General features: G+C 39.1%; 1 protein-coding gene across 2 annotated transcripts; it reads right to left on the reverse strand.

Annotated features, from left to right (window-relative positions):
* Nucleotides 1-10,663: 10,663 nt before the first annotated feature.
* EIF3E (eukaryotic translation initiation factor 3 subunit E) lies at nucleotides 10,664-34,141 on the reverse strand. 2 transcript variants are annotated; one of them, XM_074577679.1, is made up of 14 exons: nucleotides 33,985-34,141; nucleotides 32,069-32,183; nucleotides 29,912-29,962; nucleotides 28,900-29,017; nucleotides 25,002-25,044; nucleotides 24,437-24,541; nucleotides 22,249-22,374; nucleotides 20,864-20,988; nucleotides 19,636-19,762; nucleotides 19,147-19,248; nucleotides 18,035-18,144; nucleotides 12,331-12,433; nucleotides 11,942-12,076; nucleotides 10,664-10,827 (listed from the first exon to the last, which is right to left on the reverse strand). In XM_074577679.1, exons 1-14 carry the CDS (start codon nucleotides 34,072-34,074, stop codon nucleotides 10,789-10,791), a joined length of 1,389 nt encoding a protein of 462 aa, XP_074433780.1. In that variant the 5' UTR covers nucleotides 34,075-34,141; the 3' UTR covers nucleotides 10,664-10,788. The 2 variants fall into 2 exon arrangements, with proteins under 2 accessions (XP_074433780.1, XP_074433781.1); XM_074577680.1 differs by lacking the exon at nucleotides 29,912-29,962 and having other exon boundaries at nucleotides 33,985-34,140.
* Between the last annotated feature and the right edge of the window lie 37,948 nt (nucleotides 34,142-72,089).

The raw sequence follows: 72,089 nt of genomic DNA on the forward strand, positions 1-72,089 counted from the left end.
GAGGGACGTGGACCTGTTGGAGCAGGAGGACTGCGAAGATGATCAAAGGCCTGGAGCACCTCTCCTCTGAAGGCAGGCTGAGAGAGCTGGGGTTGTTCAGCCTGGAGAAGAGGAGGCTCCAGGGAGACCTTATAGCGGCCTTCCAGTACCTGAAGGGGGCCTACAGGAAAGCTGGGGAGGGGCTGTTTGCAAGGGCAGGTAGCGATAGGACAAGGGGCAATGGCTTTAAACTAGAGCAGGGTAGGTTTAGAGGAGACATTAGGATGAAGTTCTTTACAATGAGGGTGGTGAGACACTGGCACAAGTTGCCCAGAGAGGTGGTGGAGGCCCCGTCCCTGGAGACATTCAAGGCCAGGCTGGATGAGGCTCTGAGCAACCTGATCTAGTTGAAGATGTCCCTGCTTACTGCAGGGGGGTTGGACTAGATGAGCTTTAAAGGTCCCTTCCAACCCAACACGTTCTATGATTCTATGATTAATAAATGTTTAATACATAATTTTCCTTTTTTTTCTCCCAGGAAAACCTTTTCATATTTTATCAGCTTTTATTTCTTTTTTATTTTATTTTTTTCTGGGCTGGTTTTGGTGGTGAGTAGGAGTGAAGAAAGAAATTCAATAAGGCTGCAGGCAATTGCTGTACTGGCAGCATGCATTGCTTCTCATTTTGGAATTGGCATAAAGGCCCTCCAAGTAACACAAGCTCTCCTTTTTGACAGAATTGACAGATAAATTATATAACATGATGCAGTTGGATAGTTTTTTGGGGGATGACGAGGACTGAGTGAAGTCAAAGTGGAAAGCTCATTTCACATCGGGGTATTCCTTCACTGTACTATTGAAATAAAGCACCTTTGATCCAAAAGGCCCCTATGGCACTTCACAAAATGTAGCCAAGATTTGAAATGACGTGGCTGTCTAATTTATGTTCCTCAGTTGATAGTTGGACACACCAGTAACAACTCGATAATCCCAAGTGTTTGACCTCTCACAAATTCTGTTTAATTGGCGGGGCAGGGCCCTGCAAATTATTAGTACCTTTAAGCTGTGCAAGTAATTTTAGCTGAAACTGTATATTCTTTGAAAACACTGATTGAATTTGTACAAGAAACTAATATCTAAGCATGCTGAAAGCCAGAATAGATGCGTGTCCTTGTTTGTTCTAACTTAATTTGAACCTCCTGGAGCCCCACAGAAATTCTCTGACATTTCCCATTCTTGGTAACGCTTGCTTTATATTCAAATCATGCAACATATTTGACTATATTTTTCTTACTAATAATTTCCAATAAATGCTTTCAAAGCTTTGGAAACTGTCTGCCCCAAGTGAGTTTCAGATCCTTCAGGAAGATTTATAAGGCAATATGAAGTGAGGAATGCAGGAAAATAAGTTGAAATAAGCCTTTTCCTACATAGACAGTAAGCAAGGCATGGCACTAAACAAATAGTCCCTAGTTAGGTCAAAAATAAATCTGCAGAAAAGAAATAAACAGGTTGCTCTCTATTCCATAGACTGCTCAAAACTCAAGATTTCCTGTATTACAAACAAAAATTCTTTGTTCTTTTCGGAAAATTCATTAGGGAAAGTTTTTTACATCAAGGAAATCATACAACACAAGGTTCGTATAAGAGAGATGGATGAACTACAGTTGTATGCAGGGTAAACTCTTACTGTCTAAATGTCATAAAGTTTTTGCGTCCTCAAAAATACATCAGTCTGGCATCATGGGAGGAAAAATGTTCCTCAAAGCAGTAGAAATAGGGAAAAAAACCCACCAAATTGAGTATCATTTGAACAATTATTATCAAATAACACATTGTATTTCTGTGGCCCGTACTGTACAAGGATATGAAGACATACTGAATTAATTAAATTATTTAACATCCCGACAGTCCAAAAAGGTACTTTAACACCTAAGTGCAGACACAAAGACTACATATTTCTTTTTTTTTTGTAAGATTAAAAGAGAAATCTGTGTTCAAACCATGCGTAGAATCCTAATCCTAATCCTTCCACGACCAGCCTCCTTGTTCAATCACAAGGCTGATCACCTCGACACATTCAGTAAATCAAGCTCTTTTGACACTGCATGATTTTTCCTTAAATACCATAACCTCTGATCACCAAGGGACAAAATTTAAGTGTTCCCAACATAGGTATAAAAAGATAGTTGTCCTAAATACTTACACCTAACCCGCTCAGGGTCATTATTAGAGGAATATAATCTGCACGTTCCCAGCTCTTAACGACCCACGTAGCGCAGCTCCCAGCCCCGGCCTGTTTCAGCCCCACCAGCACCTGTCCACGCTTCTACTGCAGTGTGCACACGGTCTCACAAGCACACCTTTTTTTTGTTTTTTTTTAAATGACAAATTCTTCCACGTACATTGGGTGCTCAGTGCAACAAGAAGCTCAATTTACTGAAACAAGTTTAAACTTCTCTGCCGTTTGCATTAAGATTTCTCTTCGTGGCCATTTTAGTACACTCAAGGTTGGTCAGCTCCAGGGAGACAAGTTTCAACATCCCAATCATCTAGTTCATACCTGTTTTCAAACTCCTTTTTCAATGGTTCCCAGTGACAGGACAAGGGGCAATGGGCACAAGCTGGAACATAGGAAGTTCCGTTCAAATACACGGAACAACTTCTTTACAGTGAGGGTGACAGAGCACTGGAACAGGCTGCCCAGGGAGGTTGTGGAGTCCCCTTCTCTGGAGATTTTCAAGACCTGCCTGGATGCAGCCCTGAGGGATGTGCTTTAGGCAATCCTGCTCTAGCAGGGGAGTTGGACTAGATGATCTCTAGAGGTCCCTTCCAACTCTGAAGATTCCGTGATTCCGTGATTCCTTAAGCTATAGAATATGTTTACACTGCGTTATGATTTTACCTGCTACTAAAGTTCAGATTTGTTCAGTGGCCACAATGCAGATAAGAAGGCAAACCCTCACCTGGAGACGTTTCGGGTGGAGTTTAGTCCGTACTGTTAGCGCAGTGCGGACAGGCGAGGTGTGCTGTGCCTGGTCTCCTCTGCTGCCACACAGCCTGCTGTTCTCCAAGGGGAGAGTTGGATTCTACACAGCCTGAATTCAAAACACCCTCCGACTACTGAGGATGCCCTGAGCAAGAAACAAATACAGTCCTTCGGAAGGATGTGTGTGAAGTGGAGCCGAGGATGATGTCGAAGTGTAGCTTATTCCCTCGCCCAGGCTTGCTAAGAAGCCACGGCTACCCTCTACTTGAACAACTTAACGTGAGCATCTCTGGATAGCGAGAATTCAGTAATAGTTTTGCTCTTGGTAAAGCACCGCTCATTCTCCTACAAAATGGAAATATTCCTTAGGAGGCTTGCAGTTTTGCATTTTCATGTATTTAAATGATAGTTTATTTTATTAAGACTGCATTACACAAGTAAAAGAGGAAGTTATTTTACAGCCCATTAGCTGGCTGCCCAGTCACGGTAATGAATTAGCTTCACACCTCTGTTCCTGTTGCCAGTTGTCATCCTTTCTAAGGACACCGAATTCATGAATCCAGCTGCAGGGAGCTCACAGGCATCTCCTACGTAGTTTACAAGCAGTCTGTTCTCAGTACCAAACACCGCACCACGCTGTTTACCCGCTGGCAATCTTTGCTGCATTATTTTGCTGTAAGGGGGTAGGTATCCATTTGTTGCCGTTTGTTTATTTATAAAGACAGTACATACACCAAATCCTCCGCTGACAGCTACAAAAGGATGAAGGAAAGCCAAGTCCCCTTCTCGGCAACGCGGTGCCCTCAGTGCTTTCCACCGACCTCCTTCACTCTCTTATTCCTCGTTCTGACTTAGAGCAATTCCCGCAGCCAGCACTTTTGGCTAGCACAGCACAGCCTTTGGCCACAATACCTAGTGACGACTTGGGAGTAGAGGACAATAGGTCTGCCCCTCCGACTGCTGGGGGGGATTCTCTTTAATCCGTTATTTTAATGTCCGGCTCACAGGCATCTGATTTTGCTTTCCTGTTGGACATTAAAGGTTACAGAAACAATTACCAGGTAATTGCAGGGAAGATGAGGAGCCCCTCACGCCATTCTTCCACTGGTACATGCTATCAAAGGAGCCCATTACCAGAAGCAGCACCATTCCCCTTACCACCACCCTCCTCTTTTAACTAAAAATCCTCGAATGGCTTTTGCAGGCATAATTTCTGATGGCGTTTCAACAGTAAGAATTAAGACATTTATTGAAACGATTAGAAATTTTATTTAAAAAAAGTTACAAACATAACGATACATCTTCTCTAAATGAGATTAGAAAGGAAACATTTTAAGCCCGAGCGAATCATAGATTTACCTGTTACACTTGTTTAAAGAGAAAACTACAATCTTTATTTTATGCAAAAGAAGGAAAACTTGACAATAGAACATTATAACTACCCCACAAATTTACTAAAAAAATAAACCAACTTTGTTCAAAAAGAGTCCTTGCAGCAAGGGAAATACAAGATTTTTCCATCTTCCACCTTTCTTCCCTTCCTCCCTTCCAAAAAAAGGAAAGGGAAGACTTAAAATGTTCTTCCTCTCTCCTCCTTTTAGCAGTTACTACAAATATTTTTGTAAAAGCAAAGCCAGAACAAGAGGCACAACGTGGCTCTTATCTTCATGTAATTTAAAGAGGAGAACAACTATTCTTGGATGTTTATAAAATATTGCTACTAATGAGATTGCTAAAGCTTAGTCAATGGAAAGTTATGACGGAATCTGCAGTTGTCATGCTTGAAACCGGTTTCATCTGCTGCCAACCTATTGCAAATTCATGTTCTGGCCATCTTCATCCTTTGGTTCCTTTTGGCCTCTTTTGCTCTCCCCTCCCTGCCTAATTTAATCGTAACTCAAGTTATTTTGTGAAAACCTCCTCGGATTCACTGTGTGAGGAAGGCTGTGTGCTACCAACACTCTATGGCGACAAGCTCTGCTGGGCACACATCTAGCCCCACGGAAAAGCCGCTTGGCAAGCATCAGCAGGGGGGAGCCCTGCTACAGCACCGCCAGATGCATCCCAGGAGAGGCTTCATACTTTTGAGACTAGGTTCAGCAAAGCCTTCCTCTCTCATTAGCAGTGCCGGTGCGTATAGAAAAAAATTAGGGGACCGAATTCTTACTGGGCCACTGAAAACACACCGTAGATTTACTCGACCCAACAGTTACTTGGAACTAAAGGCCTTCGCAGCCCACAGGATAGCAACATGTTGAACGAGACGTTCCCCTTTCACTGATCAAAACAAGATGAGATCTATGCAATGTTAAGAGAATGATTTTAGCAGCATTACCCTAACTGCATGACAACAGATGGGTTTCAGAACACATGTGCTCCTCTCCAACCATACAACCACCTTTAGGTTTGTTTTTTATTTTAAAAAGAACACCATGAACTCTTACACAGCTTCTCCTAAGCAGAGACAGTGTCAGATGACTGACAGAAGTAATCATTTGTTTAAAAAACCCTTTCATCTGAAATCATAATTTCAGAAAACCGGAAACGATTACTTACAACATACTTGCAGGTACCTGAGGTATCACCAGTGAATATAGTTTTCTCTGAATTTTATATCATTTTTATGATTTCTACTTTAGTGAACTGTCTAGCAAATGACTCTTCTGGAAAGTGATACGAATTTTCATTTTGAAATCCCGTTCTGAAACCCATCTGAGTGCGTACTTAAATCAGTGGTTTCAATAACCACTGCACCAGGACTTAAATGCCAGTGCAAAACCAAGACACTCCTCACGCACCACCCCCTCCGAAGAATAATAAAAAAAATAAATAAAAAAAAAATCAACCCATGAAAACATCTACAGCAAGTTGAATGAACTGCACCCTTTGAGCTTCCTAAAAAGGACAAAAAAAATTCACAATCATTTACTGCATGAGAATGTAGTACAAGCCAGTGGGACTTTGTGAGCCGGACGAAACCCTTTAATTGGGGACCCTCTGAGACATACAGGGACTTGTTGGTGCAGGAATTCAAATGTGGAGATGACAAAAAAAAGTATTTTGATGCACACTGCATTCACAGAAGGTACTGTAATCGTTTTGAACTGAAGTCTTCCTTTAAGGTTTACACTCCAAAAAAATTCTCAAGCCTCAAAACTGTTCATGTAAGTGTTTCACTCAGTACCTGAGCGAAACTAGCAAGAATTTAAGCAGTGCAATCTGCATGTATACATATATATAATATACATAATATATATAATCATGTATACAATCTGTATGTATCGTTTCTATGCATGCACACCTGACAGATTAATGTTCAAAAAAAAAACAGAATGGAAAGCTGTGATAACACAGTATTGTGCTCCTGAAATTAGACGATTTTAAGACTATTTAAGTAAACTTCTTCCTGTGAAAAGGAAAGCTGAACCTGGGCCATTTCCCTGCTGTTTACAAAAAACATTCAAGTTTTATCTCATTTTAAAATTCTTTAATTATTACACAACAGTACTTTTGTGATTGTGTTATCAAACAGGGAACATGGCTATTACACAACGTGGATTGTTCAAAAGTGAGTGTTTTGGGGCTGTAACGATACAGAATGACTAAATCGCAAACCGTAGATCCAATCTCTTGGGAGAACACTTGAGGAGCACTAAGAAACTTGGCATAAAGAGCACGCTCAGCCTTAGGAAACCCTGCTCACCAAAGGCAACTGGCTAACTTCAGCTCCGACTCGGACTCTTCATCCCCATCACGGGGACCAATCCCATGCATAAAGTGAATCCTTGTGCTGTAGACCAGCTTTTTGCATGGGTGTATATAGCCCAGCAGCAATCTACCTGTGACTGCTTACTTCCACCACTTCTTAAATTCCATCTGGTAGGCCAGCACAACTGTTTTGACAGTTGTAAGACAAAAAGACGTAATTAAGCACAATAAACAATATTTATTGTAGCTAGGTCAGTTCTTCAAAGGCACAAACAGTTGTGCAGCACAAGGGGTTTGGACAAAAGGAGTGTTGCATGACAGCAAGGACACCTGCCCAAGGAGCGTACACAGGAGAAAATGCAAAAGAAGCTGCTTGCAGAACCACAGTGCTCAATGAATATGTCAGTAACCAAAAACTACTGCTTTCTAGGAAAAAGGGTTAAAGAAACAATCATTAATTATATCCCCACCCCACACATCCCAGTTCTAACTTTATTCTTCTACAGTCCCTTACATAATGGTAGAACATTTCTCCTTGCAACCTCCCCGTACACCTGTCACTACCCCTTTTACCTCCTTTTTCCCCCTGCTCTGTTTTTACAGCCATTAGTGTTACAGTATGAGACTGTAGCACAATGAGAAGTTAGATTAAATCATCTGCTGGAAACCACTTCCATTATTCTGCTGTATTAAAGTAAATTTTAAAATGAAGTTATTAGTATGCATAGTAATAAATATGACATTAAATCATAAAATAATTTAGACTGGAAAGGACCTCTGGAGGCCACCGAGTCCAACTCCCTGCTCAAAGCAGGTCTAAGTCTATCAGGATGGTCAGGTACTTATCAAGTTGATCATCTCCAAGGGTGGAGATTCCATAACCTCTCTGGGTGACTGGTTCCAGTGCTTGCTCATCTTCATGATAAAAAAAACCAACAAACCAAAACCAACCTTTACTCCCCCTTAAATCTAATTGGAACTTCCCCATGTTCCAATTCCAGTCCACTGCCACTCACCCTGTCCCCAAGCACCTTGAAGACCAGCCTTGCTGTGAACGCTCCTATTGAAGGGACTGAAGACAGCAACAAAATCTGGTCTTAGCCTCCTTTCTTAAAGCTGAACATTACTCAGGTCTCTCATTTTCTCCTTTTGTGTCACATACCCTTGCCTCCTCACCATTTTGGTATGCCTCCCCTGGCCTTGCACCAGAGGACCAGTATCTGCCTTGTATTATTGGGTATATGCCTTGATTGATTGGGTACAACCAATACAGCTTCATGAAAGGCAAATTGTGCTGACAAACCTGGTGGCCTTCTATGAGAAGGTCACAACATCAACAGACAAGGGGAGAGCAACTGACGTCATTTACCTGGACCTGAGCAAAGCCTTTGACACTGTCCCACATGACATCCTGGTCTCCAAGCTGATAAAATGTGGCTTTGATGGACTGACAATTCAGTGGATAAAGAACTGGCTCGACGGCTGCACCCAAAGAGTGGTTGTCAATGGGTCCATGTCCAAGTGGATGCCAGTGACAAGTGGAGTCCCTCAAGGATCAGTACTGGGACCAGTCTTGTTTAACATCTTCGTCAGCAACATGGATAGTAGCATAGAATGCACCCTCAGCAAGTTTGCCGACGACACCAAGCTGTGTGGGGCGGCTGACACGCTGGAGGGAAGGGATGCCATCCAGAGGGACCTTGACAGGCTGGAGAAGTGGGCCCATGACAACATCATGAAGTTCAACAAGGCCAAGTGCAGGGGCCTCCATCTGGGTCAGGGCAATCCCAACCAGGGATTGCAAGGATATAGGCTGGGCAGCAACTGGCTTGAGAGCAGCCCTGAAGAAAAGGACTTGGGGGTGCTGGTAGATGAGAGGCTCAACATGAGCCGTCAGTGTGCACCCACGGCCCAGAAAGCCAATCGTATCCTGGGCTGCATCAGGAGAAGTGCTTCCAGCAGGTCGAGGGAGGTGATTCTCCCCCTCTACTTCACTCTCATGAGACCCCACCTAGAGTACTGCGTGCAATTCTGGAGCCCCTACTACAAGAGAGATATGGACATGCTGGAATGTGTCCAGAGAAGGGCCACAAGGATGATGAGAGGGCTGGAGCACCTCTCCTATGAGGACAGACTGACAGAGTTGTGGTTGTTCAGTCTGGAGAAAAGAAGGCTCCGAGGAGACCTTATAGTAGCCTACCAGTATCTTAAGGGGGCCTACAAGAAAGCTGGTGAGGGACTTTTTAGGCTGTCAGGTAATGGTAGGACTAGAGGGAACGGATTAAGACTAGAGATGGGACAATTCAGACTGGACATTAGGAAGAAGTTCTTCACCATGAGGGTGGTGAGACACTGGAACAGGTTGCCCAGAGAGGTGGTGGAAGCCCCATCCCTGGAAGTTAAGGCCAGGCTGGATGGGGCTCTGAGCAACCTGATCTAGTGGGAGATGTCCCTGCCCATGGCAGGGGGGTTGGAACTTCCAACCCTAACAATTCTATTAGGAAGCCCAAAGTTGGTTGTAGTACTCCAGCAGTGTTCTCGCAAGGTGACATAATCATTTCCATAAACCTGCTGGTTCCACTTTTTGCTAATAAAGCCCAGACAGGACACTGACTCTGTTATGGGCATGTCTCTTTCCATAAGGGCACCTGCTGACTTGTGTTCACCTTGCTGTCCACCATATCCCCCAAGTCCTTTCCTGGAAAGTTGCTTTCCATTTAGTCCATGACCCCTGCCTGTACTGCTACGTGAGGTTATTCCATCCCAGATGCAGGACTCCACGCTTGGCTTTGGAGATGTTTTTCCAAGATGTTCCCATCAGCCAGTTCCTCGAACCTGTTGCAGTTCCCCTGAACTGCCACCCTGCCCTGCAGCATAGACTGCTGCCCCCCCCTTAGTTTGGTATAGTAAAATCACTTCTAAAGAAAAACACCTGCCATCTAAATGGACAAATCAGTTCCCATGACTGTTTCCCAGCCAACATGTAATTGCAGACAGTAAACAGGAGGGTTAGCAAGATAAAACAACTTTCCACATGTAGATGAGTTCCAGAACATTTGGAGCAAAGAAAGAAAGAGCTACGTGTTTGGAATAAGGTGAAGGTGAGTCATTAAATTTGGCACCTCAACCTAAACGCAAAACTGTATGCAGAGATAGTGTCTCTCTCTTTCCAATATTCATATTTGTCCCACTGATCAGTCATTATACTTCACCCAACCCTAAAAAGGATCTTGAATTTTCTGGCTTAGAGGCACTACAAAGGTGCTAAGAAAACACAGTGAAGTGTGAAACACTGGCTGAAAAAAAACAAACCACAAAACAAAAAACCCTCACGAACTTTCAAAAAAGCCACTTCAAATTACAATAGTTGAACAATACAGGGTTTTGTTGCTTCGTGTTTGCATCATGAATCTTAATAACTTCAGATTTCAAGATAAAAGCTTTCAACCATACCCAGCTCATTAGCTAGACCTTTTGAAAGGCTTTCCCCACCCCCTGAAACAAAAAGCTCTAGTCCAAAGTTTTGAAGGCTGGGTTAAGATTGAAAATGAGACTTAGAACAGGAAAAATTCTGAAGCATAAACACACAGGTCTACCAAAATTACTCTGCAGGTAGCTTATGTAAGGTTTCATAAGGTGTGTGTAGCCTACACCTCTTCTCTCTAGCAAGCCGCTTCTGTGACAAAAACATGGAAGTGCAGAAAGATTTTGGTTTGGCCAAGTGTTCAGTGCAGAACCATTTGTTTGTACCATCTGCTTTTAGTGTTTTGTGTGACATTTGTAATGGATAATAAATAACTGTAATTCCCCGCTTCCAAACTCAGACAGCTCTGAGAATAGCAGCATCCTTTGGTACAAACAAATCAAACAGAACTGACATTTTGCATTTTGCAAACTGTGACCCAAAATGCTTCAGAACATCATTATGGTAAAAAGTCCCTCTATAAGATAATTAAGTATCTATTAAGTTACAGACATGCACAGACTGTTAAAATTAGCCAATTTTATTCAAATAATGTTAGATGGAACATAATTACCTTTTCTCAAGAAAGTTACATATTTATGTGCTTTTTAGTCAAATGAAAACTGTTTTTCACCCCCTGCAGAAGTATTTCAATAGAAGCCGGAGTCTTGAGTAGCCCAGTTAGGTGCCTAAAAATAAATAAATAAAGATTAGTAGAAAATAAATTACTATATTACCTTTTGGTTACTGAAAAACTTGTGAGAAATTATTAAAAAAAACTGTAATACTAATATATAGCTATGAAGTGAGAATATTGTTAGTGAAGGATACCCTGTAAGTTTAAAGCGAACATTGACATAGCCGAAATACATGCTGTAATTAAGTTGTACAGCCTGAATCTCCCAAGCTAGTAGTTTTAAAAAGGAAGAGTTCTAGAAGACTCAAAATAAATATAAAAATAATTTGGCAGCTATATTTTTAAAGAAAACAGTATCATGTAAGTTTCACATGACCTCCCTTTAATGAAATAAATTAGTGCCCCACTGTTTGTCCAACTTCCATCAATGTTTCAGACATGCAGTGAGGAAGACAAATAAAACTTTTAATATTTTGTAAGTTCTTTTAATGTGTGGTTCGGTGGGTTTTTCATTTTAAGTATGTATTGCTGCACCTCAGAGTCATCCACCTTACACTGCTCTCTCAGAAAGCTTCGCATATAGTAAAGTGGACAGAGGCAAAAACCAGATGATCTTGCTGACTTCCATATTTTTACTGGTTCTACTTAAACCTCTGGCTGACCTAATTATAGTCTCCAGTACTACATTAAATGGGTTTAACAGTTAAGGTTTTGCACAACTCCTCCTTCATGTTTCAGTCTTTAAGCATCATTCACTCTCCTCTCAATACTATATATACACCTACAGATAATTTTCAAGTACAACTCACTTGAAAAAAAAAAAGTAATACAACTACTTTACTAAATGTCACCCTTCGAAACCAACCCTTTTCAGGCAGTGAAGGAGACCATTTGAAGGAATTAGGGAATCAAATAGTGACAGAAACAGACCTGGTTACACAACAAAAAAAGGAATATCTAGTAGTGAGGAGAGGTGAGAAGACAAAAAAAAAGAAATCACTGTCTAATGCTTAACATAAGAAAATAAGCCTTCTCCAATTTAATTTCTAGTGTGAAAACTAGAAATAAGTACAGCTGATGAATTAAGGAACAGGTTAAGAATGATACTTAAATATATCTCACAAAAAAAGATTGCAGGAATTCAGAAAAATGTAACTTATACTGACCTCAGATCTACCACTCTGATTCAATTTCTTCTCGATGTTCATAGCCAACATTTGACTACGAAAAGACAGGCTTTTGGTCTTTTCAATCACTTGTTGATAAGGTGAGACTGCATTGTTGCCCATGACCACGTGGCCCTAAACCACAGGAAAGATACAGCAAATTTAACAATCACTCAGAATGCATGCGCCTTTAATTTGATGCTCTGTTTTCAGAGCTTTCACAAGTCATCTTACACACAGGATTAAAAAAGAATAAATGAAGTCCACTACACTTTATAGGCCAAGAAAAAAAAACCAATGGAAATTTGAATTTGCTGTCCCCAAATAAGGTAAAAGAAATTTAATGAAAAATTCAACAAGTTCATTTGGATCCATCTATTCAGTCTTACCAGCTTTGAATCCAGTTTGGCATCTAATCGTGCATTTCGAATTAGATTGACAATCCATCTTTCCGCTTCTTCAGGAGTCATATTTAGTTTATCTGCCAACATACTAAAAGATAACAGACTTAATCAAAAGGTGAAATAAAATCCCTCTGATGTTGGTAAACGTGACTAGAGACTATGGAACACAAGTTAAATCAACACAAAATATGGCACAGCCCAAGACTTGTATTCCATAAGTACCACGTATCTGGGAAGCATACTTTCATTTGACTGAAGTGACTTCAAAGAGCGCATACATGTACTCCTGCACATCTCCCACTGCTTTACACTAGGATTTTGTGAGTACGGAATTCACATCCTGAAAGTATGTACTTAGCCGTTCTGAACTACACCTTGCTCTTAAATCTTGACCTGCACAATTTTTAGATATATTCCTATTAAACCTTGCTTACATGAACATTCATTGGAAAATTGTCAATTAAGGGATCTCACCACAACATAAACCAGCAACCATCATTATAAAGAGAACAACTCAATGCTTTTATTCTTACTTAAATCGAGCTAGCAGTCACAGAAGTTTAGACTAATTAGTCTAGGAAAGTGTCTCAGTAGCTTATTTAGCAATAAACTTCCCCCTGAAGTTTCTGGAACAGAAGGCGTGAGACAGAGTTTGGTACAGAAGATGTGACAGACTATGTTCAAACTTCTTGCAATTTCAAGGAGAGATGGTGGGGGAGAATAGAGAACAGAAAATTCTTAATGAAACAGGCACTCTTGTCCAGGAATAATTCCTTCTGATGACTTTTCCTGTGGCTTTCCAGCCAACTCCTTTAGCTTCCTGCTGGCAGTTGGCTCATACAGGACATTTCTAACGCTTATTCTTCCATCAGCTCTCAGACTAAGTTAACAAACATGAGGTAAGGGCTACAGCTATGACTAAAAAGCCAGCCGGCTACGTCAAGTTGCACAAGACGTCAATTTCCCACCATTTTACAGGATCTTGCTTACATGTATTTTTCTCCAGCTGAAAGTGATTTCCCTCTTGATGATTATTAGTGTCAAGCAAATACTTTTAATATATCAATTATTACCTTGTCTGCCTAGCTAGACTACCTATATAGTCTTCTTTATACAGTCTTCTCTCCTGTATGTTCTTGATCTATCACCCTTCTCCCAACTATAAAAGTAAATTCCAATTTTTGTCACAGATGAACATGAATGAGGTGAATAGAAGAAACCCAAAGTAACTTAGAATACTGGACTTACACTGAACTCGCTGCAGTGAATTGACACAACAAATGGGCAAAGTATATGGACTTTGGTAAAGCAAGGGGAGGTAAATTCCAACCACAGTTGCTACCGTTCCACTAGAACTGTTAATCTGTGAATGAACTTGCGATTATAGAGAGTTAAGGCAGGTAAGAGAATAGAAGATATTGGGTGTGTACATTTTTGTGGAATTATGAGTCATCTAGGCATAATATGACACATTTCAATAGGAAGAAGCTACAAATTGCTTTACTACCCTTGATTCAGTGATGTTAAACACCTGACTTGAAACTAAAGAAACTTCAAAATGAAAGAAGATGGGGTAAGGTGCATGTCTGTTAGGGGAATTCTTGTATTTCTTTTTTGGAAGTATCAATCGGATTCAGATAAAATAACTCCTCCTCCAGATGACTGCAAGAATGGCTACCACCACTACACTGGGGATTAAACAACCTACCTTTGGGACTGAAGCATGGAACCTCTATCCTTGGAGATGGTCAAGAATCAACTAGACAAGCCCTTAAGTAGCATAATGGAACATTGCCATGGGTCCTGCTCAGAGTTTTAACTGGGTGCACAGGATTGAACCAGATGGACTTTCAGAGGTCCTTCCAACCTACAGCACCCTTTTGCTTAATGCAAAGTCCCTGTGTACTTTGAGAGGAAGAGGACACAGACTTCTAGAGAGACATTCCAAGCCAGAAACTTTGAAGTGCTTTACATCACCTAGTAGATAATTCTACTTTTTCCTATTATGTCCAAATTTTACTAGCTCAGCTTCTTCAAAGGTGGGCTTTTTTTTTTTTCAATTGAAACATGTTATATCAACTAACATAGAGCACAGATGCAGCTACACAACAGAAGTACCACACCTCTGTACAGGCATTTTTTCCTGCACATACATTTGAAAAAACTTACAAGTTGTAGAATGAAAGTGACAGGGTAAAAAGGGATATTAAAAACTTATTTTACCTCCACTTCTAGCTTTGACATTTACATGGATTTAAGATTTTAATACAGAATAAGCAGAGCTATCAAGTTAGAGCTATTTTTTAGTTAAATAGATATCTGTATTAAAAACCCTAAAACTTTATCACACTTTCACACAAAAGATGACGTTATTTCAGCACTTGGGGCAACTGGATTCCATTTTAGGGTCTCCTTGCAGACTACACTGAAGGAGCCAGCACCACCTGAAGTGCCTGGATGTATAACATGGAGGAAGTACTTGCCTTGTAAAGCAACACATGCAGCCAAAATAGCATTCTGCTTCCAGAGCAAACACACTGAAGACCTATCCTGATTACAAGTGGCTAACAAACACTATACTCCTACTGCACCATTAAGATAGGTATCTAATACTTTAGAGAGATGCAAACTACAGCTTAGCCCCCACACACGTTTAACAGTTCAAGTAATAGTGACACATTCAGATTTACAAAACACATATTAATACCACTAAGGAATGGAGGCAAGAAAAGTTGTATTTTTAGATCACCATTGTTTATGAAAATTCCCGCTGTAATCCAGTAAAAATCAGTGAATTATAATGAAATAATTTTATTAATATTTAAGGCATAGTGTCTACCATTTCAAGTTACAGATGATTTCAAAGGGTAGTTCCTCAACGGGAGTTTCAAAAATAGGTCTTTACATTATTTCCATCCCTCTGTTTCATAAGGGGATTCACTTATTTGGGTCATACTAGGGCAAGTGTTACTCAAGTTTTTCTTTGGTTAAAAGGCAAGTTTACTGAATTCCACACATCTTCGTATATAAACAAGCCTATCTCATGCTGCACACAGAAGAAAAACATATAGAAAAGAAGAATGAAGCATATTCAGCTCTTCAGTAAGAACAGGCATATCAAACTAACCAAAACACATTCTGAATTAATTTCATTTATTACTCCCCATGAAACAAAAATTCAAACAGTAAACAAATTGCAAGATGATTTGAGATGTATAAATTTTAAATTACAACTGATAAAGCAACTACGTCCCTTGGAAAGATGTCAGCTGCCTAGCAGATGTAAGCAGTTAAAAAAATAAAATTAAATGAGCCATCTATTTTCCATCTAACATAAGGCATAGCAGATTTCCCACTAATTGTTTTCAAATTTGTTCTGAGCAGTTAAACAGTACTTATCAAGCACTGCGGTACAACCAACTAGTTTTCAAATCCAGGAATAGCAGTGGAAATCACTTGTGGACAAAGAAATGCAAGATCTATGCCTCAAACATTTAATTAAAAGCATTTCAACTGGCTAATTTCTCTGAAAACAAGTCTGAAATGCACTAAAAGCACCCCACTTAAGCCCAGATCTAATGATTGTTACAGCTTGTGCAGAAATTTAAGGCTTATGTCCATCACTTAAGACACAATGACCTACTGAAGAGAATCTCATTACTGATTATTGATTCCACATGCAACTACCTGAAGTGATACACAGTAGGAATATCCATGTCAATGTGAAATATGTCTCAACTCAAAGTTTATTACTTACCTCAGAATGTACCATAACACTTATAAAATAAGGACACGGCTACCTATATTTATGAATCACTTACAGACAACAAGGAGAGCCAACTACACTATTTTCTATCATACCTGCAGTTGAAATACCACATATGGCACAAAAAATATTAACTGTAAAATAAGTAATACAACACTAAGTGTCAACCACATACTATAGACCTTGATTTATTAAATAAAGCTTGCTGTTTTTACTGTAATGAATCACTGGCATACAGAATTTATCAGTATCTTTTGACAGAGAGACCTGAAGCATACTTAGGATACATCCTCCAGACTCTGCTCATTAATTGGGGCCAGATCGGATAAGCAGACTTCTTAGAAAGACATCTAGTCTTTAGTTAAAAAAGCTTAAACATCTAGTTTCATTGAAAATTTGTGCTTCAATATGCACCGTACTGACAGTACTAAACATCATTTACAGGAAACAGTAAGATGCTATGGGGTTTTATATTCCCAAAAGCCTCATCCATAAGAGAACTTTATTTACACTTTTTCTTCCAAACTTATTCAAAACCCCTTTAATGGGCAGTACTCTCCTTGAAGTGATTTTAGATAAAATATTAGCCTCAAAAATGAACGTTAGCATGGAAGGTTTTTTCCCCCCACAGCATCTAGTTCAGTTTACTCTTATGACTATGCTTGAAATATAATCACCACAGCTGACGAAAATGCTGATTCACTGCTTGCCATTTACATTGAACTCATTGAGTATTTTAAGCTTACAGAGGATAAAAAAAATCATTTTTCAAGTGCAGTGAAGACAAATGTGTCACACAGCAAAGAGACTAAAAGTAGTAAGAATCTTCATCCTTTCTCCAACTGTATCTTGCAAATACCCTTTCAATAAGCTTACAAAACTAAGACAATTTTCTCTCAAGTCCTTTCCTTTTGTAATCAAGCACCATTAAATCACTTCCTTAGAGGACCAGACACACACATTTGCTCTGGATGCAAGCTGGTAACAAGACTCCATTGAACTTGACCAATTTAACAGCTTTGATTTCTGCTGTCTCAAGGATATCTGCACTGCACTGTTCTCTACCATTGAGACTTTTATAGCATTCAGAGTTTTTCACTTCACTTTTTTCCCTTTTTAACTTAAAGGATGTGAAGATACAGGGAATGGGGGCAAAGGCCAAGGGGAGAGGGATCTCAAGCATGCATAACATCTTCCTGCTTAGTTCCTACAGTAGAGGCATCAGAGCTGATCCATTTGAAAAGTCTGCTTTTACAAAATTAATTTGAGTAAACTGACATCTTTGCTAATAAGAACATCATTTTCTTACAGCCTAATCACTCACTCTGCACCACAGGGAATGAGATATATTGTTTTCTAATTATTTAATGAAAAAGGCAATACAGTTCTAAATGTTCAACGGACATACCTGTAAGACCTATACACCTATGGGCATCTATATCTACCAATATAAATAAATTTAAATAATTTATTTATATTGGTATAAATATTTATTAATTTAAATAAATTTAAGCAACTGCTTAGTATCATCACTTCATAGCAATATATGTGGAATTGAGCTCCTAGTTAACACATGGGCTTAGGTGACACTGGGTACTGAAGTTCCCAATAAATGCAGTAGAGATCTAACTTGCCATCATGAGAAAGTTTTAGCTAGAAAGCCCTGTTTGGTTCAGGGGCTAGGGGCAGTAGCGAGAAGTTGATTTAAAATTAACCACAAAAATTCAACCTTAAAATATGATAGTTGCAATTTAAGTATATCACATTAGAGCTATAAAACTAGGAAGACAACCATCCAATTAAAATTTTAGTTAATGTTTTTCATTTCATCCGATTAACTTGTACTACTGAAGTTTACACAGTTTGTCAAATTGTCATCTATGACTCATTTTTCTGAACTGCCACGTTAAGAAGTTGTCTTACCCAATGCTGATACATTGATGGATGCGACAAAAAGTCTCAAATATAAAGAGACGGGCATTCTCAATGAAGTCCTCAAGACATGCCACTAAGAAGAAATCATTCACAAGCACCTGCAAGTGTAAGAAAGAAGGGAACACTGAGAACAAACATGGAAGTAGTAGCTTACTGGTAGACACTGTCAACAAGCAAGATCAGTGAATATTCCATCTAAAAACAGTTCTTGGTGTGTTCCAGGATGTGGAGAAAAAGCTACAGAGAGCAGAATTTTTCATTGTTCTGCAGCTTGCTCAATTAAAATTGCATGCTAATATGATCACTGAGGTCTGACTCAAGAACAGAACAAGGTCTACTGCTGGCATAATTCTACTGAAGATCCCTACAAAACATAAAAGTTAACTCCCCCCTTATACTGCAGGATTCTTCTCTCACTTTGCAATTTGATCAGTATTCTCCTTACCATGCAAACCAGCTCACTTAATACAGCAAATTCAGATTACAGGACCACCAGCCCTATGCAGTGAAGATGATTATAAGCCTTCTGATTTATCCAATTTGGTGACTAATACTAATGAAAGGAAAGCCAAACCAGAGGCTATAAGAATTGGTACTGATGTACAGCTATTAGAAATACTAACTTTTACACTAGCCAATCCAAACGTTAGGTATCTTTAACTGTTTGCAGTAGATGTACTTCTAAGAATATGTACTTTTCTATCCTAATGTTATCTCACATTACAATTCCAGGATGCAGTATCTTTCACAAAAGGCAAATCCAAGCCTTTCTTCAAGCACTTTTCAGACACTAATGGAAGAGCTGAAGCTCAGCCAAATGCTTGATCACCTATTCATTTCTTGTTCTAGAGCAGCTTAAATATAATTTTGAAGCTATATCCTTAACAGTAAGTCTTGTTTAAGTGTTACAAAATGAGTTGTCAAAAAAAAAACCAAACCCCACAATACAAAACCCCAAAGAAATCCCCACACTCTGTGAACTACAGCTTATCAGAAAATATTGGCAATGGAATCAAACACCACTTCAAATTAGCTGGCCACTGTGAATTTTAGAGCTCTGCTTAAAGGAATAAAAGTCTTGTAAATGTTATAAAACTTACTGTTTCACACTCTCTCAGCTTCTTCTGTGCACCATCGAAATCAAAATTAACATACAAGCATTCCACAAACTCTGTGATAGGGTCCCTGTATGTGTAGGACTCCTGTCAAAAAAATTAGGAACATTTATTAGAAATCAAGCCCACAAGATCACTTATATTCTTCAAAGAAAATATGGAAACACGTCCACACATCATCTTAAATAAAATATGAAGTTAAACTTCCCAATTCCTCTTATAAAAGCTGAATAAGTGTGCTCTTTTCCCCACCAGTTGTATGGTTACAACCGGAAGAGCAGTTTCACGTTCAGCATTTAGCACTGCAATCTCTAGGCAAGGAAAGTGTCAGAGGCTAGAGCTGGTTCTGTATCAAACCTCCAAATTTCTTAATATGGTAGAACCAAAATACATAAGTAGAAGTCCTAAACCAAGCATATTGTTAGAAGAAAGTAGTCAAAAAGGACAGAAACTGTCAGCTAATTCAGTCCTTACCTGCTGAATAACCTTGACTAGATCTTTCAGCACTTGTCTACGTTTTCGAACATCCTTATTTGTTATGACTGCAGTAGTCAGATATCTGAGGATATGCGGGCACATTGTCTGAATTGCATTGAGATACCTAGAAAGAAAAAAATACATATAAAGCTCAGATAATGCAATTTTGCATCAAAACAACATTCATCGTAAATAGCTTATGTGCCTTTTACGCAACGCAATACCAGGGCTTATGACTAACCATTTATTCAAGTATAGAAGGATGTTTTATTTTTGTTAACCTTGTGATCACCTTTTTCCGACACCGAGAGGAGGGAGGTAAGCAAGGGCAAACGAAGGCAGCAGTGCACTAGGGCAAGAAGAAAAGGGGCTAGGACTGCAAAAAATAACAGTCCATATGCTAAGTTCAGGCCAACACTAGCCTAAACTGTCAGCTACACTGATTTTGCAAGAGGGGTTTGCACGGGCACATAGAACCAAAGAAGTCCTTTTTCATATTGTCACCCGAGCCTGAAACTTTCCTGTCAGCTCTCCAGTAAGTTAGCCCACATTTACCAGGGAGAAGTATAAATTAAAATTAAAAAACACATTAACACATACACTCTGAAACAAAAAGGAAGCAAAAAAAGACCACTACAGATTACTAGTCTACTGGGATCATCATGCAAAAAAATTCAACTGCTTTTCTTTAGTACTATTCTCCTATTCTAACACATTACTTCCAACCAGGTGCCAGGAGAGCTAGACTTATAACTAATTTCTCAGTGTTAAGCTGTTCTAGACTCTTAGATCTACATATAAGTCAGTCCTCTCAAATGGCTATGGTATTTAAATTTTCATTTTTATTCTCATTTTCCTCAAGAACCATTCTCAAATAGGTTTTGTAAAATCACAATAGAACAACACCTCCCCCTCCAGCCCTAGAAGATGTAGTAGGAGTTGGTAATCTAGCAAAACCAATTATTTCATCCCTGCCAAGCACCGGAAAAAAAGAGCCAGTTCTTCTTACTTCACCACTCCTTCTCCTTGAAGGGCAAGTATAACCATGAAGAAAAGCAGACCAGACACCAAAAAAAAAGGCTTGGAAAAAAGTTTTTAAAGTGTTAATATCATAACTTCTGAAACAGTCTCAGGCTCTAGGCTGAAAAACATTCAAGAAGTTTACGTATTCATCGCCTGCCCTCATTTTGATTTGAAGACCCCAACATAACACAACGCAACTTACTGTGGTTGATAGAGAAAAAGGTCAATGATATTGTCTCTCCCTTTAGGATGATTAAAAAACACGAACAAAGACCAGTGGATGAGCCATGTTCTTTGCTGAAGTGACTGCAGCGGAGAGCTGACAGACTAAAAGAAAATATAACACTGGTTTAAGTCAAATACAACATGGGAAGTTTGCATAAATACTGTAAATAATGTAAGTGTTCAAAAATTTGCGATTTTCTACTGGATCCTTTTAGCTGCTATGACTCTCAGGCTAAGTTTGACCTCCAGCTTTTTAAGAGGTATCTATTACAAAGACAAATCTGCTGAAAGTTATAAACAAGACAAATTTTCCAGTATTATATTCCAAACTACCAAAATCTGTATTGTTATGGCAAGAGCATAGATTTTAGCTCTCTAAAGACCACCATACTAACAGAAGTTATTACTTCCCTTTTTAATCCTGAATTTTGTTTCTTGTATTCCCTCTTCAGATGTGACCTGAGGAACTACGTGGCTTCTCCAGCTTTTCAGTTCTTCTTCCTCTCTAACACCTCACCAGAGCTTTTTTGCCATACACTCTCAGACAATGATGAAACACCATAATCACTTTCAGCCAAGAAATAATTTAATAGTTTATTATAACCATATAGGTTCATAAAGATGAAAAAACTAGAGAAGAACACTTGTTAACACTAGTTATCTGCCACACAGATAAATAACAATTATGGGGGGGAAAAACCCACACCAAAACAGAACACAAACATCTTTTTAAGATTCTGGTTTAGAAGAGTAAAACCCTCACATTTCAGACATGGCCACTGAAGCCCCCTGAGCAGAGAGGAAGATTAAAAGGTCCTTAATTACTTCAGTTGCTCTGAATTAGTACTGCAGCCCCACTCTTTCCCTTTATGTTCTTGGTACTCAACTGAATTCAGGAGCTGGTAAGGAAGATGAATTGGCTGAAAACTACTTCCAAAAACAAGCTGTCTTGCATTTTCTGTCAAAAGTGTTATTTTCATGTGAGAAGAGTGTAGCTTAGTTACATGCATTTTATTCTCTACAGAAAGTGAATGGTACAACTATCTGAAATTTAAGCAGCAAACAATTTCACATAAAGACACGCTGTCCTCAAACTCATCCTTGAGACTGGTTTGGTTCTTGTTTATTGGAAATACTTCAAGAGTTCTCAATTACATTTTCAAGTGTGTAAGAGAAGCAAGTAATCTGAAAAAGGAAGCTTCACTATTTCTTCACGAGTGCCCTTTAACTCTCCCACTATTATTAAGATAGTGTCTAGTGAAAAGGTGGTAAACTACTCCTAAACAAGACTGCAAGTGCTTCATAATAAAACTTGAATACTAATACCTCTAACCTTACTAAGGTGACCAAGATTTTACTTACATTATTATCTATTGTCTCCTTTAGTCTTGTGAGATCTTCCATGGCTGCATCCCAATTCTGCATCAGAATTTCAGATGCCAGTTTTCCCCACAGGGAACTCAAAGCATTTCTGTCTGTTGCTGGAACCTATTTTCAACAACAGCAAATTCACACTCTTAGAATGCTTTTAAAATTATTATTTATTTTAAAAAATAAGCAAAATACTTTCTGATAGTACTTTTTATTTAAAAAATTATGAAATTTGCATGGTCCCATCTTCCCAAATGAGGTGGTACTTCTCAAAAAAGCAGTTTAGGTACAGCAGAAAACACAGCAATAAGGCTTCTGAAGTAGAAACTAGAAGAACCTGTCAAAGTAAGACAAAGCTCCATGCTGCTGCAGGTTAAGTTAAAAAGAAAAAAAATTAAATGGCTGAGCAGCAGACAACACACTGGTTCCAATTCAGGTTTGTTTTGGTTTTTTTTTTTTTTTTTAAACACACCATATAGTAATGTTTCTAAACTGCTGGAACAAGGTTATTACAGAGCAGGTTCTAAAGAACTCATAACAGTAGGCAACCACCTTAAAGCTAGTACTCAAAGTTCATTCTGCTAATGCTATGCCAAAAAACATACTTCTTACAGAAATGTCCAGTAAAACTGCAACTTTGCAGTAGTGAATCTATTTCCTGGAAAGGTAGTCCTAAGGTCAAGCTGGTTTAGTTTTATACAGGAATGAATTACACTAGGTCATTCACAGTGTCAAATTCTGTTCCCAGATCAGTTACAATAGTTCTTTCAGAGCTTACATTTCATCACACAGAACTTTAAACAAATCTTCTCCCACCAGAATTCACAAGAGTCCTATACCAAGCTACTACCAGCATAAGAGCAGCACTTCATTTTTTGAAATTAGTTTTTTGACATAAGAGAACACAATGCTAAGCCCATAATTAAAGCACAAAGAATTAAGGAGAGCTGCTCACAAACCTACATGAGTAACTTTTATTTCCCCTCTCAGCACATGGAACGTACCTGTAACACTGAAAGTGATACAGAAGAACTCAGCTTTGTCATCAACATTTAGACTAAGATTTTACCTCATTCCTACTTTAAATCCTATTCTGATTAAGTATTTATTTCACAATTTTGCTCCTTTAATTATAGTCAATTACAGGAATTATTGTTATTTACTCTAGCAGCGTTTCAGGAAGTTTAGGATAGTTTTTTGATGGGGCTAGAAATTAAACAGCAAGGAACAGACCTCAGCATATGAGCCACTACATCTTTTCAGCAGTCACTCCACATATTCATGAGATACACGCAGTTTAGAAGTCATTATCTTCCAGGCAACGAAGGTGCCAATTTAGCACATACTTTTAGTTGAGGAGGTTTACATGCACTGTGCTGGTTCCAAATCATATAATTACAGTTAGCTATTCACAATAATTGCCTTTAGATACTGCAGCTGTTCTAGCTACAGTGTCTGGATTTTCAAGCAATTACCTTAAATTTCCATTTGTTAGTAAAACGGCACATTCACTGACCACCAACAATAAATTTACTGTGTTGAGATTCTTACAAGACACTAAATCTTCATTCTCAAAATTCACTCCCACCATTAACAAATTATATGAATTACAACAACATGAAAAGAGTTACTTCAGAGACGACGGATTTGGTTCTACAATTCTCATTTAAGCTGTTTACATTTCTTAGGCAGATGACTTATACTCTTAAATCCATCACAAAATACAAGAGAAGAAATGAGAGTTCAGATAAGAAGCTGGCAGTTCACCATTACCACCAATTACATTGAATCCACCTGCAAGCTTTTCACTTGCTTATCACTGTTGATAACATCTGTGCATAAAAACAAGTATTCATTTTGTTGGTTTGCCTTTTTTTTGTTTGGTTTTTTTTTTCCAGGATACATTTACAGTGAGGAAAGAAGTAGTATTGCATAATTAAATGTTGCCACAAGACCCACAAACTTAAAGGACAGTTCTGATTTCAGTATGACAATAACAGAATTGCTGGACAATAGTCAGTAATGATTATTAACAATTATTTTCATTTTTTCTTGATGCACAGTAATTGTCTCAAAAAAGCTCAAACGTATTTATTTTAAGAATTAATACAGACAACTTATTGGTCTAATTATTTCATTAATAAACAAACACCAAACCCAACAAACACCCAAAACTTACCAGAACCCTGAAGAAGTAGAGATACTCTGCAGCTCCTGAGTAATTGCCACATTCATACTGGAATTTTGCGTATCTGTAGAGTGTATCTAGGTACTCCTGCCTAAACTGAAAAGCAATAAAAAACCCAACACTTTTCTTCACTAGGAAATATGCTGTTACAAGCCAGTTTTAATAGTAAAGTAACCTTTAAGTCTTTAGGTTCTTTGAAAGACACTGTACACAGGAAAGACAACAGAAAACTATTCTACTCATAATCTGCCACTGAATTAAAGTTATACCAATACTGGAAAAAGATGAAATTCTGTAATACAAAGTAAAGCACATCTTAGTTACAAAGATGCAGCTAACATTAAGCTCCAGCTTTATTTATGTTTGCATAAAACACAAAAGTTCAAAGGCATTCAAATGAACTATGTTAGCATTAGGAATTCTGCCTATTGGCTACCTTGACATGAGGCAGGCCAAAATGCTAGTCTGTAATTGCTCAGAGCTGTTGTCTGTGGGGGAGGTTGGATGGAGATGTTTAGAACTGAGTTCAGACAGATACAAGAATTTAAACACTTACACCATGCTTCTCAGCTAAATAGTCAAACAGCATCCGACCATCCCTATAACAAAAAGATAAAAACCGCTGTTTTTACAAAACAAACTGATTGTTACTGTGCAATACGCAACACATCCTTTAGCTGTTAAGAGTAAAATACCTAAATAGAGTATTAATTTAAAATGATACTCCACTTGCTATGCAAAAGCAGATGCAGAAATAGTGAGCCAACTACTCCTGAAGTGTCATGAAGAAGTTTCAAAATCTTAAAAATATTATAATTTTTAAATAAAGAATGCCACCTGCAACAATAACCTGTATTAAGAAAGGGCAGGAGATTGCTCTAAATTTGATGGCATCCTTAGCTTTTAGTATGAAAGTTAAATTCTGACTTAGAGCTCCTCCCACTCTCATGTTCCAATTCCACAGCAGTTACTCTAGCCAAGGAGTTTGAATTTAACAGCAGACAGGAAAAAAAATGGCAAAGACTAAACTAAAATAGAATTAGAAAGGAAACTTATACCACTGTTAGCACCGGGACACAGTGGTTAGCAACAATACCTCTACCACAGCAAATGCGTGAAGAATGGAAAACTATAAAAAAAATAATCATACTTAGTAAATTCTAAACATCTGATTAACACATGATCACATTTCTGAAGCTTTTTTTTATTCAACACAGATAGTAAAGAACAAGCAGTATAATCTAGATCAAAGGAAAGTGCAAGCCTCCAGTAGGCAAGCACAAAATTATCTACCACCATTAAGTCTCATATTAGTGACCACAGGACTTTAGATACCCGTTTTTAAGTTAATGTAGTGAATAATTTTTTTTTATTCAGTCTCTGCAGTGGATCTTGATCAGCTCTTACAGTGAAATTTTAGCACACCAGCTTTCAATGCAATAAGAATTTAATTCAAACTGTGCTGCAATCATCTGGCAACAAGAACCACAACTGCATTCATATACATAGTTGAATTCATATTCATGAATGAAAGAAAAGTATATTCAATTTGCAACTTTGATTGTATGGACTACCTTTCTACAATACAGAAAGGATTAATGACTTTCTTCTATTCTCCAGCCCCCATCCTCCTCAGCATGCTTCTATACCTGTCGCTACCCTTCATCTTCTTTGTACATTCACACTTCAACCAATCATGTGGTAAAGATTACTTGGACAATTAATGGAACTATCACATTTGATAGAACATGTACCCAAGATTTAACTGAAGAGGAAAGCATCAAGCTATAAATCCCTCTTGGAACAAAGATAAAGTAAAAATGCATGGAAACAAAGATTTCCCCATTTACTCTGAAATCAACTGACTGCAAAGATGTGAGTTTGTTTAATTAGAACTTATGGTGTTAAGATTCTACAGGGAAATGGCACACTGCCAAGGTAGCCAAGAATATTTCATTGCTTCCACAACTATTACTGGGGATTGTCAATCTTATGGGTTTCTTCCAGTGGACGAGGAATAATGACTATTTCTCTATAATTTTAAAGTCAATGTCCTCCAATAGCTGCATAGAAAAAAGAAAGTGAAGTGTTTTGGCTTATTCTTGAAAGAACTTCCACTTGCAAAGTCTCCTTTACACATCATCTTGTAGAGCTTCCCAGACTTTGATGTTCCAAAAAGCCCTGTCACAGATAAAAAGCTCTAATACGATGCAGCCCTAAATTTGATAGTGATTCTACATCACAAGCAGAAATTCATGTAAGTCAAAGAATCAAAAGTTGCTTTCTACTATCTAAAGCATGCTATTCAGGTCTAGACAGATTGACACCTTTCAGTCCTGTTCTCCCCACTACTGTATAAACCCAACAATCTGGATCAGAACTTCTGTTGAGCCAATAAGCAAACCCAGTCTTTCTGAGCTGCAAAGTTTTCAGACATTTAAAAAAAAATGATGTACCAGTTCTCAAACAGAACTTGCTCCATATGAGTAGTAAAGCTAATATTTTTATAGCATTAGGTTACATCCCATGCAGTTTTTGATCTATCTCTTGCTTCCAAACAGGGCATTTCTGACTTGGAAAGGGTACTACTGACCAACTTCTGTTAAGAGTCAAGGAACAGAATACATTTCCCAAGAAATGGTAGTACTTAGAATTGCAACAAGGTAATTTTTTTTCTAGGCCAAATATTATTATAATAACTGGCTAAAATCTCTAACATATGGATCAGAAGTTCAATTAGATTTTAATACAGCTGTGAGAGTATCAGGAAGTCTTTTCTTTAAAGTTAAAATAGTCCCAGTTAATAACTTCAAGGCAATTGACTAATGGCAACTGGGCCTTTTACATTCAAAGCTATACTTCAAAAAGCTGTCAAGAGGCTCCTGGCTTTGCATAACCACACAAGTCACAAGCAAACATAATTCCTTCTCTTAATATAATTATCTGACATAAATACCCATGCTGAAATCATATACAAAGGTTATTTACTTATCCTAATGACGCTTTTTAGAGTAGAAGCTTAAGTACACTCTGGTGATATCAGAGCAGAAAATAGAAGCTTTTTCTCAAGTGCTGGAAAGCTAACAGATTCCATGATTTCTACTGACATCTTGTTTCACATGCGCATTGAGATCCAATGCATTGTACCTCACCACTTCTGCACTAACCAAGTTCTAAATTAGACTATAACAAATTCTGAAAACAATGTGTAGAGTGAAAGACGCATAGGCCAAATGGGTTGATTAGGTTTATCAGCACGCTGGGCAAAGAGGGGAAAAGAAAAAAAGGACTATAGTCTGCACTTGAAGTAAGGAACAAATTCTAATGAAGTTCCTTCCCCTTCAGGGACTCACTTTCTCCAGGGGGGTTGCTCCCAAAAAAAGGTGCATTTCTGCAGACTAGAAAAAAGTGTTTGGGCATTCAATGTTTTCCTAAGAAATTTCCAGAAGCAATGTTACAGTCTTCTGTATCAGTAGATGCTTGCCAACAATAAATCCAAGTACAGGCTTCACCTTCAAATGCAAGTCGAGCTCTATCCGATGATGTATGCTCGATTTGAAATCTTGGAGCAGGTAAAACTAAAGACGGGATCTAATTAATTTTCCAGAGTTGGTTAGCCACATTTAAAACAGTAATAATAATGTGAAGACAACAAGCAGCAACTTACACTAAACAAATAATAACCCACACCTCTGTTGAAGTCGCACCATTACTTCCTCAATGGCTACAGTTGAGCCTTCACTACAGGGCCCAAGTGAGGCTTAACCACAAGACGACTCTCATAGTCCTTATATATAGTGTGCGCACAAAGACATTCTAATTACTCTTGTGAACAAAGTGAGAAGAAATTGGATGTGTCTTAAAAAGATTATTATGGGCACCACCTAACACCAACAAGTTGGACAGTTCGGTGAGTGGGGGGGTGTAAGGGAGGGAAGCACAGGACTCCTGAAAGAAGTGTGCTATGAGGCTGAAAAGATGCTTATCCACCAGGCCTCTCAGAGTAAGAAAGACAGCACTCCATAATCCTCTGTGGAAGGTAGAAGAGAGAGAGAGGGCAGATGGTCTCCTAGAAAACAGAATCTGAATTGTTTCATCCCACATTTCCCCTCAAAAAAAACCCAAACCACCCCCTTAAAAAACAAACAAGAGAGCTCCCAAACCCTCCCAAAACCAATCTCAGCTGTGATTTGACTGCCCTGAATGACAACTGTCACTTGTCTTGGGTTGATTCATGAGCATTAAGAACAACAGAGATGCCTTATGCACAGCAGGCAAAAGCACTGAAAAGAGTAAGTTGTGTCCAGGAACTTCAATTACCTGACCAGAAGCACTACAAATATTGGCTAGAAATAAAAATGTCTTTCTTTGCAGTTGCTATACTGAGGGCATTCCTATCATCAACGCCTAAGAGGTACCAACAAGCCATCCTGAGAAATTATGTTAGAAGTTACCTCGTGGACTGCATTTGCCTTGTAGTCTCTGGATCCTCAAACATCTTGACAATAGGTTCAGTTTCAGCTTGAAGCTGCTTCAGCTGTGCAACAACAGTTGTTCTCTTCTCACGCAAAGCTAAACACACAAACAAAAAAGATTTTAATGTAATACCTAAAGTTTTTACAGAAACCAACCTGTAATTACATGGTACTGACAGCACATTTGAACATGTCTTCCCAGTTCCTACCTTGCTTGTCCTCTCAGTCAAGTCACAAAACCAGAGGCATCTAACAAATCATCAGCTTAATAAAAAGCTTCTAACATTTGGTTCCTTTCCTCCTGTGTGGAGTTCTAACCAAGACAATAAAAAGCAGGTAGAGGTGGAACAGTCTGTATTAGACAAGGTATCTTCAGGCTTCTACTAAGGCAGAGACAACCTTTCAAGCAAGTTCACTTATACCAAATAAACTTGGAAAAAAGTAAAATGCTACGATACCAATAAGATTAATTTTCCTCTAACTGACCAGGTTCTTAAAGCACATTTTTAGAACGCTTAACTGAAAATTGACAGGAAGCAACTCAATATGAAAAATTATTATTTGGAACACTACGCACGTTTAATTAGAACATTAAGCCTTTTATGAAAAATAGTTAGGAAATAGAACTAACAGCTTTAGGGTGATTATTTTATAGATCCAAACTTCCTCACCAAGTGCTACCAGTGCAATAAAATGAACACCGAAATAAAATTCAAAAAAGCCTATGTGCTTAAAAAAAACCCCTAAGGATAAAACAGTGGCACCCTGAGACTGGCTGTATGAGCCATGGGATCAGAGAAACCAAGACCAAATCCCAGGAGAGAAAAGTACGTAGCAAGACATCAAAGCAAGCCACACACCAGGGCACTCAGTGCCACTGTGAACTTATTAGACACTTCTTTCGTGATTTGACTACATATATATTTGTAAAGGAGATCCAAAGTGGATAACACCATAACGGTGACCCAGCCAAAATCTAAGAATGACTTGCCTGATAGGAAGTGCTCCAATAAGGAGAAATTATCTCCAACTTCAGATGAATCTCGAGATTATAAAAGAGGAAGGGGAAAACAGATGAAAGGAAAACCACTTAGTTGACTTACTAAGAATACGAAAATGTTTTCCTGTGACATCTCCTGGCTGTGTAATTGTAAGTTGATCTCATGGAAGACAAGACAAAAGTAACTATAAACTGTGTAGATACATTTCTAAGTATAATAACGTATGTGAACATAGCCTTGAGTACTTAAAACCATGAGGTCTTAAAAAAACCCAACAAAACCAGCATAAAATTCTAATGAAACCAGCAATTCCACAAATAAAAATAACCTGTCTGTACATACATTCTGGCAAGTGTTGATGCATGAAGATGACACACCAGAAATCTCAGAGTAAGTTAAGACCTTTACATAGAAAGCCATACAAACAAGCACCCTGAACAACTGACTCCACATAAAAGTATTATCCCTGCTTAAGTTAATTTTATACTATGGAATAAAAGTCACAGATCAAACAGTAAGCCATCATATACAAAAAAAATCCTGCCAAACTGCTGACAAAATCTTAGAGATGTTTGAAAAAAGACTACGAACAACATTTTAAGTGTGGAAACTCAGACTATACGAAGGCAGAGCTTTCCCAGTGACCAAATTCATGCAACTTCCTTGCACCTATGACCTTATGAAATTATTGCTTAGCAACCTGCTTAAATGAGTGGCTGTAATCAGAATATTAAAAATAGTAGACTAGCTACTTTGTGAAAGTGTACTAGGATTGCAACTTCTTGTGCTGTTTACTACTTTAGCATTTTACTACTTATTTACTACTGATACAGTAACATTCTTTTTCAACAGTTTATAAAGGCTGGAACAAGAAAAGAAAGAGGAAAAACCATTCAGCTTTGAGATTTTTACAGCCCTGAGATGGTCTGCCTTTTTTTTCCCCACATCAGTAAAACTGATAAATAACCTAAAGGCAAAACTATCATTACATTCTAGATTCTTAGATTACAATCTAATTCTTAGATTACAAAAGGGAAATCCTCTGATTCTCATTATTTATTATCAGTCCCATGCATCATTGCATATACACCCATAAACACCATCAAATGCTAGCACACCAAAGATTTGTTCAAAATGCTGAATCCAAAGTCCATAAGTTTAACAGTTCTCTTCATGTATTTAGAAAGAGGCTAACTGCCAACTCTTCTGTTTGAAGAGCCTGGAAAGAGTAAGACCCAGAGGCAGAACCATTGGAACTTGTACCTGACGATGCAGAAGCACCTGAGTCTCTTCCTCCTAAGCTGCAAGCTGTAGTCCCACTAGTTTAGAAAAACATGAAGAATTCCACGAATTGAAAAAAGATGGAGAAATAGGAAGAAAATGTATATTGAAAGGCTAGGGTCAGGAAGGAGGACAAAAAAAATGATACAGAAAAAAGAAACAATAGGTAAAAAAACAAAAACCGAAAACACCCACAAAGGATAGAAATTAGAGGAAGCAAGATATTCACATTTTCTCCCACTCCTGAAACACACCCTCAGGAAGATAGAAGTTTAAGAAGTAAACAGGTAAGTTTCCAAAATCATGGAGAAGACATTAACAGATTAAATTTCATATTCATTATGGTAATATTAATTATCATTAATTTTCTTCTATAGAAACAGCAATTTATATGTTGACAGAAGTGAGGAAAACATGCATTTTCAAAAACATCTGTATCTCCTCAAAGTTTAAAAACTAGCCATGGACAGACGGATTAAGGGAATTACTTGAAATGGAAATCTAGCTTTAATATACTGGATGCCTTAAAGAAAAAGTTTAGTTACCCCAAATTGTCGTGCAATAGTGTTTAATTTAACAGATGAAAAATAAGTGCAACTCTACTAGGGCCACACCTTTGAAGTGCTTGAAATGACCAAATTGGCATTGAAATACTTTAGAAATCACTCAAAGACTAAGTCCACAACAGACCAACAAACCCAAACTTCTCAGGATTAGAGGATTCTACTTGCTTCAGTACCATGCATCCTTTCATTAAGGCAAAGGTTAAACGGTATTCGAGTGCATCAAGCAAATTACCACTAGTTATTTATTATTTTAGATAGAAAGATTGTAAAACAAATTTTACTTCGAAATGAGCAGCTTACCATGTGGAATTTCATCGGAATAAAGATTTTTGTACACATCCATAGCAAAATCCACCATGTTGGTATCACTGAGGAGATCCAGTTTTCCTTGGAGTAGCTCTTTTTCATTGTATATCTGAAATAGGAATTATTAACAGATTTCTTTGAATACTATTAAGTAGTTTCCAATTCATATTATGTAGTCACCTTTATGGCACAGTTTATTTATGGATTTTCGTCCAATTACATCGTTTTAAACATCAAATCTCACAGCTTTGCAAGATCTCACAGCTCTGACATTTAGTCTGCTTACTACATAGCCTCTCTACATTTCCTGTCTGGCAAGATACCAGTGACTTCCCAATATTTATGAGTACAGGAACTTCATGGACTAGTTAGAAGTCAAGTAACATTTTAGATTGTTTCTTTAACAGGAATAGCAATTCCTACTACAATTCATGGGAAAAAAAATCTCTGAAAGTTATATATATATTTAAAAAATCTATATATATTTTAAAAAATAATATAAACTTGGCCAGATTTTTCTTTTTAAGTAGCAAATGCTTTCCACAAAACAACATCCTGAAGTGTGCAGACAAGTCAAATAATTTAAAGTGGCTCTCAGAAGAGATACTGAAGATCAAACTTACAATTTAACTGTAGCACAGATTAATTTAAAATATGTTGTTAGATCTATAGCATAAGAGCAAACTCAATTTAGCTTGTGTAATTGGATGGTGTTCTTTTAAACTTGTCAAATTGCATTTTAAAGTTCCTACCCCATAATTTAGCCATGAGTTGGCGACTGCTATTAGGTCTTCATGATGAAAGTGAGGGCCTAAACTAGAATATACCTCAAAAATACATTTGCCTGAAGGCAAATTACAATTCAGTGCATCACATTTATGGACATCTAAGATACAGAGCCTGCAAAAGTTTAATTCCGCTCTGAATATCGTGTCATTCAAGACTAACACTACAAAAATAACTCTGTGAAATTAACTTGAGCTGATTTACAAATTCTCAAATACCAAAAAATGCCCCCAAGGTGACACACTTCAAGGGAAGTCCATACAATAGACACAAAAACTGGTTAGGTCAAGTTATCTCAATGTATGCAAGCTGAATCAGTTATTTCTGAAACATAAAATAATAACTACTTTAAACTCAATGGCTTAAGATAATAGCTATTTTAAATTCAATGTCTATATAATTTTACACATTTTGTTTCCATTATAGAATGGATCAGATGAGTGCTTCATATAGTTTAGATTGATGAGAGTTTACTCCAAAGCATCTCCAGCATTACTGGGCTCTTTACAGTAATTTAATTAAAAATATATATAAAAAGACCAACAACGGACAGCACTAGAAGGGACTTATGCCTGGTTTAACCACAAACTCGTGACGACAGCGACTTAAAGTTGATCAGCAACACCGTCCACGCTGATGCGTGCACACCCCGCCCCGCAGCTCCACGGCTGAGGGGCCACACGGGTGGCAGGGGCAGCCGAGACGGCGCAGGGCTAACCGGGGCTGCCTCACGAAGTCCAGCTGTGAGGGAGAGCTTTTGCTTTTCCCTCCCACGAATAAGGGGAAAGGAAAGAAACTACACCGAGGAGCGTGAAAGGAAGGGGGAAGAGGAGCTCCCCCCCGCCCCGCCTCGCAAGCGAGCGTCCCGGGGAGCCGGACTGCGGGAGAGGCGGCTGCCCCAGGCCTGTCCGCGGCCCGGCTCCTTCCCCCTCACGGGAAGGCCCGCACGCCTCACCCTCTCCCCACGCGGCGCACAAGCCCCGAGCTCCTCCCTCAGGAAGGGAGCTCCGGGCCGCCTCACGGGCCGGGCCCAGGCCCGCGGGAGGCGCCGGCAGCACCGCCTGCCACTTCCCCGCTCCCCCAGCCACCGGGCCAGCTCCCCCACCTCCGGGATCACCACATACCTCCTTGACGGAGAGGAACTCCAGCAGCGGGAAGACCAAGTGCCGGTCCAAGAAGTGCGCGATCTTGGTGGTCAGGTCGTACTCCGCCATCTTGGCGACGGGGAGAGAAAAGAAAGAGGCGGGCCCTCTTATGGGCTGTGCGCCTGCGCCGCGCCTGCGCGCCCCGGCGCGGCCGAGGGAAGGGGAGGCGGCGGGCGCCTGCGCGGTGCGTTGTCGGTTGCTGTGGTGCGGGGCTCTGGCCGGCGCTGCGGCGAGGGGTTGAGGGGTTTTGACCTGTGGGTGTGGAGGGAACGGCTGGGGTGGGTCCCGGGCTGGGTTCCGCTTGAGGCGGCTGCAGGGCCCGGCCGGGTGGCGGGATCGGGGCCCTGTGAGGCTGCTCAGGGCCCAGTCTGCGCCCCCGGCCCTGCCCGTCCCGTCCGGCCGGTGGGGTGAAGGCGCCAGTAAGTGCTCAGAGAGGGTTTGTGTCTTGTGGTGGGGCCAGCGTAAGAGGAATTGATTTCAGAGGTGGTGAAAAATTTCTTCACCGAAAGGGTTGTCAAGCATTGGAACAGGCTGCCCGGGGAAGAGGTGGAATCGCCAGCCCTGGAGGTGTTTAAAAGACGGTGCTGAGGGACATGGTTTAGTGGGGTTTTTGGCAGTGTTAGGCGGATGGTTGGACTCGATGCTTTTCCAACCTAGACGATTCTATGATTTTCTATGAATTTCTTCTAAAAGTGTTACAGAGTACCTTTGAGGTGTAAGTCCAGCCCCACCACTTTGTGCTCAGTGTAGGACCTTGACTTGGTGTAATCTGGTAAAGAGAAACTGGAGGAAGCCTAAACTGTCCATGGCACCAAGTGAAGTGTTTTTTGTTTAGTGTTGGTCCATATTGGCCATGGTTCTGAGCTCTGAGTGCATAACAGATGAGATGTAATAATGAGGCCAGGGAGGTGGTGGACAGTGGCTTACACAGTGAAATCCAAGCAAGTCTGGAAATGTATTATTGAGTTTAGCAACAGAAACAGGGGAATCACGAATAATGATGATAACTTGGATATTTCTCGTAGCCAGAGTAAGAAAAATAGCAAGTTCACCATGATGTTAACTCACTAGAACATTAAAAGGTATAAAAGGTACTTTTTGCTTTTATACTTTGTAAGTTTTCTGCAGATTTTTGTCAGGATGCACCGTTGATTCTAGTGAGTCAAGCCTCATCTCTTCACATAAAGGATGACTCAAGCCTTTGTCACAAGGAAACTTTTCTTTCCCTGAGCAGAGGCATAAATCATTTGCTTAGTGAATCATATAGCGTGTCCAGAGAAGGGCTACAAAGCTGGTGAGGGGTCTGGAGGACAAACCTTATGAAGAATGACTGAGGGAGCTGGGGTTGTTTAGCCTGGAGAAGAGGGGGCTGAGGGGAGACCTTATCACCCTCTACAACTACCTGAAAGGAGGTTGTAGAGAGATGGGGGCTGACCTCTTCTCCCTGGTGACAAGTGATAGGACGAGGGGAAACGGGTTCAAGTTACGTCAGGGGAGGTTTAGATTGGATATTAGGAGACATTTTTTCACTGAAAGGGTTATTAAGCATTGGAATAGGCTGCCCAGGGAGGTGGTGGATTCACCATCCCTGGAGGTGTTTAAAAAAAGGGTAGATGGGGCACTTAGGGACATGGTTTAGAAGTGGCTCTTGTCAGGGTAGGCTAAAGGTTGGACTCGATGATCTTAGAGGTCCCTTCCAACCTCAACAATTCTATGATTCTATGATTCTAACTACAGACTATGCCTATGGCAGCTACAGTAGCTGTTAATGCTGAAGAGTGAGTTAATATAGTTGCAATACAGATTAGTTTTAGAGTTGGCTGGTTTGTTTTAAATGTAAATGGAAAATGAGAAATAAGGAGGTAGTACATTTACTAAGACATTCTTCAGGCTGCTAGTGATGTTCTCCCTACCTTAACAGAAAGATGTAAAGGCTCCAGAATTAAGGATGTGACAGGCTGATTTTTAGAGGTAAGTATTCGGAGCACCTCAATGATTACAATGGTAGAAGGTGTCCTGTAAGGAAAAAAAAAAGTATTTATGCAGGATGAATGAAGCCAGTTCTTCATGTGACACTATTAACACTTTTATATAAATCCATGGTGTGTGATCTTCTCAGAAGATCAGCTGTGGAAAATAATTTCTTTTTATCTGCAAGACAACCTTATATTTTTCATAGTGATTGTAGATACCATTTGCTTTAAATGGCACCTCTAGGATACCTACGTATCGCTGATGGCATACATCATCTCTAATGGTGAAAGCTATCCCCCTGTAATACTTTCCCTATAGTAACTATATGGGTTTAACCAGGGCCTGTTCAAACTCACTGTTGGTTGGTCCTCCTTAAAGCAGTTAGGTTACAGAGCTGCCAGTTGAAATCAGGCTGCAGAGTTGCCAGTGAAAGGCCCTCAGCAGTACAGGAGGCTAAAGCATCCAAGGCACTGTGCAGTGCTCACTTCTGTTTGATGAGTGACTGTCTGCAAGAAGCAAGTCCAGTAACGAGTGAAAAGGTGTAAAGAACTAGCTGGGCAGAACCCTTTAGCAGGAAGACCATTACAACAATATTGTGCCAGGAGGAACTGTCAGGACAACCGTTGGTTGTAAATTCCCAAAGTGGAATATACTCTGTGCTGAGGACTACTGTTCTGAGAAAAGAAGAGTGTGTCTAACTGCTTTAGCTATATCACATAGTGAAATAGCTAGAGTCCTGTGGGTGAAAATTGCGCTAAAATACATTTAAGCTTTCATGGCAAAACAGTCTTAGCCAGTCGTAACTGAATAACTATAAACTTAAGTTTATTTTGGACTCTTGCACAAACACCTGCCCGAGGAATTATACAAGGCATAGTAACCTCTAGGACAAATTTCATTTTTGACATAGAGCAATGGAAGTGCTTTAACTTAGTGGAGCACTTCCCTTCTGGAAATTCAGTCCATTGTACTTAAGATTCTTAAGTACCAGTGTACTTGAGATTGCTCGTTTGGTTCATGAAATAAAAGCCACTTGGCTAGAATTATCTAGAAAAATATCTTAAGAAAAACAATCGGAATGTATCTTGCTCGGGCTGGGTCTTTTGACTTCATAGTTGTTAAACAGTGAGGAAATATTGTTTAAAGAATTCCATTTACATAACTGGTTGCCATTTATCTTATTGTTAACACAGCAGTGGAATCCAACATTCTTTGAATTGTTAGAATTAAGTAATCACTAGGAGATCATAGTAAAATATTTTTCTGTCTCACATTATTAGAGAAATTGAAGCCATTAACTTCTTTCACATTCCTTCACACAGAAGATATGATTAAAATCTTACGTAACTTGTTTATTTTTTTCATTTTGATATTTGTAATTCAGAAATGATATTTCTTTTTTCTTTTTTTTTGTTTATATCTGGAAAAATATTTTAATTCCTGCATTCCATAAATAATTTTACACTTGTTAAAACAAAAATATTTCTAAAATCAAGAATGTGACATCTAGAAGAATTCTCTGCTGTCAGCTATTTCTGGATAGCAGTCAAATTTACACTAAGGGTATCTCACAATTCAGCTGAATCATCATAAAATAGAAGATGGCTATGTTGGTGTGCTCTTTAAAGTATTTGGAAAAAAAACAAATGAGGAAACACAAGAGCCCAAAATAGAAGTGCCACGTTAAAACTTTATAATTATTTAATACACTTTTTTCTGGAGAAGGGTATTAGTAAATAACTTGTCTAATGGAATGATAATTAAATTAGTAGAGGTACTTTTATACTAGTATGCGTTTATGCTAGTAGAACTTGTATAAGCAGGCTTTCTATACTTGAAAGGATGGCCGGATTAAAAAGTTGAGGGCACCAATGTTTACCTGATTGCACTTTACCAATGAGTGCTGTTAGGCTCTATCTTCAACTTTCAATGTGACATTTTCTGTATTTTTTGAAATATTTCTATTATAAAAAAACCAGACAATTTATGGAACTCTACTGTGCTGCAAGGTTCACCAATAACTTGAATCAAGTGAACATTTGAACAGAAGTCAGTCATTTCTAATACATTCTCTCTCAAGGTTTCAGCCAAACTTAAGTTATTGTAAAACAGGTAAATAAAATACTTTTTTTTTTTTCTTCCCCTCCACGACGGTGATGAAGAACAGTGGAAGTAAGGAGATAATTGTTTCATAAGGAAAGGGCTTTTATATGTACATTCCACTTGTGGGGAAAATATTCCCTTTCTTTTAGCTTACAAATATAGGATACTTGTCAGAATAAAGGCTTAAGAGTTGAATCTCTTACACATGTAGATGTCTCTGCTGACTGACATCCTCTTAAAGAATACATCATGTATCATAATATACTGGCACAGGATAGGGTTAAAATTATAGTTGCAAGGAAAAGCATATGACTTGTGGCTTGGAGCCTGTTCTTAGTCTGTTGCTTTGCTTTATTTAGAGAATGCGATATATCAAAGGAATGGAGGGGGGAAACTTTTACACAGAAGTAGTCTTTATCTTTCCACCCAGTGGTACAATTTTGATTTTGTTCATCAAGGTAACAAGAAAAGGTAGGAGAAAGTATAATTAGATTTGAAAACAACAAATGCATCTTCAGTGTTACCAGCTTATTCAATTCTGTGCTTTCAAGAGAGATTTGAAAGGCCTGTTAGAAGGCAGAACTAGATCTGGGAATTACCAAAGACTTCAGTGAGCTTAGCTGGATTGCTTAGGAATAAATGAATTTGGCTCTGTAAGTATGACATAGTGTACTTTAAATATACAAAACAGGGCAAAGGAAATTGTAAGTAAAGCTTTTTATCCCGGAGTATTGGAATCAGTGAGGAAGGGCATCATTTAGTCTCAAATCTTTATTATTGGTGATGATGGATGACCATGAAAGAAACCAGCTTTGCTTTACAATTCCAAGTTGTTCACAGGAGAGAGATTTGGAGAAAAACCATTGGAGTTCAAGTATCCTTGAACTTGAAATGAGAGAAACAAATGAGGCTTTTCAAAATAGACATGTTCTAAAGTTATTTTTCAAAATAGCATTATACATTAAGGGGTACGATAAATCATGTGTTAAGTAACTTGAAATTGTTGCTCCTTTGATTTATTAGAAAAAAAAGAAGAAGAAGAAGAAAAGGGAAATGAAAGGGAGGGGGAAAAAAAGGAAATTTTCCCAGTGGGAAATATTTTTAAATGTTATATCCCCAGGAAGTATTTGGGGAAATGTAATAGGTTATTATGAAAAAGTTTCAATATAATAAGTGTACAGCAATTTGTAGTGAATATTATTTTCTAAGTTTACCTATGGAAAGAACACTACATGCTGATGAACAGCAAGCAGCTCTTGTTGTATATTCTTTCTCTGTCCTTGACCGTTGGATTAGTTTAGGTTCAGTTATGAAAAATTTGTGGAACGATTGTACATGAAAATCTGAGTTGAAGGTGATATAGATATTTATATCACCAGGCTTTTTGAAACAATCATTTGAAAATCATCTGAATTTGGTATAAATATGGTTGTAGCCATGAGTTTCATGACCTCTGTTCCTGTTATATGGTCTTTTTTTCATCTCGGATATATTTTCTGACTGTGGCTTTGCTCCCCTCTTCATTGTTGAGGAGACAGGTCTTGAAACTATTTTAGCTTAAAATGTTTACCTTCAAGTTTTAGTATTTTAAAATGTTTTTTAAATCTTTTTAATGCATAGAAAATGGAGAGGATGTTTGTTTCACAAGAACTGTAGTGTAAGTTGCAAACCGCAAGCATTATATAGCAAGTGGGTGCATTTCTTGAAACAGAATGTATTTTTGAAATTTTTTCGAGTAAGGGAGGGTAAAATCATTTTTTGTCATGTTCATGTATGTTAGGTCATATCTGCAGAAGTTTACCAGCTTACAATGAATTAATTTCTCTTGTGTTTTCTTTTTTACTGTATTGTAAATGTTTTGTTACTGCTGTATTTAGTACTGCATTAGTTTATTTATTTAGTTACTGCATTGTTTAAATCCATCTTTGAAATGGGTAATCTTCCTTTCAGTAATTATGGCACATTATGGATACCATATTGCTCTAATAAGGGCTGCAGATGTGTAACATTCACAACCCTAAATTTGACTCCTAAATAGAGCATTTTAAAGTATCTGAGCAAAAGTAGTACCCAAATTTAAACACTGTGCATGCCCGGCTTGCCCTCTAGGTTCATTAGGCATCAGTCAGCTTGGATCCAGAGGTCTGCAGCTCTTAATATAAACACTGAACAAAGTTATTAAAGCCCTACTAACTGGAGCACAAATAGATAGATCAATCCCACAATAAATTAGTGCTCAAGTAAGCTGCCCCAAGAGTTTAAGGGGAAAAACAGGGAAAGAGAGAAGTGTAATTTCTTGATACGTGTTCCATCTTTTCTAGGTTCACAACGCATAGCTTTGAAATCATGTGGTGGGCCTGGCCAAAAACTTAAACATGTCAGAAAACAGTTCAGAATCAGAACCAAGGGAGCTTTATCTCCTTCACTTCTCATTATTTTCCCATCTACAATTTTTTGCAGCCCACCATGCACCCTGGCCGGGGCTGCCAAATGGCTCATTTAACTTCCCAGAAGGATGGGGTATTATTCTATTGCAGCAAGACAAAAATTAAAGAGAAGAGAGACTTAGGGTTGTCATCTGGGCAAGTGGACAAGGCAGGTGTGGCAAATAAGTTGAGCATGTTCCTCTGTCCAAACTGTAAATGTTGCTGTGAGCAAATGGTCTGAACATAGGTTTCAGGTATCTTAGGAAGAGCTTATAATTGGGGCACTTTTAACGTAGATGGTTCTATGGCAGCTGCATATTTACCTGCATTTACTGAAGAAATAATTTGTCATTTCTCAGGATCATTTGGTAATCACTCTGCTGCCAGCCTGCCCTGTTAATTGGGGTCTAGGCTGGCCCCAGTAACACGGTAGGTGGCGTGTCAGAGATCGCAGCCCCATACCCATTCTCCTGCCCCATACCCATTCTCCTGCCCCATTCTGTTATGGGACAGGACTGGGGCTGGCAAGCGTAGTCCCACCTGCTTGCAGTAGCTTCACAGAAGTCAGTAGGCTGGGAAAGGGTTGGTGGTGAATACTTGCAGGTAGTGCTAGGTGACTTTGCTGTGGGAGCCCTTTTGGGGTATATACCATGGATTTAAGGGCAATCTGGAGACATCATATGAGCATGCTGTATAAATACAGGCAGGATATTTCACCTTTGGATGCCTTTATTGTACCTGTCTTCAGGAGGTCATGATAACAGTCACAGTCACCATAGCAAATCCGACAGAAAAGCTGTATTCCAATTAGTCTAATACATCCATGGCCTCGTGCATCAGTGTCAAACAGATGACGTTTGTTTGGGAAGGATAGGACTCGGCTACAGGCTACTGGATACTGGCTTGTAAAGTTCATGGGCAAGGCAGAGTAACCCACAGCCCAGACTGGATCTGGGTACTTGGGTTTATTCAAGAACTAACAAGATTTCAGCTTTTACTCTACTAGATTATCTCACATGTACTCGCTCCCCCTCAGCGTTATGTTCAGTAGGTCTTGGCTTCCCTTCCCAGCAGGGAGGTCACTGCTGGTCCGGGAACGCTGGAGACAAAGTCATGCTGGATTATGGTGTGCCGCTGCTCACAGACAAGGTCCCTGAGCACCCCCTGGCAGTTGTTTCCTCACATACCCCCTGATCTCCAGGATCTTTCCTCCAGATGGTATTTTCACCACCTTCTTTCCAGACCCCTTTCTTCTCTCCAAAGCCGTGTGTTTTTTTCAAGGAACCCTTCTTTGAGGCCCCCAGCCTCCCATTTTCTCAAGTAGTCTATGAGTAGAAACACAATGCATCAGCCTCCTAATTGAGGATTCTGTCTCCGTGCTAATTGGAGGAATTGGGATGTGCCACTCTTCAGTTGCAGTTTTATCAAAATTTATATCCAGACCCTACTGGTTGCCGGTAGGAAGCAGCAGTCTTCCTGAGAGTTCAGAAGTTCAGTTTTGGACATTCACACAGGTATAGACGCAGTTATCACCTGCCTGTGAGTGTTAAGACTTTCCTTTTTTTTTTTTTTTTTTTTTCCTGCAACAGTAATGCACCAAAGATGCCTGAAAATATAAAAAGAAACCATTGCTGTTCTCAGGCTTTGTTCATGGGAAGTGGACTGAGTCGCCATGCTAACTACAAGAAAAACATTCCAGTCTTACAGTGTTCCCTGTACTCATCTCAAATTAACTTCTCCAGGAGGGATAACATTTTAGGCGCATTTGTTGAGGAGGAAAATTGAAGCAGGGAGATGATAAAGACTTACTCAGAGCTAGCACAATAGATTGGTGGCAGGACCAGGGAAAGAGGAAAAGATCTGACCTCAGTCTGGTCTCTTGCAGTACTTAATTGTTGTAGGGGCCTCCAGACGGTAATGAGTCTAAGACAGTGGAAAGCAGAATTTCTCACGGGGGCGGGGGTTGTGGTGAAGATGTTCATTTCTCTTCTTTTGTTTGAGAGCTGTCTTTGAAGGCATTGTTCTTCCACAGCTGCAGTAGCCTACATTCATTGTGATAATTGTGGGACAATATGTAGAATGGATGATTGATACATGAGATAAAGTTGTGTAAGAATATTACTAGAAGATCATATGGAGATAATAAATTACGCAAAGGCAGCTCAAAAAAATAAGCTAAGGACAATTTTTGTGGGGTACAATGTGGGACATGATGGTACAGCAGATCAAAATAGGGATAAAAACGGGTAAGAGAAACAACAACTAAAACATTCGCTGGAACAAGTCACATAATAGGACGTGAGTTGAAGTATACAGATATGTAAGGCAGAAAAAATACAGTAAGTAGCTCATGGACAGAAGGGGAAACAAATTCTCTATGTTCATGAAGGGCTCTATATGCCCTGTGCACCCTGTCATCTTTTTTCTATAGGAGGTCTCAGTGCTCTTCTTTCCTTTGGTAGGGAATCCAGGTGTACAGGTGGAGTCTGTATAGTGGGGGGGCTGGGACTGAGAGGCACCACAGACCTTGAAGAGCAGTCTAGTCACATCCAAAGAGGCAGGAGGGTGCATCAGTAGAGAGATTGCTGCCTCATCAAACATGAGATTAACTCAATGCATTTGAAGCAGAGCACGTGTGGGTAGGAGGTACTCTCTTGCACTGCTGAAGGGTGTAGGATATTAGACAGCAGTGAGCAGGCAAAGTTTGTTTGGGATTTTTTTGTTGTTTTGTTTGGGGTTTTTTTGAGACACTTCATAAATTTGTTACTATCTCTGTGCCAAGGTTTTTGAGCGCCAGGTATTCTCACATTTTCCAACTCTTCTTGTTATTGATCAGTTGTACTGTATGGCCTGGACAGTTTTAACTCTCAGCAAATTTAGTTTTAAGAGCATCTTGAAAGATTTTATAATAAGAAGGCTAAAGAAGTGGATAAAAAAAGGGAAGATTCAGCCTGCAGTGAGGAAAATTGTTATTACTAAAGGAGTATCTGAAGTGAGGATATTAACTTGTTATTAACATTCATCTACCGAGCCCACCACCTAACTGAAGATTTTTAGCAGATACTGTAATAAACATGGCTGCTTTAGGAACAAGCAGTGGAAGGAGAAATGGCATAGGCACTCCTGTCAAATTACCATATTCACCCTGTGGTTGCGGGCTTCTCTCTCCTTTGACAATAAAGGGAGATTAGCTACTGACTAAGATGCTGTGATTGCCTCTCCCGCTATGAACTGGCTCAGAATCCCCATTCTAAATGCAGCCTCAGCCAGGAAGGTGAAGGGAAAGCTGACTTTCCTTCCTTACTGTTGTATGCATAATATAATATTGATCTGCACAATTTGTATTACTGTTTTCAGTCAACCGAATACAATGTCTTGGATCTCAATAATTATTCCCGCCTTGCTTTAAAAGGCTGGTATTTCTAAATGTCCGGTATCATATCCTTGTAGACTAGTCTCCTGTGGCATGATATAATCTTAGGGAAGATTATATCTTCCCTAAAACCTGTTGAAGGCAGTGGGAAAAATCAGCAGATTTCAGTGGATTTTAGAGGGTCAGAAACAGATACAGGATTTGGACCAGAGCATTAGCGTGGTGTAATATTATTGCCTGCAGCATTTTCCCTGCATTTTCCCCACTGTATTAAATCACCTTAAGATGTTTAAAGACGTCCAATTTTCCTTTCCCCTCCTAAAATACTGAGAACATTTCAGTTGCCTGTGCTAATCTTTTACAATATTGTGATTTCAGAAATACAAGCATCATGAGCTACATACAGGCACGGAATGTGATAGGTTTAAGTTGTTGAAACATGTTCATGATGTTGTGTGTCAAGTTTCATCCCACAGGGAAGTTGAGTGTGGGTTTTTTGTTTTGGTTTTTTTGGTTGTTTTTTTTTTTTTTCAAGCTATTAGGCCCTGAAAAATGGAAGTGCTGATATAATCTGAAATAGTATTTCCTGAAGGACCATGTTAGAGCTATATTCTAGGAGTTTAATAAGCCCCATTGTGAGAGCCATTTGTCATTTTATCCCTACAGGCAAATTTGTAAAGGTTAGTGAAGGCTATTTGTCAAAGTTAAATGCTGCTTCAAATTTTGTTTCCAAAATACAAGTAGTTTGTAAATACTACTTGTTGTCCTTTTCAGATTATTTTAGTAAAAATAGTTTTGAATAGGACATACGGAGGAAAAAAGTGTCAAAAGTAAAATTATTTATACACTTGCTTAATTACAAAGAACTAAATTTCTGCATAAATAGTTTCAAGTTGAGCCTGCACAGTTTTAGTCAGAAAATTAGGATGGTTTATGTGTAAAAACTCCCTGTGCCAATAGCCAATACTCAGAAGAATGCAGATATTTTAAATACAATTGGTTTAAAAGGGGAAACAAGCGTATTGCTGGCTAAAAGTGTATGTATTGTGTCTGCTTGTTCTTCTCTAAATGCAAATGATGTCTTGCAATTTCAAAATGTCCTTGTCAGTATATATTTCAAATGGATATACTTGTAGATGGAAATTAAACTTCCAGTCTAGTGAATTGCCACTACTTAACTCTGATATGGTTTAGTAGAGTTTCCATATAAAGTATTTGCAATACTAGGAAGAAGGCTGGTACAACAACCCTGCCTTTACAGTAGTAAAATGATTTGTGGTTATTGCTTTTTAACATGTTCTTTAAAGCATGATTGTATGAAAATGCTTACAATTAAAAATCATATTCCACCTTACTATGGCATTACCATTTTACAGGGAGTTTGGTAAAAATCTTTCTTCTTTTAAATTAGAGGAATTTAGGGTTTTCTTTGTATTTTTCATCAAGTTACTAATAATTTTCTGACAATGCAAAACATTAGAATTTAGATAGCTGAATTCATAGTAAACTTGTAGGCTTATAGGGTCTGATTTAAAGTAACCCTTAGATAAGTGATAGTCCTTCCACATAGCTTGATAGCCAGTCACCCCAATTCATAAAACAAATACTGAAACAAAAAAGGGAGTGCTTGTTTTCCTGAACTTTTTAATCAGCAAACTCTTCCCCAAAGATGGATAAAATCCTCATTTTTAATTTATTCAGCATAAATTAATTAAATTGAAACCTGATTAGCTCACAGTTGGGAGAATCTCTCTGCAATGACTCGGAACACTTGCTAGGGATTAACCCCAAATCCCAGGCCCTGTATTCTTCTGCGCTGCCTTTTCTAGTGGCATCATTTGTTCATGGTAAGAGACTTTAGAGCCCTTCTTTTGGATGTTGCTGGAAGATTTATGTGCCTTTCACTTTTGTTTTAAAATGCTTGTATGTTAATATCAGACTCAAAAATTCTTCAGGAAGAATTTTCTGAGAATCAGTGAATCAATATTTGTGAAGTTGAGTGTATGAGTTACTCTAAGCAGTAGAGGAATTGCCATGATTGTAAAGTAGTAATTCCATTAGCTTGATGTCAAAGCTATGCCCGCGTCTTTTCTGCTAAAGACAAAAGCCCCTGTGAAAGTGCTTGCTCATTATCGAGAAATAATGGGATAATACTGTGCAGTTAAGTATGAAAAGTTTTATTCTTGCATCAACAATATGTTAATGATAAGCATAACATTAGCCGGTTGACATATCGAATTCTTCAGATTAATCATTGTATGTCAGATGTTTTTAGAAGTTTTACAGAGAAGTCTAACTTTTAAGTCCAGATCATAGCCAAAAGGTGGCAGTATTCTATTCAATATTCATTTGCAAAACAGTATAAAAATGCATGTATTTATTGACACTTTGCTTCTAATATCAGATCAAACTGGATTATTGTATCCTGAAAATAATGTCAGTTTATGAAAAGGACTTATTTAGAATGAAATTAGACGTGAAATTTATGGCTTATAGCGGAAAGCTAGCAAAAAATAATTATTACATAAATTTTAAATGTTAGGTGTGTAATGATTCACATGATATCTGCATTGTCTCTAAAAGATAACTGTGGATCTGGGTGTCTTTATGGAGTGCTTAAGAGAATCCGAACTTTTCCTCTAAGTGTTGGCAGAGTTAAGTCGTTTTACCTTCAAAAACAGAGAAGTTAATCTCCATATGCTTTTAATATGAGCCAAAACTGCTACATTAAAAGCAATTTGTTTTATACACCCTAGAGATGTTGTAATATTTTTCATAAAGCGAGTAGGGGCTTTTTTGTGCTGAGACAACAATAAGTTGAAGAATTGTTGAAATACTGCTTTTCCTGCCTGCCAAGTGTTTAGCTATACTTCAATGGTTTGTCTCGGAATACTTTGAGATAAAAGTTTAAATATTAGTGGAAGAGAATGCTTCCAAGTGCAATTAGATTCAAGCAAATGTTTCCATGTAAATTTTGATTCATAGTTATGTCAGATGTAAATATGAAATTACTGTAGTTACAGAATAAGTTTTAAGTCCAATGCAGTAAATAAATACTTTATGTTAGTATGAAATACTTTTTAAAATCACTTCTTGTTACAGCCTTTTAGAAATATTTAAGAATCAAAGATCTATTCCCCAAATATTGGCCAGTCTATTTTCCTGTAAATATATTTCATCCTTTTCAGTGTTGAAAAGTTTTGATAAACTTTATGTGTGGGATAGAAGAAAACTTGATTCAGATGGCAGGACCTGGGAAATCCAATTGAAATGGTACTGCTTTTTAATATGCTTCCATATTCACCTCCACTAGAGTGTAATTCAAACCTATCTATCTTCTGTAATGTCAAGCAAAACATGGTACAGTTCCCAGGGAACTGGAATTCATTTACCTTGAGATTCATCTCTGACTTCTTTCTCTTTTGCCACTTTATTTTCTGGAATAGCCCACTCACTACATCTCTAAGGGCTGTTCCTTCAAAACAGGACAAGAGACACATTTTTGTTAAGAATGTTTTTGTTGTTCTCACATCGACAAGAAAGTGATGTGAAATTTAATTCTTTATTTAGTAAAATGAGTCAGGGCATTGTATCACTAGTACAAATTCAGGGAACATCATGAAGGTAAGCTGCATGAAGATATCAGACAAATGTAGTTGGATGCCACAGATATAGTTAAGGGACTGTTCAGAAGACCAAAGTGAATGATGTTAGTTTTTCATCAATAACTCATCACTTTTTAACAAAAAGACAAGTCCTAAGGAAGAACAAGTGTGTAAATGCTGACTTCGCTAATAATCTGCTTCCTGCTGGGCTCCAGTGTTTGTGATCCATCTGCTTCTAGAGTCTATTCCCAAAGAGTATTTTAGAAAAGCTTACTTATACAGAAAGGCCTAGAAATTTCCTGAAATTACTCTGGGAACAAATCCAGAGGATAGTGAAAACTCTGGGACGTATTCTTGTATATGGATACCTAAAAGAACCATTGCTTGTGGCAGTCTTGTGGCAGTGTGTTCCCAAGATATTTAATATATCCCTGGAGGAGGGGGGCAAGTCTTCTCAGTGTATGCATCACATTCTAAGGAAATTTGTTCAGGAAGCACAGCACGACTACAGCAATATATTTACATTACATTTCAAATATTGTGAGCACATCTAAATCTGAAAGCAACAGCATGCACTTTAAATAAAATGTGATTGTCATAGCTGTCATCGTGGAGGTTAAAGATACTTTATGCATCTGCAGTTACATAAGAGAGAGCAAATGATGCTCACAGTTTTCTTCCTGTAATTGAAGTAGGGAGATTTTATGCATCCAGTATATATTCTTATACTGAACACTTAACAGTAAACTTCTTTGTGATTATATGTAAGTAGAGCTTTAGGTTGAAGTTTTGTCTGCTAGGAGAAGGATGAGCTCCCTGAAGAAAACAGAACAAGTCGGGGGAAGGATTTGGAAGGTTTCCGTGTTCGTGCGTGGGAGGAGGTTTGCATCTGCTGGATACATGTGTGCTCTGTACCGTATATTTACTGCTGTGGATGGCCTGTGCCTATGCACTTGTTTCTAGAGGCTGCTGTCTCTGGTCTTCAGAGAGGCTGTGGTTTCCTCTTGAACTTCTTCTGCCTCTGCCAACACCCTCTGTTTTGTCTTGATGCCAAATGCAGCAGTGGGTGGAATGGGGGAGGCTGTGCACATGTACGGCCGGTCCTGAAGCGCATGTGCTGCATCACGTATTGCTCATCAGCCGAGACTGCACTCCTGTGGCCCTAGTGAGTTATCCCTATGTCTTGCTTATACTTAAATAAAAATATAACTGGCTTGCAAATTTTGTCCTCTGTGTTCCTCCAAGAAAAGCTTGTGATGTGCAATAAATCAGCAGTTATTACTTGCATGCTACAGTGTGGGTTTTGAGCTGTCCATATTGTAGAAATTAATGGGACATTTGCTCTCTTCCACTTGATGTGAATTCCTTTTTTTTTTCTGGTGGTCTTTCTGTAGTAGACCTTTCAGTAGATAGCTTCCCAGCACTGGTTCCAAGCTTCGGTTTTCGTTGAGCATGCTTGTTTTACTTAGATAATAAACATTTAACTGATGGGCAAAACTCGCCAAACACTAGTTTATTACATTTGTATGCCTCTACCTAGGATTGTTTTGGGGAATAAAGGCAGGACAAAAGATAGGTTCTAGAAAAATTTATTCTCTTGGGGGTTTTGGTATTATTTAACTTGGGCATAAAACGCAAATCAGTCTACAAGGGAAATATAATTAATATAAAACTGTGCCCAGCTCTCTTGGAAGTCACAGGGAGACTTTTCAGGGACTGAAATGAAGTTGGGTAGGCCAGCATCTCCTTTGAAGATATTGTTAATGATGACATTGCTAAAGACCGTAGAGACAGTGGGACTGATCCTGTGCTGTTTGTCTGCTCTGAAGTTGCTGTAAAATAATAGAAACTGCAGGTTTTTCCTAAGATTTATTTGTGGCACTCATGTGCACATATCTTACGTGGCACACAAACAAGAACACAACATTGGTTTTACAAGAAACTGATGTTTCTATTGCAGATTATTGGGAGATAATATTCTAGATTCTGTAGCACTGTTATCTTCCACTCCCACTTTTTGACATTCCTAAGCTCACACATTTTGAAGAATTAAATTTGGTCAATGTCATCACTTAATATATAATTTTCTCTAGAGACTTGGGGAGGCATTGTTTTAAGGGCTGTTTCTCATTATGTGATATGCATTATTATAGTTTTTTAACTTTCCATTTTTCTACCTAACATTTAGAACATTTTCAAGACAATTTTCTATTTTACAAGAAATTTCTAATTTACAAATCTCAGTAACGCTGTACAAGGGGTAAGCATCTTGGTCTATTCATGCCATTCTTCCTACAGGATGGACAGACTTGAAGGAAGATTTTCAAACGGGTGAGGTTATTCCTTGCTGGAGCTTTGAACTGAGATCCTATTGTGGAGGCCTTTGCAGTGGGCTTCACTGGCTTTGGAAGATTTGAAATAGTGGAAGTTGTGAGTTAGTGAGATAGGTTGATTGTTAAAACTTAGAGCCTTCTCCTTTTGCCTCCTGTGAGTGTGATCTGGTAAAAAGTTAGTTTAACTGCTCAGATGAATAGTTATTCTTGCATTCAACAGCCATTACTTCATGTGTAGTAATTTCTGAGATCAGGCATGAATCAGTTTTTAACCCAGTTCACTGAGGAAGTGCAGCTTCTGCAGTTGTGCTGCAGGTACCTCTGTTAGTCCTTTTGTAATGGTTTTTTAACCTGCAGGCCAGTTCAGTCAAGTTTAAAAGTAGGGTAGAGATCCCAGAAGGGAAGATCTTCTGCAGTATTTCCAGGGACTGTAGACAGCCCCTGAACTTATTTGTTCTTTTGCCAGAGGACAAGAGACTTGATTTGCAGCCGGATTTCCTGGTGGCCAAGTAGATAGCCAGCCTGTCAGGTATGTATCTATCTGCAAGTTGTAGAGTGTTATGTCTCTTGTCCAACAGAAAATGGATAGAAATAGACAAGGAGAATTTGAAGATACGGTTGTAAAACATGAGAGAGAGAGAGGGGGGTGGGGTGGGGTGGGGGGATGGTGTACATGAAGACAAAATCAGCTTTTTCAATAAATATTTGATTGCAGCTAATCAAGTGTGCAACAAACCTTAAACTATTTTATTAATAATTGCTATCTAATGTGTCTACAGTTGAAAATATAATCACACAATTTAAAAAAATTTAAAATCCAAGAACTTAGTTCTTCTGTACAGTTGCTGTCAGTTTTATGGACTTCTGTACCAATTCTTACAGTCATCCTAAACTTATTTCAAATTATTATAAATTCTACTTAATATAGTAGAACTTTAAAGTGCTGGAAATGCTCAGGGAAAAATACAACTCCTAAAAAGCCAAGGCACATCCGTATGGTTGGTGAAGGTTAAAATATCTTATTTGATCTCTCTGGCCACCAGCCTATAATCAGTCTCTAACAGGACCTTTCTATATATCAGACTTTAGGAACTGCTGAAATAATGAGAAATATAAAAGCAAAAATGAAGTTGTTCATACTTCTTTTTCCATAGTGGTGAAGTAAAGATCTAATACATGACTGAGGGGAAAGCTGTGGTTAGTGCTGCTTGAAATCATGACCCTAAGGGCCTTGCACTTTCGGGCTTAGGTCAAGATAGTAGCAGAAATGGTGTGCTCTGCTCCCTTGTAAGGATGTGTATGTTGCTAACGCAGCCCCTTGGAGGCTAACTCATTTTTCCTCTGAGTTTCTCAGAGGAAAATGCTTGTCCTCCTATTGGCAAAATATGTGTAGGAATCAGCTGTTATTCCAAATACTGAAAATGTCTTCAATATCTATATATTCTGAGCTCAGAAAGCTGACTGGCTCTAGCTACTGCTGTTGTAGAAGTTAAAATTTCTTTTCACGGAGTTCAGGATCCTTAGGGCAGCAAGGAGGGCGCACAACAAGCTCACTACCCTGGACTTCAGGAGAGCAGACTTCTGGCCTCTTCAGGCATCTGCTTGGCAGAGTACTGTATGATAAAACCCTTGAGGGTAGAGGGGCTGGTTAACATTCAAGGATCACCTCCTCCAAGCTCAGGGGCGATGGATCCCAGCAAAGAGGGAGTCAGGCAAAAATGCTGGGAGGCCTGCATGGATGAACAAGGAGCTCCTGGACAAACTCAAACAGCAAATGGAAGCCTACAGAGCATGTAAGCAAGGACAGGTAGCCTGGGAGGAATACGGAAAAATTGTCTGAGCAGCCAGGGATCAGGTTAGAAAAACTAAAGCCCAGATAGAGTTAAATCTGGCCAGGGACATCAAGGGCAACAAGAAAAGCTTCTACAGGTATGTTGGTGATAAAAGGAAAACTAGTGAAAATGTGGGCCCTCTCTGGAAGGAAACAGGAGACCTAGGGAAGAGAAAGCTCCAGGGAGACCTTATAGCAGCCTTCCAGTATCTGATGGGAGCCTACAGGAAAGATGGGGAGGGACTTTTTACAAGGGCATGTAGTGATAGGACGAGGGGTAATGGCTTCAAACTGGAAGAGGGGAGGTTTAGATTAACTATTAACAAGAAATTCTTTACTGTGAGGGTGGTGAGGCAGTGGAACAGGTTGCCCGGAGAAGTTGTGGATGCTCCATCCCTGGAAGTGTTCAAGGCCAGGTTGGATGGGGCTGTGAGCAGCCTAGTGTAGTGGGAGGTGGCCCTGCCCTGATGATCTTTAAGGTCTCTTCCACCGCAAACCAATCTATGATTCATCTGTGTGTTGCTCTGCCCTGCATGAGGTTAACAGGATGTAGATTTTGAAACGTTCAACTGAGTATGTAGGTACAAAATTTAATTATATCCCTTAAAGAAAATGTTTAAGCTGATCTACATAACATTGACATAAATAGAGGGAATATCTGTTTTTCATAGAAAGGCCAATAAGATGATTGGCAGCCTGTCTTAATACCAGAAGTTCATGTGAAACATCCCGAAGCAGAACACTTTGCAGATACTAAGATTCCAGAGTTTACAGTATACCTTAGTTTGGAAACTCAAAAACACTAATAGGCTTTCTTACAAAGTGTCTTCATATTTGCATGCATATCACTAGCTCTTCCATCCCTTCATAATTTAGTATACTTTTAAGGTTTGCAAACAAGTGTAATTAAATACTGTGTGGGCCACTACTAGAACTGAAGGTTTGGAAGTAAGGGATGATTCAACATGCTGCCTTACAAACAACAATGTGCCACCTCAGTTCACTAAACTGAAATTCACTTTTCTAGTTTTTAATCATACAGAGATCAAAGTAGCTTGGAGTACAGTTCAGTGTACTTCAGATTTCAGTGCTCATAGCACGGTATATTTTTATATTTACATTAATTATACTGAGATTGAGAGAGACATTTTTAGGCTCTAGATCAAGACATTGCTGAAACAGTAGCTGGTTCATTCATTTTAAGGCAGCTACTCACTGAACAAGTGTGAACAAGACTGATTAATACACACTGAAGTCCATGAGCTCAAGTCTGATAGTTTTGATTGACAAAAAATTATATCAAGGAAGATCCTTCTATTTATGCAGATCTTTGTAACAGTGTTGCAAAAGAGGAATAACTAACTTCAGGGTATGTTAATTTAGGATTAAAATGTTCCTGGTGTATTGAAAATCACATAAGAAAGGGAATTGTCTCATAGGTTGACAGAAGAGAGCACACACAAAAAAAAATTCCTTCAAGAAATACTTTTTTACTCACTATTATTTTATATTTTTTTGAACCAAATGCATATATGCATAAGCAACTCTGATCATGCCAAAAGGTATAACTCTCTGACCAAACTTTTGCAAGAATTTTCATCTTGTGTGTGATTGATTGATCACCTTTTGCTTTAATGTTCCTTATATATGATTTTGCATTGAAAGCAAACATACTAAATAGAAATGCAGTATGACAAATACAGATTTATTTCAACAATTCAAACTCTTGATTTAGAAATGCACAGTTCTTCTAGAAAAGCAGAAATATTTGCATAGGAAGCACTTCCCGGTATTTCACAAAGCCTTTCAGAGCTCAGAAATAATGCAGTAGATCTGACACAGTGTAAAACACTGCATCTCATGAGCATCTCATCTCTTGGAGGATACCAGCCCTTTAGCACAGGGCTTAGAGCAGGCATCTACAGAGTCTACCCAAAAGGGAACAGTAGAAAGAAACATCTTGCAGATTTGTTTTCTTTCTAATGTTGGAAGCTCTTTGTCTTTGCTTGTTATGCGTGTTTAGGGGTGACATATTTCTTATTTTCAGTGTAGCGTATATCCTGGCATAGGTTAACCTTTTCCAAAGCAGCATTAATAGCTGCCCTCTTCTCAGTGATTGTGGGAATGTGATTTTGAACTTAGGGTAAATCGGAAAATAGGTCTTTCATGCTTCAAGTACAATTTAGATGCAATTTAGATGTGGAAATATAGGAGAGTAATCCTGGATCAGGTTTCATCCTGCCCATCCTTTCTGAGTTTTAAGTGCTCTAATCACCTTAGCCGTTGTCAAGGTTGTTGGCACTACCACCATAGTTGTTCTTAGCAGTGAAATAACACCAAATTCCAACAAGGCCTTGGGACCTGAGCTTGAGAAGTAGTGGTCAGCCCTGAAACCCAGTTTAACGTGCCACAGCATCCCAAGTTTGACACCTTAAGTCTAACATCTCTCAGAAGAGAGAGCCTTTCAGACACACTTTTTCTGATGTTACTGTTGAGCCAGGAGGAGAAAAACTTCGCTCCAGGTGTATTTGTGTTAAAGCAACTTTCACTGTAGCTTTGATAATTTGTTTCAGTAGGACAAAAGGTTGAATGACTGATCAGCTGCCCCCGTTCACTAGTCCTTTTGATCGTTTTGGACATCAGTAAGAATTTTGCCTTTAAACTGGAAGAACTAGTACTTAGCAGCTTATGTTTAGAATTGTTTGTGACCCAGAATGGTAAAACTTCTGTAAATAAATAGTTGGTTGAGTAATTTAATTCACTGAAGTGCAGAGAATGCAGGTAAAAATTGTCTTAACCACTACTGGGTAACTAAAGACAAACGCAGCATACAGGATAGCTGGCTGGAATGGCAGCTTTCAATTCACTTTGCAAGTAAAATTACCTCATTTTCCCCTTTGTTTTAATCTACATTTCATTTTGCATTCTGTTGTTCCAAGGAGGCATCATTAATCTTTCCAGTTATTCTGCTATCATCCCTGTGTCCCTTGTGGCTTGGGGGTGCAGATCTTAATTCTTTTGAAAGTTCCTGGTGTCAGTACCTCCGTGCAGGATTGTGATTGGGAAGAGAAAAATCTGTGATTGATGCCATGAGTTGTCCCTAAGAGAAAAGTTGGCAAAACCAAGCAGTTCTCTGGGGTTTTAGGCTGCAAGTCCCAAAAAGTTTGCTAAACATACCTAGTAAAACTGGAAACTTTGGTGAATTTTCATTGGCTGCACTGAAAAAAATAAATCCTTTTAATGGTCCTATAGGCAACATGGACAGGAAGATTCATTGCAATGTACTGTAACTAAGTCTCCATATCCCCTACACTTTTCTTTACACGGGTAGTTAAACATTGTTGTCAGAAGTCTGGCATGGTTCACAAGCAGGATTCCTTCTGTCGTCCGCTCATCAGTTGCTAGCTCTTACGAGGTGCTGCCAGGAGAGAAGGAAATAACTTGTAGTCTGTACAAAGGCACGTTGGCCCTGGTGCCTGACACACGCAGGCAGCCGTGGGAGACGTACGCCTGTATGGGGGGATGGAGTTGCTCGGGTAGAGCTCCTCCATCTGCTTCTCAGTGACAGTTCTGTGTTTTCACAGAGTTTTCTGTCAAGCTTTGACATCAAACCAACTTTGAGAGTTAAGAGCTCCCTCAACCCAGAAGGATACGGCTCCAGTAACTTGTGAAGCCTCTTTTAAAACCTACTGGTGAAATCTTGACCATATTGCAATCGATGGGCAGGTTTGAAGGCAGGAGGTTACCATTGACTTGAGCAGGATTAGACTTCCGTTTTGTGGGCCTATACTTGACTTATAATTAAGTTTCCAGTTCTTTTTAAAGATACTGAAAATGTTCAGTGCCAATTGACTTCTGTAGGATCTTGATTAGACGTTCGTATTTCAAAAGATAAACTTTTTTATCTGCTAACTTAGGTAAGAACTTGAGAGCAATTTTAGACCTTTAAACTTGATTTTCCAGCTATTTATATTAATTTAAGGAAAGCAGTAGTACCTGTCCTACCTGTAGGTGCTACTAAGGAGAGCACATAGAAAGCCCATAGCATTGTACAGCCATCTAACAATTTCCTGAAAGTGCAAATGTTCCCTCTTGCTTACCAGTGAGTAACCCAGTGAGAAATCCCAGTCATCTGGGATTTCCTTTTGTGTATGCCGCATTATTCCCTGCTTTCTCTCTTTGCCCTTACTGTTAATAAAAAGCTGAATATAAAAATAAAACTTAGTGAAAATCATAACTGATGTATGAATATGGCATTCAAGAGTATTTTGCCTTTTTTTAGAGAGAGGTAATATTTGTTTAATATAACCCGTATGTATTATGGCTCTGTGAGTGTACATACCAGTGAATGTTTCTGAGTCTTTTTGCAATAAACTGCATGATCATACTGTTAGCTTTTGTGATCCCAGAATCTTAACACCACCTCCCAGCCAGTGACCCTGTAATGAATGTTGCATTTACATTACCAAATCTCATCACCATATGTCCGTGCGCGCTGTGGGGCTCAGAGCAGTTGAAGACTGCTGTAGTTAGGTCTGTGAAATAAAATGAAACACAACTCCAAATGTTAGATGAGGAATTTCTGCAAGGTGGTGTTTAACAATAAAGATGCTGAGGAGAAACTAATTTGAACTGTGTTCTTCATAAGGAAATTAAGTTGCACAATACTGGCAGAGAGACTGCGTAAAGGGTATTTTCTTTTTTTGTAAATGTACACACAACGAACACTGGCAGATAGCTGTACGAGTAAGGAGTTTTTTATTAACTGCCTGGGTGCATTCTTTTCAGTAAAGCTTTCTATATGTGCTTTGAGGAGATAGTTAAGATTGTTCTTCCTCCGAATGATTAATGACAGAGGACATATAACCAGACACTCAGGTTGACTTTGAGGAGGACACAAATGTTAAGTAAAACCAAATTATTTTCATTGTACTTCTTTGAAATGGTAGTTTAATAAACAGCCCAACGGGGGCACATTTTTGGTCTAACACCTGTAGTGTCTTTTTAAGCCTTATGGGTTTCCATTCTGATATGGTGATATTTTTTTCATATCTTCAGAATACTTAACTGAAGGAGATTTTAATTTGGAAACTGTTTCATACGTTTATAAGCTTCTGTATATATGTATGCATATATATTTGCTTTGAAAAGAGATATGAGAAGGAACCATCTCTGTATATAGTCTACCAATTCTACTGAAAATACTTAATTATTCACTATAAAAATAGAGGGGAATTTATTATCATATATTCACAGATGCTTTGTGAAGTGACGTTTGAAAGGTTTCAAGGGATGACATTTTCACCATCTTCTTTGGAAGACTCTTGATAATCAAATAGGAACATCAGTAGGAACTTTTTCTTTAACTCACGGCCTACTTTTAGTATGCCTCTTTTCTTTTAAACTGTGTTTATAAGGAAAGACAAATCACTTGATTATACTGCTCTTTTGTTCCTCCATCTATCCAGCTGTTTGTCTAACAATCCTCTAGTAATTTCTGAACCTGGTAGCCAATTTCAACCAAATTTGACTGAGAATTAGAGGTCTCAGAACTATTAAGGTCTTACACATTTCATGAAAATTGATACTAAAGGAAAGAGACTCAAGTCAGTGCCCCGCTGAGTAAAGCTCAGTCACAGCTTCCCACAGGGAATCTGCTTAAATGATTGCAAGTTCACACTCATGAAGTTAAACAAATGTAAGTACTGGCTAGGTAAAACCTTAATTTTGTAGTGAATAACAGTGTTGGTTTTTAAATGTTTTTCAAAAAACATTTTTCTTGTTCTCTTTGCATTTGGACCTCCTTGACTTTTCTTCTTGGCACCTGAATTTTTGCTTCTTCAGCAAGAAGCTGCAAAGGGGTTTTTAAAACTGCGCTGGAATAGATGCCTACTCAATTTCAGGCACTTTCAAAGTAGCAACCTGTATGTTAAGCTTACAGTTCAGGGGTAACTAGCAGATCATATTCTGTGAGTAGTTATGAGGAATCTGGAGAAGTTACGGCTTGGTTCACTTTCATTTTAGATTGACCATTAAAACTTTTATTGGGTGACTGATATGATTTGTTTCAGAGGGATTTAACAAAATCCTTCCTCGTAATATGATAGGGTAATTAAGGTTTGTTATTATGGTGATATGTATTGCTTTACATATTTTCAACGTGGTTTAATTTTATTTCTTGCCAAAGAACGCTCTTATTTTCGCAGCAGCTCATGTTGTTATCTGTAAATGTGTAGCTTGGAGTCCATCCTTACTCAGGCAAAAGTCCCACTCATTTCAGGATTACACCTTTATTGTTAATTAGAATGGTTTTAATCTTAGTCCTCAGTGTGAATACAGATGTAAATATTTCAATAAATCTCTTTATTAAACCATCTGTTCTGTCAGAGTCAAAATCTAACACGTCACCCAAAAGGTGCCAGTGAACCTGATGAATGCACGCTTCCTGGCTGCTGCGGGAAAGTGGTATTCCTCACCCTGTGCTCACAGGCTTCCAGGCTGGTACCCTCGGTATTCTTCATCCTGTACTTACAGGCTTCCAAGCTGGTACCAGGCATGACAATTTATAGCTACCTGGTACTGGAATCACTGCCCTGCTGTGTACCTTAGCTTGCTAGACTTTAGCACATCACCATATGGCTAATGTTCCTCTCCATAGGAGACCTCTATAGGAGACCTCCATAGGATTTCCTCTCTATAGTTGCTCAGGTTCAAGGGACTTCCTAAGTGGTCCATTGACAATCTGTTGCTCTCTAGGAAGCTGTGCTAACTTTTCTGGAAGTGGCTCTGCTGTCTCTCCTTCTCACTGCTGCACCTGGTGCCATAACCATCAAATGCCTTTCACTTTTCTCCACTGAGATTACAGATCCAGGAAGGGGCTTAATCCATCTAACTGTCCTCAGATAACTTCTCGGGTATCTAGGAGTTTCCTGTGAAGAAACTAAGATTCTCTTAGTATGTTTGTGCTGTTAAATGTGTCTGCTGTAGGCCGCGATGCCTGGCGTGTAGACCATCTGGTGCAGGGTGGTCACACCCATGTTTTTCAAGGCAACTGCACTCTGAAACAGACTGGTCATGTCTACAGTGTTTGACTTTTCTGAACCTCACATGGTGGCCCTACAAGTTGCTATTTTTTATGTGCTTTTCTGATGAAAGTGTAATGTGTGGGTTGTACTTCAGCCTGCTAGAGTGATGATTTCATTATATGAATCTTAAGGTATGTGCTGCAGGCTCTAGGGCGTGACAGAGAGGAGTGTACACTAAGCAGGACCTGACCAGACAGCAGGTTAGCCCCTGCTGGCTTTTGGGAGCAGTTGCTGGTGAACTATCCACAGAGCTGCCCTTGTGGTTTGATCTGAAGGGAGCTAGCTGATTTTCTCCAAAGAAAAGCTGGAGAGTAAGGCAGCCAGGTGACCACTACCTGGGAGTTTGTCAAGGAGCTAAGCACAGACATGTTCACTGAGGTCCTCACGTGATGTAGTTCATCTGCTGGAAGATACGATGTCATACTAGAGTATTGCATGATATGAAGCAGAACACCCAGCTCCTGGGGCAGTTTTCTGGAGTGGTCAGTGCTTCCACTATAAATCACCAGATTTCACCAGGTCTGGAAGTTAAAACCTTTGCTGTTTTCATGGTCTTGATCATGAGCCTACCCATAAGGAAAATACTGGATGGCTTAAGGCATAACAAGAAAGTTAAAGACCATTTTTCTTAGCTTGATATAACTTTTTTATAATATCTCTTTGCTTATAATCATCACTTTGGGTCATTTTCACATTTTTTCCACTTTTGTGATTTGTAATATTGTACCGAATTTCCTTCAGTATTGATTTAAAACAAAACTCCGTTAATTTTTCTCACCATTGTTGAATGAAACTATTGTTTCAGATGGTAAAAATAAGATCCATTTAGTATTTGGATGCTTCTGGATACTAAAACATTTTCTGTCATCACTCCCTAAGCACGGGACTCATGACTAAGCATCATACCAGGGTCTGAGTCATAAAGGACTATAAGTAATGTCTGAATTCATATGTGCTTCCTTGGAAGCATTTCCACAATTATGTCTTGAAGCTTTCCCAGCTGTAGGTGCATTAATCTGTCCACACCATAGGAGAAGTGAGAACTGGGTGCTTTTTCTAAGGTCTATTCTTTTACTTGGAGAAAAATGTAGAAGGCATAGTGCATCATCTTAAGTCATCTTTCCTCTTCTTCACAGTGTGTGCCTGTGCTAACATTTTAGTGCAAATGAGAAGTGCACTTTTGAAACAAATCTCCTGATTGTCCCTACTGACTGTGCTTTGCTTCTCATTGTGTGGTAGTTTTGGAGCACGTGGGCTAGATTCCTTTGGATTAAACTAAATTGGAGTATAGACTCCCAAAGCACACCTAATGCACTCCAGCCACAATTGGGCATTTAGGCTATGGAACCAGTCTAGAGTTAGTCTAGAAGTCTCTAAAAAAACCCAAAGATAAAAGCTAAAAAAACCTTAAAACGTGTGTGCTGTGGATGTCAGGTCTTCCACACCCAAGTGTGCTCTACCCATTCTGCCCTCTTGGTCTTCTGTTGATGTAGAAGCCACAGCACAGAATGCAGATGTTTACATGCTTTTGAAGAAGACAATATCTGCAGTTGTGAGAACAGTGGAACCACTTTCCACATTTCTTTATCTCTTTGGAAATTTTTTTAGCTTCCTGATCTCCTCACAGAGCAAGAATGTGTGGGCAGTGTACCATCTTGTGTTAGATATCTGGTAAACCACCAAGGCAGTGAATTTTGCCTAGACACGTACTTGTATGTTGCTCTTCACAAAGAATTAAAATCAGCAGCTTTTTTTGTGTAGGGTGAGGATGGAGAAAGCAGAGGGGTTTTCAGACGTGTTATCAATTTGTTCTTACATTGATTTTACATTTGTTTCAGAGGAGTTACTCTAGAATTGCACTATTTTAAACAATGAGAAAATTAAGGGCTATGGCTTGCTGTCCCCATTTTATTTATGTGCCCAAAAAATACCTTGGAGGTTATTCAAATAAATGCAGTCCATTTACTTGACTGCCTGATGGCTTAATCATGCAAATAAATGTGTGGATGATATTTATTTGACTGTCTGTCATGTGGTCTCTTTGACTGTATAGTAAAGCATACTTTCTTTTTCCCCAAAGAAAAAAATTAAATTAAATGCAAAAAAAAAAAAAAAATAAGCCCCGTGTTGTAATGCTACAGTTGAGATTTTAAACACACAAAAGTCAGGACATTCAGAGTTATGACTCCCTAGAGCTTGTAGCTCAGCCGCGTTGTACATGTGGTGTAGATTAAAGCAGTGATTTCCTCTCTGTACTCCTTTCTCTTCTGAGTCTTTTTCTTTTAGCTCTTTTATACTGTCTGTGCCAGAGCTCCTCTGTGGGACGGGTGATCCTGTAAAGGCCCCGGCTGACAGACCGGCAGCAGATCCATGAGACTCTGGTACTGCTCACAGTGTCAGAGGAGCACAGCAAGGAAAAGAGCCCTGGGACGGTTTCTGGGGAGCCCAGCAGCTCCATGCATGGCATGTGTGGGGCCGGTCCTGTCTCCGCTTCATACTGGTCTCACATGAGCTATTCTGTACTGTCCATATTGCAGCATTATCCAAATAGCACTTCTTTTTGCCAGGTATGTGCACTTGTCATGAATCTCCTCCTTGATGCACTCTATTCATGTTGGTCTCTGTTCCAGAGAGACTCTGTGAAGGAGATAAGCAGACGATGCAATAGTATTTCTCAAGAGCCAGATGTAGCCTAAGGTGACTGGCAATGACGGATGGATACTTCTCAGCATTTATGTTGATAAGAATTATCTGAAGAGTATGTGAGTTCCCACAACACTTTTATTTCCTGGGTCTTACCCTTTTTCCTTGTTACTTTTTATATGCTGTATTCCTACATAACCTGAATAAAGTATTATACACTCTTTTATGTGGTTACTGTTTCTTTGCTGGTCTTGTAAATAACTTGCAGTGTTTTCTGACTTGGCATCGTAAAAATCCCAAAGTTCCTCAACATTATAAATTTCTGGAGACCAATAAGTGTAAATTGCCCGTAAGAGAATGCTGGTTTGTTTACACTCCTCTAGGCCAGATCCCCTAATGGAAGAACTTGTCTGTCCAACTGCTTTCCTTTTTACAAGTGCATATCATTATACCAGCCCCTGGATTTTCCAAAGAAAAAATAAAAGTATTTGAGACTGTTGTTAGTAGCTAAAAGGTCCTGCTTTTTCAATTCTCTAAATATTGGGATAATTAAAATGTTATTCCAAATCCTTTTGAAATAACAGTTTTGGTATAGTTACTGCTTGTTAAGCACTTATTGTAGTAAAAATAAACACCTTTCTATTTCAACTTATACAAGCAGGATATTATTTCCAAGCTCCTCAGGGCAGGGATTGTACTTGTCCTTGTATCCGCAAATTATTTATTGGAAGAGGGGCCCTATCCTCCACATGGCTTCAGCATTAATATTAAGTGCTGATCTTCATATGGAAAATATTGAATCTGAATACATGGAATTTTGTGAATGCCAGCAACCCATTGTACAATCATGGCAGCACTTTTCTTTTTCAACTGCTCACATTTCTCTCCTTGGTTCTTCTGCATCTTTTCATTTACTTGACTAGAGGAGAATAAAGCAGAAAAGCAAGACTCTGAAGTTAATATCTGAAATGCAGTTGCTCGAAAAAATAATTTTCTGGTTTTCTATACGATGGATAAAGGATTTATGTCCAGATACATCGAATGTGATGAGTACATGCATTACTTGTTTGAGGAATTCTGCCTCTGGTCTAAATCTTCCCACTGCTTCGTGGACTGATCTGCACTGTGTGCCAGGCGTGCTCACCCCTCTTCTCTCATCCAACGTCATGGGACTGCTGTGCTTGGGACAAACTCAGGGCTATCCTTTGGCTGTCTTTCTCCAGCCAGCCATGTGTACGAAGGCTAGTTGCAGTCAGCTCTAAAGCTGGTACACCTCTTTCTCATGGGTTCAGGTTATTGGGTCATACTTTTGTTCAATTTTACCTCCTTTCTAAAGATACCTCTTTCCTCAGACGCATCAGAAGAGTTCATCCAGACATTAAGTCTATGAAGTGCTTCATCTCACTGTGATACTGTGACACTATTAGCAATAGACTAGCTATAGTTAGCAATACTAGTCAAATAATAACTGTGAAGGTAAACTATCTGTAATTAGTACATTGTAACTGTCTTTACACAGTACCTTCATGTACGCGTTGTGCTAGGATGCCTTGCATGACCGCACACTCAGGGAGAACCTCATCATGTCCATCTTGACCTCTCAGACGGTACCTTCAGAGCCTTCCTGATGAACTCTGCCTATTCCTGCAGGTTGATAGCTTTATCCCTTGCAAAATTCTTGCTTACTTGGTACATGGTGCTGAAATCTGAGCAAGGTTGAAGAAGTCCAAGAAATAAAAGCAGATGTAAAGGAATTGGTTTGGATATGTGGTTTTACTCAGTGCTGCCAGTTCAGTTTCTATTTTACAACAAGCCTTAACGATAAATAAGTGCTGTATTTTTAGAAAAAGAAAATACTTGCTAGTACAAAAGAAAGTGTATTCCAAGATTTAGTGGGAATTATACTACCTTTTCTTCCTTGGTCTGAAGAAAGAAATAAACCAAACTGGTTCAGGCCTGGTTTTGATAAAGTAAGAGTAGAAATTCAGGGCAATCACAGAATGGGAGAAAGTAACAGACGTTGTAAGAAAATATTGGATGGAGCAGCAGTCATTGCCAGCATTATATTATAATTGAACGTACTAGGTTATTGGTTTTGTTTTTAATGAAATGCTGTATATAGATCTGTAAAAGACAGTACCTTTTGTCCCTGCTTAAATATTTGCAGATGATATTTGGAAGCTGTTACCAGAGTTAAATTAAAAGATCCTACTATTTCGTATATCTTGTATGTTTGCATAAACCTTATCAGTCCACATTTAATAAGATTTGCTATCAAGAGAACCACAAACTGTTTAACTTTGTAACATCTGCAGCATTTTCAGATTTTTAGGAGTTACACATCTGAGTAGATTTATTTAACTCAAATAAGGAATTGTGGGAACAATTAAATTTCTTCCATATTTTCTTGTCACTGACAGGCTTACAGTTCAGCTTTACAATATGGTGTTTCTTTGCAAACAGCTAAAATGAGACATTCCACAGGAACAGAAAATTCACCTTTTTTGTTATCACCACAAGCATATGATATCTGCCATCAAGAGTTGGGAAAGCTTCCATTTCAATAAATATTAGAGAAAGAAATATTTCAAAACACTTCTAAACTAAGTCCCAGTAGGTGTATATTGCAAGAGCACACACCAGTTTAACGTAGGATTATATTGATTTTCATTTTTGTCATTCACTGTGGTAAGTCTGACTTAGATCATTTGTTTAAATACATTCACATATTTACAAGAAACTGTTTTAGTTATGCGCAATGTGCCTGCCATTAAAAGTTACAGTTTGGATTTGTATGTGCTTATGAAAGATAAAACAAAAAGCAACACGTTTCAACCTGCAAAGTGTTGTCAAAGATGCATTTTAGAAAGGGTTCCCCATTGACTCATTCTTTGTGGACTATTATTATAAATGTGAGGCTCTCCTGTCCCACAGCAAGGATCTGTCTGGCAAGCCAGGTTATTTTCAAAAGCAATAAAAGACATGCATAATAAGAAAAATGACTTGATAGTTCACTGTGTCCTTCCTGCTCCTAATGAAAGATTGTTCAATACAGCATATTTTGCATTATTTGCCCAGTCCTCTTTTTAATAACTCATGGGATATGATTCTCTATACTTTCCTGGTGAAGTCCAGTCTTGTGTACATCTAGTTATTACAGACTCTTATGTGGATTATTTTTTTCCCCCTAAGAGAATTCCTCTGTTCTCTGTTACATGCTCTTGTATTGCCCTTCACAACTTTTCCCAATGGTAGGGGCTTTGAGCACTTGTCACTGTCATGACATAAGAAGAATTTACATTCCTCTAATCTGCCTGAGAGGAACTGGTCCTTCATAGGCTCCGTGGGATCCAGCTGGAACCAGTTAGTCTTTTAGAGCCTCATTTTTGCACCCAGCTGGGGAAAGGAAAAAGCTTGTCCCCTTTTTTCCATCTCATTAGTACAGAGCAGCATATTTGAAATGTAATAGACAAAGCAAGAATATTTGAAATTTATGCACGAATCCTTTGATATAAGGTAGTAAGTGCCTAATTTATTCTTAACAGTTATAAAATGCATACCGTCCTTTCTTTAACACCTTGTGGTTTGCTACTAACCTGAGGGCTCTGGAGGTGGCGGAAAGCAGAAGCTGTGAGTGAGATTTATACTTCAGATCCTCCTGTACATTTCATCCCAGGATACAGAATGTAAGGACACAGGTTATTTTGCATCAGTGTAAGTGGTCCAGTTAGACAGGGCTGCACGCCAGACTTCAAAAGGAAGACTAACAACCACAATATTGCTCACTACTCTTCCATCTTTCCTTCTTACAGTTTCTTCTACATTATTGGTGGGAACTGTGAGGTGATCAGAAATATCTGGAAGAATTCATTGTTGTATTTATGGATTACTGTTCATTGATTAATATTTATTATTAAGCTGCTTAGGGAGGAAAAAAGAACTCTGTAAAACTGTTCAATCAGTAGCGTAAGATACGTCAGGTGTGAAGCAGAGGAACTCTTACATCTGTTATAGCTTTATGCTGATCATCATCGTCCCTCTATCTGCAAGCCTCTGTGGAAAAAACTGCAGTATCCATCATCTTGACCCACCTGGGAGAGCTACACCGTCTCAGCTACGGTGAAAAGAGAAAACCAGAAAAGAAAACTAGATTTGATTTGGGGCAAGTTGTCGGTATTTGTAATACTGGCACGTCATTACTCTGTGTTGTAAATGTGCACGTTTCCAGTCAGTCAGGTCTCGACATGGGTTTTACAGCAATAAGGTGTGTAACTGCAGAAATGTATTTCTGTGCATCTCTATATTGTACATTCCATGGCTGACTTGGACATCCATGGTGGCGTGAATTCCTTCCAGTACATTTCTCCAGCTATCCTCATCCTACAGAGCTGGCCTGTAAAATAGACTACAAGACAATTGACTCTAAAATAATGCCTATGACTAGCCTATAAGATAATGCAATTCAGAGGTGGCAAGTGATTTCAAGGCTATCATAGGAGCCACCACAGGTGGTAAGGCTCCAAACCTGTCCAATCTACTTATTCACTGTCTTCAACACCACTGACCTATAGTTAATGTGAACATCCATCTCAGCCTTGTGGGTGGCATGCAAATTTAAAAGCAGCCAAAGTGTAAGAACAGACAAAAGACAGGGGCAGCTGTCCCTCTTGTTTTTCACTGGCTTGAAAACTACTGATAATCCTAAAATAAGTTACGTCTGCTCAGTGCTCTGGGGCAGTAGGAGGTTACTATTCGGTATGTCTGAGAATGTGACAGTTTGAGCAATTTTTGGAAGCTGGAGAAACTCGACAGGTTTGGTCCCTCTGCCCCAGCTGTTGAACCTGAAAGACACATGCCCCAGCACCAGGAAACTGCTGGAGGACTGGTGGGTCCGGTCACTGCCCTCCATCGGCGTGGAAATGACCAGAGGCACATGCTGCTTCATACTGTTAAATGAGAGCCTTGCTCTGGAGGGAAACATCTCTGAATTAAACCATATTTGTTCCCACCTGTAAGAAATTATCTTTTTTTTCCTAATGGAGCTTTTCCTAACCCCTTGTGTAATCCTCTGACAGTCCCTCTTTGTGCGAGATGGAAGATGGTCTGCTGTGCTGTAGGCAGAGCTGAAGAAAATTGCCTGCGTAGCTGAAAGTAACCATGGCATCAGCTCTGGAGCTCCTAATTCACAACCAAGATCACGGTGGTGACTATCACACCTTGTGTGAGAAGAAGTTTACCGTCATTGAGAGAAGCTGTGGAGGAGCTGCCACAGCTGGTGGGAAGTGCCAGGACCCTCCCTGCAGCCTGAGCAGCACGAGGGCAACACGCTGTCGGGGCATCAGGGCTTCTCTGAACTTTCAGCAGCAAGTGAGATCAAGTTAAAAGAGCTTTATATTCCTTTTTTTTAGCCTAGAAGATTCTTCTACTAGTTTTTCTCAGAGTTTATACCGAGAACCAGCAGTTTTGGGTGTCCCTGAAATGCTTCCTGCCAGCCACGGAGCCACCGCGTGAGTGGAGGCTCGTCTGTCTGCTGAAGCAATTAAGAGCTGTCGTTTCATGTCAGCACGATGGAATGGGGTTTTGTAACGAAACCAGTTCTGACCGTTCATAGGAACATTTGGCACAGGTTCTCTGTTTCTAACTTTTCCACCCCTTCTGTCCACAGTTAAGTCGCGATCAAAATCAAAGCTAATTTAGTTGTGTTTAAAATAAGTTGTTCCAAACCCTATTGAAATGAAGGGAGGTTTTCTATTGATTTTGGTAATTCGTGTTATTGCAGAGCAATGGTTTGCCAGCAGCTCAGATCAAAGTGGCAGATAGGAGAATATAAATTTGCTATTTTTTCTGAAGTCTTGGAGAAGGAGGAGGCCAGTATGTCGGTACAGAGTATTTGAGCCTCTCTCAGCATACAGTCCCTTCCTGTCTCTTCAAATTAACTGGGCTTTCAGTCAGACTTGCTTGACATTTCCAGGTGTACGTGGGCTTGGGACTCAAAGCAACAGTGGAAGGGCCAAACCTTAACATGATACATATTTCCTTCGCAAACAGAAAGTGGACTTTCTATCCTTTTTTAAAAACCCTTCACCAGGCTGCATCCTCTCTTGAAACAAAAATCAGATGAGGTTTCTATAATATGCATAGTTACTGATTAGGAAGAATAATTTACAGAAATATAGTTCAACTGTGGTTCTTAAGGAGATAAGCTCTTGTATCGGTACATCTCCCAGACTAATTACCAGATGTGTGAAGGAGTCGTTCCCTTTCTAAATGCAAATTTAACTCGTGAAAATTTCATGGAGATGAGAAGATTTCTGTCCTTCTGCGGACCCAAAGGGGAATGACACTTGCCAAAGGGTAACAGTAAGAGCTGGAGAAATTTGTAGTAGTTTTTAAACTATTTAACTTTAAGAGAAATGAAAGTTTCCAGAAAATTTCTTTTTTTGCAGAACAAAAGTTTTGAGTGAGAAAATTATGATCAGTAGTTGCTTACATATTGAAAGGGACCTTTATTATACAAAACAGATTGAAATTTGTTTAGCACAGGTAGTACTACTATAGTTATGAAATAAGTTTTTATATATTTGTAAGGCAAATTTCCTTTTTTTCATCTGTTATAGCTGACTTCCCTTGGTTATGTTTCAACTTTTCTTCTCCTTCATCTCTGTTCCTGTTTGCTATACTGTTTTGACTATAGGATTTCCAGTTCTGTTCAGGGTTCTGCAGTTAGCAAGAGTTGATATTAGAAACAAATTAATATCACAATGGCAGCATTTATGTATTTTTTTAGAAGACCTAAAGAAATTAGAAAGAACTAAGAAAATCATTGCGGTTTTTCGCTGTTTGTCCAACAAATGTGACCTGAAGAAACAGAAGTGATGTATTTCTGTAAATGAGGATTTTGAGTTTTAGAATATGATAGACTGCAAAATGAGGGAAGGCTTTCAGCTTGCCAACTGCTTTCAGTTATTCCTGTCAATTGACCAATGTAATCCATTAAAATATCTTCCTTGAATTTAAAGGACTGGAAATTGGATTTAACTTGCAGTGGCCAGCCCCTTCTCATTACAAAAGAAATGGTCTCAAAGCAAACCTTACCTTGGTACATAGCTCTCCAGGATCCAGATCAGGACAGCACAGCTCATCTCTGCTCAGGAGGGGTTCAGAACTGTCTTTTTGATTTTCCTCGCAACACAACAGTGAAGTGGGGACCAGAGTCTGCAGTGAACCAGCAGTTCAGCCCTGGATCCCAGCACATGCACACCATGGTCTCACTTCAACGGTTTGTTTTCAAGGGTTAATTGAGAGATGGCAGCAGAGTCTGTATTGCTCTGAAGAAACCTCTAATGGTCCTACTATCAGCAGTTGGGGGTTTTATGGAATATTTCCTGACCCTGAAAAAGTCAACTAACTAACTTTCCCTTGTTTCTTCCTTCCTTCCTTCCTTCCTTCCTTCCTTCCTTCCTTCCTTCCTTCCTTCCTTCCTTCCTTCCTTCCTTCCTTCCTTCCTTCCTTCCTTCCTTCCTTCCTTCCTTCCTTCCTTCCCTTCCTTCCTTCCTTCCTTCCCTTCCTTCCTTCTTTCTTTTCCTTCCTTCCTTCTTTCTTTTCCTTCCTTCCTTCTTTCTTTCTTTTCCTTTTTTCTTTCTTTCTTTTCCTTCTCTCTCTCTTTCTCTCTTTCTCTCTTTCTCTCTCTCTCCCTTGCTCTCTTCCTTTCTTTCTTTCTTCCCTCCTTTCTTTTTCCCCCTCCCAAGTATCTGAAGAAAAAGTGATGATTACAATAAGAGAAATTGCAAGAGATTTTCCATATCTAGGGACAGTGGTGACATCCCCATAAATCATGGGTAACCCTAACACAGACAGTCTTAAAGAGGCTTAGTTGTCATACATAGGTAGGACCATTCCCATCGTATTTATCTTTCACTCCACAGCTTATAGAAACCAAATTTCTGTCATCAACAATTATTAATCATCCATTTACCCTGCAGAGACATCTAATAAAGCATCAAGTACAGATTTTGAACACGAGAGAGAAGGAGAGAAAATGTAATCCAAATTTTCAAAAGTAAAGGGAAGAAATCATGTAACATCTGTGCACCACATGTTCATAAATTACCGTGGGCCTGTGAACATTTCTTCTCTCATCTATATGTCACGCAGATTTAATAGTTCATAATTTCATGAAAAAAAACATTATTATGCACCACGCTTAAAAGGAGGTGTGATCAGCTCTCCAGCAGCACTGCTGCAAGCTGCTTTCCACTGAGGGCAAGCTGGTGCTGGTTTAGCATCTTGTGGTGTCTTGGTCTTTGCGTGCAAAGCTCCTTCTTCATGGCGAGCCTGAGGGAAGCAGCGCTGAACTGCACCTCAGGAGGCTGGGCTCGGATGTGATAACCTTTCACTCTCCAAGGAAATTAACTTTTTGTGTTTAGACCACCAAAAAAAATGCTGTTGGAATGTGAGGGCTTGCTGAGAAATACATCTTGCTGAGAAAACAGCATTTCCATCAGCAGTGAGGGGTTGTTTAGCTTGAATGAAAAAATGAACAAATTGTGTTACACAATTAGCACATTTTACAACATGTTTACCCACCATTCAATTGCAGGTGTTAATCTAAATGTGTGTGCTTCCATCTACCGAACTGAGACAAGCCAATGGTGCACAAAACAATACACGGATAAGCAGATTTGCTGTTGCCTTTTATTTCTGGTGAAATTTATCCATCTCTGCATAAAATCTATGGGCAACATTAAATCCCAGGTCTTGGACTGACTCTGCATGCCCACAGGGAAAATGCAAGTGTTGCGTCTTGTAAATATTTCTTCCAAGATGTGGAGGAAAGCAATGATTTAGATGCCGAGCTAGGAGCAGAAGAGTGAGGGAGAGAGACGAGTCTGATGAAAGGAAATTGTGTTTTATCTCCCACTCTTAAAATCACCCTCTTCCCCACCAAAATGGTGACGTCTCAAAGAAGAGATAGAACTTATAAACATACAAGGGTTTTTCCCACATAGATATAGTTAATAATACAAAAAAAAAAAAAAAGAAAAGAAAAAGAATAAAAGAAACCATGGATTCCAATACATAAGAAGCAAAAGCAAAATCTTCAGGAAACACGCTTGCAATAAATAAATTGGAGACTACAAGCATTCCGCTAGTAGTGTGCTAAGCACACTGGCAACATTTAGACTCCTTACAGCCTAAAACATTTACACTTAACTTTAGTTGTAATATACAACTTTAGAATCTTGTTCAAGAAAAATACGTCTTGGAAATAGTTTCCAGCATGAGAAATTTCCATCATTTCCCTTCTTCTGCAGATGATAATTCTGATTTAGGGAACGGTATAAAAGACGTAAGGGGCTGCAAACCCAACTTAAAGTGTTTCAGCTTGTTATCCCAAAGAAGAGCACACAGACACTCTCTTCCTCTGCTTAAGTCTTCATTTAACAAAGTGCTTAAGCACCAGCTTATAGATTGATTTAAGTAGAAGTTCTGTCAAATGTGGTAGGAAATTTTGTTATCAAATCCTAGCAAGGGATTGATTTCTAAGTAATCAAATTCCTTTGTTAAATGAAAGCCTCATATCTTCTGAACTCTTGAGACAGTTACTGGGTTTTACAAAAGGCCATTAACCGCAGTGCAGAGCAGGCAGTGCCTGCTGACTTCAGGCAGCAGGCACTCCCCAGCTGACTTCTCCAAAGAAGGTCAGAACCTGCCAGGGAATTTAACTGGGTTCTGCATCCAACAAACTACCAAAGCAAGCAAAACCCATGGATCTGCACGGGGGGCACCAGCTGATGGGCTAACTCCCCCAAACCAGGTAAAAATAAGTCAGATATTGGAACCGACTTGTTGGAAATCACAGAATGGTTTGGGTTGGAAGGGACCTTAAAGATCACCTAGTTCCAACCCCCTGCCATGGGCAGGGACACCTCCCACTAGACCAGGCTGCTCAAAGCCCCATCCAGCCTGGCCTTGAACACTTCCAGGGATGGGGCATCCACAGCTTCCCCGGGCAACCTGGTCCAGTGCCTCACCACCCTCAGGGTAAAGAATTTCTTCCTAGAATCTAATCTAAATCTACCCTTTTCCAGTTTGAAGCCATTGCCCCTCATCCTATCACTATGTGCCCTTGTAAAATTGCCTTTGCCTGAAGTTGCACAGCTGGGTAATTTCTGTTACTGCAAGCTCACGTGTGTAATTAATTTTTGCATAGGGATCAAGAAAAATTGTGACACCAGAATGCCTTAGCAGCCCAGTTTTCAGTTTGAAAGATCATTATAACTATCAGAACAAATAATAACATTTTTGATTCATCTTTTTATTTTTCAAAGATAGAAAAGACGGTGGCTGCGTTTCCGTCACGAGCAAAGTGAGACTGTAGCATCTCTGTTTTCACAGCAGGAACAGTTTTCCCAGCTCTCCCTTTCCGCTGTACTGTTGGTGGGTGCGCTGTGATGCTGTTGTCTTGCAGACCTGCTGTCTCCTCACGCTCCGGAGGCTCGGTTCCAGCAGGTGTCCTGTGACTCTGTAGAGATAAACCAGGTTTTTTTTATCCTGGGAAAATGGAGAGTAGAAACTGGCTCTGCAGTGAGCATGAGGAACTTCTGACTCACACCTAATTTGATCTAATCTAAAGCTTATTGAGTTTAGGAGAATCCTATTGGATTCCATTTGGCTTTACTTCAGGACGATGGTTTGGGAAGTGAAGTTG

The sequence above is a fragment of the Larus michahellis genome, chromosome 2 (genome assembly GCF_964199755.1).
Source record: "Larus michahellis chromosome 2, bLarMic1.1, whole genome shotgun sequence".
Classification (NCBI taxonomy): Eukaryota; Metazoa; Chordata; class Aves; order Charadriiformes; family Laridae; genus Larus; species Larus michahellis.

Bases quoted from the DNA above. Each gene is read 5' to 3' on its own strand.
- EIF3E (XM_074577679.1), bottom strand. From the start codon at position 34,074: ATGGCGGAGTACGACCTGACCACCAAGATCGCGCACTTCTTGGACCGG. The intron at 24,542-25,001 runs GTAAGTGTTTAA...ATTGCTTTTCAG, and splicing joins ATTTAGCTGAGAAGCATGGT to TTTAGGCAGGAGTACCTAGA. The intron at 18,145-19,146 runs GTAAGTTTTATA...TTACACTTGCAG, and splicing joins AGCTGAGAGAGTGTGAAACA to GTGCTTGTGAATGATTTCTT.